This window comes from Salvelinus namaycush, chromosome 42 (genome assembly GCF_016432855.1).
Source record: "Salvelinus namaycush isolate Seneca chromosome 42, SaNama_1.0, whole genome shotgun sequence".
Lineage (NCBI taxonomy): Eukaryota > Metazoa > Chordata > Actinopteri > Salmoniformes > Salmonidae > Salvelinus > Salvelinus namaycush.
In genome coordinates this window covers 6,340,662-6,412,750 of record NC_052348.1, presented here as the reverse complement: position 1 = coordinate 6,412,750, position 72,089 = coordinate 6,340,662, and the positions used below count along the sequence as shown (strand labels likewise).

General features: G+C 42.7%; 3 protein-coding genes across 3 annotated transcripts; 1 reads left to right on the top strand and 2 right to left on the bottom strand.

Annotated features, from left to right (window-relative positions):
- Window positions 1-900: 900 nt before the first annotated feature.
- LOC120034676 (C-type lectin mannose-binding isoform-like) lies at window positions 901-4,469 on the top strand. Its single transcript, XM_038981278.1, has 6 exons — window positions 901-949; window positions 1,103-1,202; window positions 2,028-2,152; window positions 2,489-2,638; window positions 2,914-3,022; window positions 3,933-4,469. Exons 2-6 carry the CDS (start codon window positions 1,124-1,126, stop codon window positions 4,073-4,075), a joined length of 606 nt encoding a protein of 201 aa, XP_038837206.1. The 5' UTR covers window positions 901-949; window positions 1,103-1,123; the 3' UTR covers window positions 4,076-4,469.
- A 35,008-nt stretch (window positions 4,470-39,477) lies between these two features.
- On the bottom strand, window positions 39,478-43,066 carry LOC120034678 (C-type lectin mannose-binding isoform-like). The gene is made up of 6 exons (XM_038981282.1): window positions 43,013-43,066; window positions 42,760-42,859; window positions 41,810-41,934; window positions 41,324-41,473; window positions 40,906-41,014; window positions 39,478-40,022 (listed from the first exon to the last, which is right to left on the bottom strand). The coding sequence occupies exons 2-6, from the start codon at window positions 42,836-42,838 to the stop codon at window positions 39,880-39,882; spliced, it is 606 nt and encodes a 201-aa protein (XP_038837210.1). The 5' UTR covers window positions 42,839-42,859; window positions 43,013-43,066; the 3' UTR covers window positions 39,478-39,879.
- Window positions 43,067-60,378: 17,312 nt separating this feature from the next.
- ndufs8a (NADH:ubiquinone oxidoreductase core subunit S8a) lies at window positions 60,379-70,855 on the bottom strand. The gene is made up of 7 exons (XM_038981852.1): window positions 70,801-70,855; window positions 69,889-69,933; window positions 69,451-69,516; window positions 69,040-69,129; window positions 68,524-68,696; window positions 61,851-61,979; window positions 60,379-61,578 (listed from the first exon to the last, which is right to left on the bottom strand). Exons 2-7 carry the CDS (start codon window positions 69,929-69,931, stop codon window positions 61,447-61,449), a joined length of 633 nt encoding a protein of 210 aa, XP_038837780.1. The 5' UTR covers window positions 69,932-69,933; window positions 70,801-70,855; the 3' UTR covers window positions 60,379-61,446.
- Window positions 70,856-72,089: the final 1,234 nt, after the last annotated feature.

Below are 72,089 nucleotides of genomic sequence, written 5' to 3'. Positions count from 1 at the left end.
CTACACACAATACCCAATAATGACAAAGCAAAAACATGTTTTTAGAAATGTTTGACAAAAAAAAGCTGAAATATCACATTTACATAAGTATTCAGACCCTTTAACTCAGTACTTTGTTGAAGCACCTTTGGCAGCAAATACAGCCTAGAGTCTTCTTGGGTATGATGCAACAAGCTTGGGGTAACTGTATTTGGAGAGTTTCTCCCATTCTTCTCTGCAGATCCAATTTTGCTCACTCTTTAGCTGTAAACTGCTCCCAATTCTTCAATGTTTGATGGTTGCCCTTGACCAACTGCTGTTTTCAGATCTCGCCGTAGGTTTTCGATGGTACACAGATCTGGACTCATTGCTGGCCACTCCAGTCCAGTGTTTCTTCCTGAACCAGTCCTGGGTGGTTTTTATGTTCTTGGGTTGGTTGTAATGCTGGATACCCACGACCTTTGACGGAGACCTCGTTTCTGGACACCGGGTTGAACACTCCACTCCAAAACCCCTTGATAATCTGCTGATTTCATGATGCCTTGAACATGTTCAAGGCCCCCAGTACCAGAGGCATCAAAGCAACCACACAACATAATTGAAAGTCTCCCATGTTTGATTGTAGGGAGGAATGCTGTAGGAATGCTTCATTTTGTGATACATTACTGTAGATATTGTTTTTCAATGGGACATGTAAAACAAATAACTGGATTTTTTGATGTTGAAAAGTGAAAGGGTGACAACTGTACACAGGGATTGCACATACTGTCTAGACAAACCCAGATGGGTTGCAACTTGTTATGTGTAAGAGGTTGAGACAGCAGAAAAGGGGAAATACATCTGAGATTAGGATGGAGATTAAGAGGTATGGAATAGGTATATAAGGAAGCAGAGCTGAGTGAAAGAGAGCATCTGAGGCAAGGAGAAGCAAGAATAGAGGAAAAAGACGTCGACATTTACATACCTCAAGGTAAAACCCAAATATTTGATTCTCTAATGACAAAATGCACCTCTTTCTCGTTTGTCTCTGAGTGTGCCGGAGTCTGGTTGGGTGCCCTCACAGATCAGAACTCCCAGTTTCCTTTATAAAATATATATAATAACTTTGCTCTTTTCCCAACAGCTGAAGAGAAGTGAAGATCCCATGATGAAGGTCCTACCCATTCTGGCCATGATGCTACTCGGGACGTCTGCCATGGTACTCAATGCCCTAAACTCCACCGGTACAGTAGCCTTCCCTCATCATCTCAACACCACAGTGACTGATGTAGATTCTCTCAATAGAAGATGTATTTTCAGGGCCGGTTACCCTGACCCAGAATAAGCCTAATCCTGGACTGAAAAGCATGCTCAAATTAGAATAGCCATGTAAAGTTCTGTGTCTGCCCACATAAGAAAATATATGCTATAGTATACATGTAAATACTTTAGTATTCACTGTAGCGTGAATACTATAGGGGTCTAAGACAGACCCCAACGCTTCTGCTCTTTTCTATAACCTGTAGGGAACACAATATTTGGTATATAATTGGCATGTAGGTTTCTCACTTATGGGTGGAAAAATTGCAATATGGATGAGGGGAATGGGCAGGTTATATGCAAATAAGATAGTATTTACTATAGTTTAAAAAAGTGTAGTGTTTTGCGGAATATATTGTACTATTTACAACAGTGTTTTTTTGTGTGGATAATACTGTAGTATTTACTATAGTATTCTACAGTATACTACAGTATTCTATAGTAAGTATTACACATGCTCGAGGGATACAACAGTGTGAAGTGTAGTGTTCCACAGTTCACTACAGTTTACTATGGAATTCTATAGTAAGTATTACACATGCTCGAGGGATACAACAGTGTGTAGTATAGTATTCCACAGTATTCTACAGTTTACTATGGAATTCTATAGTAAGTACTGTAATATTCTATAGTAAACTGTAGTTTTTTTTTCATGTGGTTGGGAAACCAGCCCTGTGAGTATATGGACGGAGCTTCTCTCTCATATCCGTCCTTTTAATCTCTCCCTTGTTCTCCCCTTGTTCTTTTAGAACCTAAGCGGGTCTCTGGGAAGGTCAAGGACTTTCTCCCATGTCCTGACCATTCTACCTGGTATAAACTGGGGGACAAATGTGTTAAGCACTTCAAGGAAGAATTGGACTTTCAATCTGCTGAGGTAAATTCAGACTTCTCTAAGGTTTAGCCTACAGACCCATGTTCTCTCAGTGAATTAACCTTTATTTAGGCAAGAGAGTCCCATTGAGACCAATGTCTCTTTTCGTTAAAGGTAGACATACCGTAGTGAACCTCTGTATCTCTACATGATACGCAAAATTACCACCATAACTAACTCTCAAAGCAGCATGCTGTACTCTAGTTCAGGGTATCCACTCTACTGTCTTAACACGTTATCAGTGTTGTGCATTAGTGTCTAACGCTAACTCTAAATGTATTTTGATGATGACAACTCTCTCTCCTTCATTTTCTCATTCATTCATTCTCACCCACACAGGATTTCTGCCACTCTCAAAAGGGCAAAGCTCATCTGATATCAATCCACTCTGCCCTGGAGAACGAAAACGTGGATGTTTTTGCTCAGAGGTTCAGCAGAAATTCCCCGCGCATCTGGCTTGGCGGTTTTACAGTATCTGACCCCCTTCAGGTGGCGGTTTTAGACTAAATAGGGGCAGTTTCCCGGACACAGATTGACCTGGACTAAAATGATTATTGATGGAGTTTCTTTATTGAGTCTGCTTTTTAGTCCAGGACTAGGCTTAATCGGTATCCAGGAAACCACCCCATAGTGTTCACCATTCAACTTGATCATCATTATAAAAACCAGGTGGACAACAGTGTTCATGCCCCCCAACTCCTTCTGTCGTTATGCTTAATCTCTGTCTGTCTGTCTGTCTGTCTGTCTCGCTCTCTCTTTCATAGCCTCACCGCTACCTCTGGACTGATGGGTCCCCCATGAACTACTATTCCTGGCTTCAGAACCCCAGGCAGCCATCCGGTGATGGACAGTGCATGGAAATGAACTGGCAAGGTAAGCAAGAGAAGGCAGGGATAATGGGAGGGGAGGGAGGGGGTGAGGGAGGGAAGGCAGGCGGAGAGTGAGGGAGTATTTTTTTTATTTAACTAGGCAAGTCAGTTAAGAACAAATTCTTATTTACAATGACAGCCTACCCCTACCCCAACCAAACCTTAACCCGGACAAAGCTGGGCCAATTGTTCGCAGACCTATGGGACTCCCAATCACAGCCGATTGTGATACAGCCTGGAATCGGACCAGTGCCTGTAGTGACGCCTCTAGCACTGAGATGCAGTACCTTAGACCGCTGCGCCACTCGGGAGTAGGGGGCAAGGGAAAGAGGGGACATGACAGAGCGACTTGCAAGAGCATTTAGGGTTAATTGCCTTAATCAAGGGCACATCGACAGATTTCTCAACTAGTCAGCTCTGGGATTTGAACCAACGCTCTTACCCGCTAAGCTACCAGCTGCACCAAATCCAGTATGCTGATGTATTCAGAATTCCACTATTGTGGAAAAGGGAGTGGGAGGTTTGAGATTTGAAGTATGACAAATATCATAGTTTTAAGTTATATAGATCAGTGGCCATGTGGTTAGAGTGACTGTCTTGAGCTTGGATGGTTGGGGGTTCGATCCCAGGTCGAGTCATGCCAAAAAGGGGACAGAGTCCTCATTGCTTGGCACTCAGCATTAAAATGAAGTTTTGAGGGTAAGGCCCTGTGAGAGACTAGTGTCAAGGGGGTGTACTTGTATTAAATGATACATCAAAAGCCTCATGGTACAGAAACAGTAGATAGGCTCATGCCGTTCTGGCTTGGACAAGGCTACTTAGCTACTTATGTAGCTCAATACTCTCTAAAAGGGATTTAATAATGGATAAAACTAACTTTTTTCATTTTATCTCTCCATCTCTATGCATCTCAGGAAAAGGGGATTGGAATGATAAGCCATGCAGCCAAACCAATTACTTTCTGTGTGCCTTCATACCTGGTGAAAGAGAGGAAACGAAAGGAGGAGAAGAAGAAGAGGGGACGGTGGAAAAAGGGAGTGGGAGGTTTATCATTTAAAGTAGATGACAGATGAGCAGTATATACAACCTGTCAGATACGCTTTGCATTACAGCTTTCTCAGACATCACGACACCAGGACCCTGTAAAATGTTAGAGAAAACCCACTGCTCAAAGACTAAGCCTTTGTCAGCTAAAAGTTCTCACCATCACAGTCAGTTTAAGTCCGCCCAAAGTAAGATTTAATGAAACAACTGATTGTATTAGAAACCTCTAAACACATTGCATTTGAGAATTCTATCTAGGCCTATTGTCAGAACACAGTAACCTAATCTATTTTCAGGGGGAATGGTGTTGATAAAATACTGCTTCACTTGTTTGTACTATGAAACACTGTGCATTGCTTGACTAGCAAATAAAAAAGGAATACAAAAATATCTTCATTAATCAGTAATCATTGCATGACTTTCTTTTGTTGACCTGGCCTTATTTAGCAACCAGATGGGGACAAGGAGTCAATACATAACAATACAGCCTCATCTTATTTATAGATGGATAACCCACTGGGTTGACTTGACAGATTTAGAATTTAACCTACTACCTTTTCCATTCGGTGCCCTGTTTGAATAGTGTTTCCAAAACAGAGAGCATGCATGATATTTACTTTGCATGTGTTTTTACGCATGCTATTGATCAGAGAGAGAGAGATTGATCTAAACATCAGCGCCACAAGTAACTTCCACAAAGCTGTGAACGAGCTGAGACAAGGCAAGGACCTTCTATGCTATCAAAAGGAACATCAAATTCGACATACCTATTAGGATCTGGCAAAAAATACTTGAATCAGTTATAGAACCCATTTCCCTTTATGGTTGTGAGGTCTGTGGTCCGCTCACCAACCAAGAATGCACAAAATGAGACAAACACCAAATTGAGACTCTGCATGCAGAATTCTGCAAAAATATCTTCTGTGTACAACGTAAAACACCAAATAATGCATGCAGAGCCGATACCCGCTAATGATCAAAATCCAGAAAAGAGGGGTTAAATTCTACAACCACCTAAACGGAAGCAATTCCCAAACCTTCCATAACAATCCCATCACCCACAGAGAGATGAACCTGGAGAAGAGTCCCCTAAGCAAGCTGGTCCTGGGGCTCTGTTCACAAACACAAACAGACCCCACAGAGCCCTAGGACAGCAACACAATTAGACCCAACCAAATAATGAGAAAACAGAAAAGCATTACTTGACACATTGGAAAGAATTATTTAAAAAACAGAGCAAACTAGAATGCAAATTGGCCCTGAACAGAGAGTACACAGTGGCAGGATACCTGACCACTGTGACTGACCTAAACTTAAGGAAAGTTTTGACTATGCCTTGCTATTGAGAAGGGCCACCATAGGCAGACCTGGCTCTCAAGAGAAGACAGGCTAGGTGCAACACTGCCCACAAAACCTCCTGACAAATGTACAGTATGACAATATTAGAGACACATATTTCCCTCAGATTACACAAATCCACAAAGAATTAAAAAACAAACCCCATTTTGGGTGAAATATCACTGTGCCATCACAGCAGCAAGACTGTGACCTATTGCCACAGGAAAAGGGCAACCAGTGAAGAACAAACACCATTGTAAATTCAACCCATATTTGTGTTTATTTATTTTCCCAATTGTACTTTCACTATTTGCACATAGTTACAACACTGTATATTTACATAATATGACATTTGAAATGTCTTTATTCTTTTGGAACTTCTGTGAGTGTAATGTTTACTGTAAATTTCTATTGTGTATTTCACTTTTGTTTATTCTCTACTTTACTTGCTTTGGCAATGTTAACATATGTTTCTCATGCCAATAAAGTCCTTGAATTGAATTGAGATCAATCGCTCTCTACACAACTGTTGCTCTAATCGGAGACGCTGCTGCAGCCATATTGTGCAGACATTTTGTAAAAATAAAAATAAATATTTTTAATGACTATATGCTAATGTCCATTTAGCCTACTAAATATTTTTACAACTAACTTTGAGGCTTATTTTTAATCAATAGTTTAATAAATTGTAATGGTCTAATTTGTTAACCATTTAATTAGTGGTTGTGTGACAAGTTAAAGGAAATACTCATAGCCTGTTATACATTAAAAAGTATTACTAAGTTCATAGTATGTGAGGATCTTAAAACATCTAAGGTTAAAAAGATCATGCATTCAGTATTAGTTGATAGAGATTGATAACATTCATATAATTGTGTTAAAATCCGTCAAGCGTACAAAGGGTACGAATTGTGAGAGGAATGTGTAAACGTTATGTTGATTACATTTATTTTGTCGTGGGTAAAAGTGTTAATCTGTGATCTACTAAATGCTCTTAATCTATGAGCCTGAGATCGATTGCTCTGGTCTCCACTCAAGTTCCCGGGGAAATCGCGGTCTTTTCTCATTGCACTAAAGTTCTCATTGAGGAAACAAAACCGTATCACTCTCGTGATCATTTCTCCCCTTTTTCAGGTACGTTATTGATGATAAAAAAAGAGTAATTTAAATGTAATAACTCGCTAACATGTCAAGAGTGTTTAAGGTGTGTCTTAATAACATCTTGAGGAAGTTAGTTAAGTTTGCAGAGAGTAATATGAGCCCTGCTCGGTTGCAGCGAAGAATAGCTTCGTACTGAGAGTAGCTGCCATTTTATGTCGATTGTGAATGAACATGTGCGTTGATAATAAGATATTTTGCGGTGTTATTTGTATAATGGTTTTTCAAACACTTTATTGCCTGTTGATAAATGGAGTTATGGTTTACTGAGTTAAAGCTTTGTGCTTGACAGTTATATTGAAATTGGTATCTGTTTCAGTGAATTACAGTGTATACTGTTGTGACTTGAATAAGCCTTGTACCCTACAAAACTATCTATTTCCTGTAGATCTGTTATTCTGTAAAATGTGTTACTTTTGTAAAATGATGGCACTAAAGGTCTCATTGAGGAAACAACACCGTATCACTCTCGTGATCATTTCTCCCCTTTTTCAGGGGCGTAACATTTTTGGAGGCTCCGCTGAGATTGCTGCTCAGATGTCCAGTTTCCACATCCTGGTCGCTGAATTCCGAGCCAGCTAAATCCCCACATAACAACTCAGGCAGGCTGCAGTGAGGAAAGCGTTGCTGTTCGAGGGGAGCTGGAAGTTGGTGGTTAAGTACGTGTCAACTGAGGCCATTGATCGACCATCAGAGACAGTAAGGACCATCTAATTCAGAGTCAACTCCTGCACAGTAAAAGTTCCTCCTGTTCTGTCAACATGACAACCGCCTTGGAAGAACTACAGGAAGAGGTAGTAGGAGAATTGTACACCCTGACTAAAGACAAGTTTCTAGAGATATGTGATTTCCTTGACATATCAGGCGAACAGAGAAGAGATGTTCAAGACAAATTCCGCATATCATTGATGACTCACATTATGATGTTCCTTGAAAGAGAGGAAGTTGCAGAGTTAGAAGATGGCGGCATGTCGGAATTGTTGCTACTTAAAGACACAATGACAGAGATGATAAGTGGCATAGATAACAAAACAGGGCAAACTGACCATGATATTGAAACAGCCGGAACACATCACAGAATAGAGGAACTGAGGACTGTAACCCCACAACAAGGGGTGGGCACTGAGCAGATTACTGCAGCCAAAGCCAGTGATTCTCTGCGTCAGCCCCAACCCCATGCCAATCTTCAGGGGAGCGTGCCGCTCTCACCCAATGCACAGCCCAGCTCATACTGGCACAAAGAGTTTAAAATTTCTGGTCAGATAGGTGAACCGGGCCAGAAAGATAAACTGATTTTTTCCAGCCTTGCCCATCAGATCGAGAATGGATCTACGCAGTAGTCAGGGCGATTTCTCCAGGCTCACAGCTACGCAGCTACTTGGAAGGTAAACCCCAGCTAACTCTTCCCACACTTGGAAGTGGGAACGCAGGATACATCTAAGAGAAGAGTGCAACAGAGCTTTACAAACAGCTAGCTTCAGAAACACAGCATAGCAAGGAGACCCCTCAACGCTTCCTGATGCGCGTCTTAGATTTGAGGCAAAAAGTACTGTTTGCATCCCAGGAGTCAGAATCAGGGCTTAAGTATGACCCTGCTCTAGTCCAGCGCATGTGTTTACACACAGTCCTTACAGGTCTCCAGAGTGACAGTATCAGGATAGACATGCAGCCTCTCCTGCTAGATAGCGAAACATCAGATGAGGTTTTGCTAGAGAAGCTTAACATTGCTTGTGCTAATGAGATAGAAAGACGAAACAAAAAGCGGTTTAATGCCCCACAGCCTGCTACAACTGTAAGTGTAGTCCAGTTAGAAGATACGCCATCCGCAAAGTGTCCTGTGAAGGAAGCCAAAGCTAAGATACCCGCAGAACTGTTAACAGAGTTAGCTGAACTTAAGACAGGTGTAGCTTCTCTAAAAGGTCTCAGTGCAGAGATTGCTCAGATTAAGGAGACATTACAGCAGCCTATGTTTCAGTCACCGCCTTGTGCCTATGCCCCACCTCCAGTTAGGAGGCCAGATTGGGACCCCCAGCCACCTGTTTCCCAGCAGCAGTATTACAGCAACTACAGTCAGTCCCAAGCACCTGACCCTGCGCAGCATCAATATGCACCTAACCGGTATGCCAACCGCTCTGCTCAAGCTCCAAGGAGGTGTTTTGTCTGCCAGCAGGCCAGAACAGATGTACACTGCACACACTGCTTCCGATGTGGGAGTGGAGAACATTTTCAAGCTGGATGTAAAATCCGGGGAGTCAGACCATCAAGGGAGGCTCCTTTAAACGGGAAAGGGTTACCGCTGAGGGACGAGTGTTAACCGTAGCTACCAACAAGTCCCAGAAATTTGCAAATTGTGCCAGAGAAGATTCATTTGAGAACCTGAAACAATGTTCATCATGTAAAGAGACACTGTACTGTTCCAAAGTATGTCAAAACCAACATTGGATTAAACATAAGGAAAAATGCACTCACCTGAAAATTGACTCTACCAGTGAAAGGTTTTCCTGCACAGAGGAAAATGCCCACTCCTTACCATCCCTAGCTCAAGGTTGCCACCCCCGTAAGGTCACCTCGCTAGTCGGCAGACAGTGCCTTATTGAGTGTCACCTGAATCGCCACCACCTCCAAGCTCTATGGGACACAGGCTCTCAGGTATCGGTCATTGATGAACGATGGAAAGAGGAATCTCTCCCAAACGCAAGGCTGAGAGATGTTTCAGAAATCCTGGACTCACCTCCTGATCTAAGGTTGACTGCAGCAAATGGGACTGAAATGCCGTACCTGGGATTGGATTGAAACAACTTTTCGACTAGCCTCTGAAACTGACGAAACAAAGGAACTGATCATCCCAGTGCTGGTAAAGAAAGGCTGTCACCTATCTCATCCCATCATAGGTTTCAATGTTATCGAGCACATCCTGACAATGACCGAAAAGACTAAACGATACAGTACAGTAAAAACAGCTTTCCCAAGCCTCAAAAGAAACAAGGTGAGAGCTTTTATACAGGCTGTTAGCGCAGAACAGACAGATGAATACGCAGTGAAAACCAAGAAAGAGAAGGTTGCTGTACCAAAACACAGTAGCATTCAGATTGAGTGCCGTGTCGCTTCCCAGCCTTTCAAAGAGGACATGACAATGCTTTTCCAGCCAGACCTGAACCTGCAGTGGCCAGACGACCTTGAGTTCTTTGACACACTAGTCTGAGTCAGGAAAGGTGTTTTTCCAGTTATCATGCTTGATGTCTCTAACCCCACTGACCACGACATTGCCCTGCTAGGACGCACAATAATCTGTACAGTACAAACCATTATGACTGTGTTACCTGCCCAAGTCTTTGAAAAAACTGTCACCCCAGCCACAGTGAATCACACCAGCGTTCGAACCCCATGTACTGCTACTGAACAGTGGGATCCACCAGTAGGTTTAACTCACCTAACCGAAGAGCAGAGAGAGGTTGTTAGGCAAATGCTTAGAGAAGAGTGTCACTCCTTCTCCAGATCAGACAATGACATTGGCTGCATTGAACGATTGAAAATGACTATTTCTCTAAAGGACTCTGAACCAGTCAAGCGCACATACATGTCAGTGCCCAGGCCACTGTATCAGGAGATGAAGGGTTACCTTTATGACCTCATAGCCCAGGGCTGGGTTAGGAAGTCAAACTCTTCATATTCTTCACCTGTCGTGTGCGTTCGTAAGAAGGACGGGACCCTCCGGTTGTGTATAGATTACAGAGACCTGAACAGAAAGACACATCCCGACCGCCAGCCCATCCCTCGGGTCCAAGACATCATGGACAGTTTAGGTGGTAATTCCTGGCTCTCCCTCTTAGATCAGGGAAAAGCGTATCACCAGGGGTTCATCTCTGAAGAAAGCAGACCACTGACAGCATCTGTGACCCCGTGGGGACTCTATGAGTGGATACGTATGCCATTCGGGCTCATGAACGCTCCTGCAGCTTTTCAGCGGTGTATGGAGGAGTGTTTGGAAGGGCTCCGGGATAACATCTGCATTCCTTATCTGGACGACACGCTAGTTTTCAGTAAAACTTTCGACAGCCATGTGAATGATGTGCGAAAAGTTTTGCAGCGTCTCAGAGAGTATGGCATTAAACTCAAACCAAGTAAGTGTGATCTCTTTAAACCCCAGGTCCGTTATTTGGGCAGAATAGTGTCTGCAGAGGGCAGCCGAGTTGACCCAGCCGATTTTGAAGCAGTAAGAGCATTGAAAGAAATCAGACCAGAGACTGTGGGCCAGCTCAGACAAATGCTTGGTTTACTCACTTATTACAGACAGTACATCAAAGACTTTGCTAGGAGGGCCAGCTGCCTGTATGACCTCCTGAAAGCAGATTCAGAGAAATTACCTGACCACCCACGGGAAACAAAAACAAAGAAAGTAAGTCATGTGGTGCCCTCAAACAAGCCAATCCTGTGGACTGACCAGCATCAACAGGCACTTGAACAGCTGATTGAGTGTTTGCTTCACCCACCAGTCTTAGGTTTCCCTGATTTCACTCAGCCATTTGTTGTACACACTGATGCGTCACACCAAGGCTTGGGAGCAGTTCTTTATCAAAAGCAAGATGGGAAGCTTAGGGTCATTGCTTATGGCTCTCGAACCTTAACAGCAGCTGAGAAGAACTATCACTACCACTCGGGCAAGCTAGAATTTCTAGCTCTAAAATGGGCAATCACTGATAAGTTCCATGATTATTTGTACTATGCTCCGACCTTCACTGTATACAGCGATAACAACCCGCTCAGCTACATTCTGTCTACTGCAAAACTGAAAGCAACCACTTCCAGGTGGGTTTCAGAAATGGCTGATTTCCACTTTACAATAAAGTACAGGCCAGGCTGAGAGAACGGTGATGCAGATGCTTTGTCAAGGATGCCACTGGATGTAGAGTCACTGATGAGAGAATGTTCTGAGGAGCTTCCATCAGACACCATTGCCGCCACGATACAAGCAGTTGAGGTACAGAAAGAGGCTGTTGTACCTTGGTCACTGTCAGCTGCATATATGTCAGTATCAGCTGAAGGTGAGACAACCACTGCAACAACCAGCTCGATCCCAAAAGATGGGATAAGAGAAGCACAAGAATCTGATCCGGTCATCCGTCCTGTGCTCAATTTCAAACTGTCGGGTTTCAAACCGCCAGTTAAAGAGCAAAAGGAATCCAGTCCAAAGACAAAATGCCTATTCAGAGAATGGGACAAATTGACAATAGACAGTGATAGCATTCTGTACAGAATCACTACAGCCCGCAAGCAGTTAGTTCTACCAGAGCAGTACAAAGGTAAAGTGATGGAAGAGTTGCACAATAACATGGGACACCAAGGTACTGACCGCACTGTATCACTAGTACGTGACCGCTTCTTCTGGCCATATATGCAATCTGACATCGAGCACTATGTGACTAAAACTTGTAGCTGTGTCAAGCAGAAAAAGCCAGCCCATGAAACAAGAGCTCCTCTGACAAACATTGTGACAACACAGCCATTTGAACTGGTATGTATAGACTTCCTTCATCTCGACAGATGCAAAGGGGGATATGAGTACATCCTCGTGATTGTTGATCATTTTACACGTTTCACTCAAGCCTACGCCACCACATCAAAGTCAGGTAAAACTGCTGCAAATCTCATCTTCAATGACTTTGCCCTGAAGTTTGGGTTCCCGTCCCGCATCCACCATAACCAAGGGGGAGAATTTGAAAATCAGTTGTTCCATCAGTTAAAGAAACTCAGTGGCATGGCGGGGTCCAGAACAACACCCTACCACCCGATGAGGAATGGTCAAGTGGAACGCATGAACAGAACATTGTTGCAAATGTTAAAGACACTAACTGAGACACAAAAGTCAAATTGGAAGGAGTCTCTGAACAAACTGGTTTATGCCTATAACTGCACCCGTTGCGAAGTGACTGGCTATCCACCATTTTATCTTCTGTTTGGGAGATCACCCAGGCTTCCAGTTGATATGCTCTTTGGATTGTGCACAGAGGCAGGTTCCGGGTAACCATCGAGACTACGTGGAGAACTGGAAACGAGGGATGGAAGAAGCATACGCCATTGCAAATGAAAATGCTCAGAAAGCCGCTGAAAGAAGTAAGAAGTACTATGACACTAAAGTTAGGAGTTCAGTGCTACAGCCTGGCGAGCGAGTTCTGATTAAAAACCTGACACCAAGAGGAGGACCAGGCAAACTCCGTAGCTATTGGGAAGATACAATTCACACAGTAGTGAGACAAATGGGTTCAGACCTGCCGATTTATGAATTGAGACCAGAAAAGGGTAGGGGACGCTCCAGGGTCCTGCACAGAAACCTGCTCATGTCCTGTGACCACTTACCTTTTGAGACACAACCAGAAATGACCAAAGATGACAAAAGTCAGAAAAAAAGGAGACATCAGCCTGCATCACAGCCTCTAGATTCTGATGAAGACAGCGGGGATGAATATGACCTTCATCATGAGCCGCTACAGGTTCCCACATCTCCTACAGTACCTGAGGAGAGGAATGCTGAACCAGCGAGAGAGTGGGAACACAGGCCCCCACCAGTGAAACAGACAGTTGCGGTGCCAGTCCCTGATACGCTACCAGCACAGCCTCTTAGTGAAAAGCGGCTGGAGGAGACAACAACAGTTAAAGACCTGCCTGCTGAGGAGATGAACTTGCCTGCTGAAAATTTGCCTGATGATCGTCCACCAAGTGCCTTTCCTTCATTAACTGATGCTGCTGAACCTGAGGAACCAGCCTACCAGCTGCCACAAAGAGAGAGACACCCTCCAAGACGTATCACCTATGATCAGCTTGGTATCCCTTCCTACTACAGTATCCAGCCACAGCCACAGTTGTTCCCTGTCTACTCTGCACCAGGACTGGTTCCATGGCTGCCATCACTACAGCAATGTTACTTTCAGCCACCTTACATGTATGGGCTTCAGCAAACATGAGGCTACAGAGTTGACATGTTTGACCATGGACTACTGACTGATTTCACAGACTGTCACAAGAGACAATTTGCAGACTATGCATATAGATCATTAAAATTGATGGACTGTTGATCAATAGTATGAGAAAAGACTGCTTATGTTATACAGCTGGTCAACAGATATGGACTGTGAATATAACTTGTTAGTTATATTTGAACTGTGACCCTTGACCTCTGCTCAAGTACTACCTTACAGAAGAGGATTTTCTAGGTCCAGTGCATACAGACTGTTGAAGAAGACAATGTTGGTAATGTTGGGACAACATTTATTTTGTCAGGGAGAGTGTGACAGGTTAAAGGAAATACTCATAGCCTGTTATACATTAAAAAGTATTACTAAGTTCATAGTATGTGAGGATCTTAAAACATCTAAGGTTAAAAAGATCATGCATTCGGTATTAGTTGATAGATTGATAACATTCATATAATTGTGTTAAAATCCGTCAAGCGTACAAAGGGTACGAATTGTGAGAGGAATGTGTAAACGTTATGTTGATTACATTTATTTTGTCGTGGGTAAAAGTGTTAATCTGTGATCTACTAAATGCTCTTAATCTATGAGCCTGAGATCGATTGCTCTGGTCTCCACTCAAGTTCCCGGGGAAATCGCGGTCTTTTCTCATTGCACTAAAGTTCTCATTGAGGAAACAAAACCGTATCACTCTCGTGATCATTTCTCCCCTTTTTCAGGGGCGTAACATTTGTAGATTAGAATATCTCTTTTTGATAGTTTAGAGATTGTGACAGTGGCAACACAGTTTTGAAGATGAAGGACCGATTGGAACAGTTGAAGGTGGTAAGCTTCGTCTTTTTATACACTTCAAATCAAATTTTATTTGTCACATACACATGGTTAGCAGATGTTAATGCGAGTGTAGCGAAATGCTTGTGCTTCTAGTTCTGACAATGCAGTAATAACCAACGAGTAATCTAACCTAACAATTCCACAACTACTACCTTATACACACAAGTGTAAAGGGATAAAGAATATGTACATAAAGATATATGAATAAGTGATGGTACAGAACGGCATAGGCAAGATGCAGTAGATGGTATCGAGTACAGTATATACATATGAGATGAGTAATGTAGGGTATGTAAACATAAAAGTGGCATAGTTTAAAGTGGCTAGTGATACATGTATTACATAAAGATGGCAAGATGCAGTAGATGATATAGAGTACAGTATATACATATACATTATATTAAGTGGCATTGTTTAAAGTGGCTAGTGATACATTTTTGATCAATTCCCATCAATTTCCATTATTAAAGTGAGCTGGAGTTGAGTCAGTATGTTGGCAGCAGCCACTCAATGTTAGTGGTGGCTGTTTAACAGTCTGACGGCCTTGAGATAGAAGCTGTTTTTCAGTCTCTCGGTCCCTGCTTTGATGCACCTGTACTGACCTCGCCTTCTGGATGATAGCGGGTGATCAGGCAGTGGCTCGGGTGGTTGTTGTCCTTGATGATCTTTATGGCCTTCCTGTGACATCGGGTGGTCTAGGTGTCCTTGTTCATGTTTTCATGGCCTTGCTTGCTATTAGCTTAACATATAACCGCTGCTAATCATATAGAATTTTATAATAGTGATGGGGGACGTATCTGATTTACTCGTTTGTTTTTGTCGAGGTAACTGATTTACTCGTTTGTTTTTGTAGAGGTATCTGATTTACTCGTTTGTTTTTGTCAAGGTATCTGATTTACGTGTTTGTTTTTGTGCACTAGATGCGGTTGGTTCTGGATGAGCGGTTTGACCACAATGTTCGATCAACTGTTTATGCTTTTCTAGGCCTGAAAATGGGATCAAATAGCCTAGTTGAACATTGGGCTAATAAACATTAGAGCATGAAGTTATTCCAGGAATTAGGTAGGCCTAATTGGGGTGTGATGATATTTATGCTGTTTATTGGTGGTGCGTTACAAATGGAGGTGGGTGGGTAGAGAGAGGGGACCAGAAGGGTTGATTAAGGAAAGATGAAAGGATTGTTTTCTCCTAATTTCCTCCACCTCTTCCAAGGTCTCAATGTTATTTATGTACTGTAGGCAATTCATTGCAGCTTGTGTGCACCGCAAGCTTTGTTCTGTCTGGTAAAAAGAATTATACAACTTTACAGTTGATTTGAAACACATTGTTTCACTGACATAAGAACTGCTAGAAAGCCTGTGAGTGTGATTATCTCACCACAAACGCACCACCACAACAACTCTAATGGCTGTGTGTGTGTCAATAGAAAAGTGATGTGGCTGGGGACAATGTGGAGGTTCTAGTGGAGAACCAAGCCTTTATGGATGACTTCTTCACCCAGGTATTTCTGACCGTACTCCTGATGTGTGAGTGTTCACCATACTGTGTGTGTGTGCTTGTTTGTGTGCGTGCGTGCGTGCGTGTGTTCTGTACTTACCAGTGTGTCATCATTGCCTGTCTCTGTCTCAGATTGAGGAGATTCGCAGCAGCATCGATAAGATAGATGAGTGTCGCGCAAGCAAAGAAGCTGTACTCTACCATCCTCTCCGCCCCTACATCAGAGCAGAGTAATCACCATCATTCAATCCCCCTCTCTCTCTTCATCTCTTCATCATCTCACCCACTTTCATTCCTTTTCTTTCCATTCCATATTGTTCATCCTTTTTGGCTTGTTGATACTTCTATATTTAGCCATGGAGCATGTTTCTGATTGGCCAGTGAGGGGCCAAGCCTCGACACACCCTAAACTTGTTTATTCATCAAAACCCAGCCCTTTCGCGCCCATGGCAGCAACAGCGTCGATAATTATGATTGTGAAAATAGCTAAAATATTTCTTACACCGCCAGCGCTTAGATTGACCATTGTGTTAAGTTTGTTCTAATACAACCCATAACTTAGAACAGCGTGACTAAACTAAAGCCCATAGAGTATTATTAGTATTATATTTCCACACAAAACTGCTGTTTTGTTTTTTCATAACCTGTCAATCAACCAAATTCATTGGTAAACATCTCAAACCCTGCAAGATCATTGGCTCAGAGGGATAGACAGGCAGTGATGTAATGATTGATGCGATAAACAGTGTGTTGTGTTTCTTTAACAATTCTCCATGCATGATTCTCAAATGGCACTCTATTCCCTAGCTCTGGTCAAAAATAGCGCACTATAAAGGGAATAGGGTGCCATTTGGGACGCATTCACCAGTGTTCCGCTGTGCAAACTGTGATTGGTTTTACAAAGTTCCCAAGCTCTTTAAGTCAAACATCGCCACTGTGAATCTCTGAGTCACACACAAATAAAAAAAACACACTCAACCCCCATTTCCTCTGTTACTTCTTTGAAGCTCTAAGAATAAAAATGGAGCGCCTTGAGGATTCGACAACTGAAGTGGTCTTAGCCCTTCGAGCTGTGTTGTCGCTAAAAGTCACACAGAAATTTGAACCCGACACCCAAACTGCCTTTTCAGTCAAATATCTGTCAAAAGTTTTTTTGAGAAAATATTTGGAAAAAAATGTTAGCATTGCTAGTAGGCCTCTTCAAATATCACATCAACTGACAGCACCTTGATTAAACTCTGGGATAGGCGGGACGCTTGCGTGCCACTTGGCCAATAGTCAGGGAAAATGTAGAGCGCCAAATTCAAACAAATTATATAAAATCAAACATGTAAGATACCAAAATAAAGCTACACTCGTTGTGAATCCAGCCAACATGTCAGATTTCAAAAAGGCTTTTTGGCGAAAGCATAAGATGCTATTACCTGATGATAGCACAACAGTAAACAAAGAGAGTGTAGCATATTTCAACCCTGCAGGCGCAACACAAAACGCAGAAATAAAATATAAATCATGCCTTACCTTTGACGAGTTTCTTTTGTTGGCACTCCAATATGTCCCATAAACATCACAAATGGTCCTTTTGTTCGATTAATTCCGTCCATAAATATCCAAATTGTCCATTTATTTGGCTCATTTGATCCAGAAAAAAACAGCTTCCAATTTGCGCAACGTCACTACAAAATATCTCAAATTACCTCTAAACTTTGCCAAAACATTTCAAACTACTTTTGTAATAGAACTTTAGGTATTTTTAAACGTTAAGAATCGATCAAATTGAAGACGGGTCTATCTGTTTTCAATACAGGAGGACAAAACTAACGCTATTTTTCTAGTCTTGCGCAACTCTCAAACAGTACACATAACGTTACACTGATTCCAGATGGCCGTACTTCTTCATCGCACAAATGAATAAACTCAACCTATTTCCAAAGACTGGTGACATCCAGTGGAAGCGGTAGGAACTGCAAATAGGTTGATTAGAATTCTAGTATCCCAATGAAATCATTGAACAGACAGTGACCTAAAAAAAAAAAAAATCTTAATGGTTAGTCTTCGGGGTTTTGCCTGCTACATAAGTTCTGTTACTCACAGGCATGATTCAAACAGTTTTAGAAACTTCAGAGTGTTTTCTATCCAAATCTACTAATAATATGCATATCTTATATTCTGGGGATGAGTAGAAGGAAGTTGAAATTGGGCACGCAATTTATCCAAAAGAGAAAATGCTGCCCCCTATCCTAGAGAAGTTAAAAACGAATTTCCCATAAAACCATTCTTTGATTTCCATGATGAAAGCGAGGGGGCAAAGATCCAACCAATACAGATAAAAAAATGTCAAGGGTAACTAAACATTTTATTTTTACATTTAAACAACTGGGTCAGTAATAGAACACTTTGGGTATGGAATTTACTAAATGGGTATGGGATGTGTAGTTTCTGTTTCCCCCTACACACCTGCCACCTTCGCTGTGTCTCCACTCCCCAGGTACGATGTATAGAACACTAGGGACCTTTCAGGAGTTACAGAATTTGTTTCCCCTACCTGCTATAGTACCTCAATATCATAGGTGTTTTTTTGGAGTTGCTGTTCTTCTTTCCATTATTGGAGGACTTCTAATATAAAGAACACTTGGGCCCCAAGACTAGAGGATGGTGGGATTTATCTGCCTACCTGCTATAGTACCTCAACAATGTTATCAGTCATAGTGTAGAACACTGTGGTCCCTAGAGGACTCGGGGATTTGTAGTTGCTCTGCCTACCTGCCACCTCCACTATGTCCCCAGGAACGAGGTCAGTTCTCTCTCTCTCTTTGTTTGATAAAGTCCATAATTTATGTCCAAATACCTCCTTTTTGTTCGCGCCTTCAGTTCACAAATCCAAATTCACGACGCGCAGGTCAGACGAAAAGTCAAAAAATTCCATTACAGTTCGTAGAAACATGTCAAATGATGTATAGAATAAATCTTTAGGATGTTTTTAACATAAATCTTCAATAATGTTTCAACCGGAGAATTCCTTTGTCTTCAGAAATGCAATGGAACGCAGCTACCTCTCACGGGAGCGCGCCTGAATGAGCTCATGGCACTCTACCAGACCTCTTACTCAATCAGCTCTTATTCTCTCCTCCTTTACAGTAGAAGCCTGAAACAAGGTTCTAAAGACTGTTGTTGACATCTAGTGGAAGCCTTAGGAAGTGCAATCGGACCAAATTTCTACTGTATCTTGGATAGGCAAAGAGTTGAAAAACTACCATCCTTAGATTTCCCACCTCCTGGTTGGATTTTTTTCTCAGGTTTTTGCCTGCCATATGAGTTCGGTTATACTCAGACATCATTCAAACAGTTTTAGAAACTTCAGAGGGTTTTCTATCCAAACCTACTAATAATATGCATATCTTAGCCTCTGAGCCTGAGTAGCAGGCAGTTTACTCTGGGCACTTTTTCATCCAAGCTACTCAATACTGCCACCCAGCCATAAGAAGTTAAACAATTTAAAGGCAATGCTACCAAATACTAATTGAGAGTATGTAAAATTCTGACCCAGTGGAAATGTGATGAAAGAAATTAAAGCTGAAGTAAATCATTCTCTACTATTATTCTGACAGGATCACAGCTTTATGTTAAGAATGTGTGCTATCTGACCTAAGACAGGGAATATTTTACTAGGATTAAATATCAGGAATTTAGAAAATCAAATTTTCAAAATTCCTGATATTTAATCCTAGTAAAAAAAAAATCCCTAGTAAAAAACTGAGTTGAAATGTAATTGTCTAAAGTAAATGTAAACTTCAACTGTACCATACCTCTTAATCTCCATCTAATCGCAGATGTATTTCCTCTTTTCTGCTGTCTCAACCTCTTACACATAACAAGTGTCGTGTCTTTGGCTATGCCAGATTAATTGCTATGACATACTATTCTATAAAATAATTTCTCCGTAATTAATATTACCTGATTGAACTAATCATGTAAATGTAATTAACTAGAGAGGGACACCACGAAAGAATATTTATAGAGCTGTTATCTTCCGAATAAACTCTTAAAGATTTAGTAATATTTTACGTCAATAGCAGTCAACATTAATCGTCATCTTATTCAGTCTCATATTCTGAAAGTTGTAAATTCTTGGTTATCTGCAAGAATCCTGGCTAACAAGTTGAGTCAGCAATACAAAATTGGGTTTAATTATTTATTTACTAAATACCTAACTAATCACACAGACACAATTAAATCATAACTTGATTACAAATTGCCGTCATAAAGGAAAACGTCCCTAGCGGGCGGAATAGATATGACAGCTTGTTACACAAAGGAAAGGGGCGGGGTTTTAGTGAAAGAGCGGGAGACTGGAACAGAGGCGAAGCTGTGCTATCGTAAATACAGTATCTTATGCATTCTAAATTACCGCCCATTTGGAAAAGGAAAATGCAATAAATATTTACTCTGAGCTGCGCTTCAGTAGGTTGGTGGTAGATGGAAGACCGTGTTGCAAAACCGAGTCCTCTGAAGAATGTCTCTGGTGGTCACTGGATACGTGTAGTAACGTCGTTGTGTAGTAGACGGGATACTCTGGCTGTCCTTCCTAACCTGCGTTTGTAGCAGCTGTTGCTAACTCAACGGCTAGGAGGTATCACTTCTGTAGTGAATACGAGTTCAAAGTTCATACCATTCACAACCAAAGTTCAGGCTGATGTTGGCTTAGTTCTGTAGTTATTATCTGAACCATTCTGACATCGGATCGTCATCCTAATGTACCCGGAACAGAAAGTTATATTTTTGTCAATGGCTTTATATAGTGGAGGGAGAGGGGTGTGTCTGAAAAGTTTATTACCCATGTCTCTTCACAGGGGCGGGCCACTGGTTGAGCAGAGGCCCAAACTTATGAAAACCCAAATCTCTCATTTGGAAGCTAGAATTGCATTTCATCTCTTCACAAATAATTTCATATTCAAGCATTTGAATTAAACAACAATTTCATGTGAATCCGATACCTCTGATGTTTAGACTTTCCACAGTAGAGTTTGTCATTCTATCATTGATGAGAATGTGTCAGAGGGCAACCGAACTGACATAATATACCTTAAGTACCACCGCATATGTTCAGTTGGTCGGATTACCAGAATATAGTTCATTTCCCCCCAACTTCTGATGTTCCCAGAATCTCTATGTTAACCAAGGGGTTTTCTTATGTCACATCAGTAGGGAAGAGGAACGGGGGAGGGGGGAAAGAGGTATTTATGACTGTCATAAACCTACCCCCAGGCCAACGTCATGACACAAGTTGCAACCCATCTGGGTTTGTCTAGACAGTATGTGCAATCCCTGGGTACAGTTGTCACCCTTTCACTTTTCAACAAAAAAAACTCCAGTTATTTGTTTTACTTGTCCCATTGAAAAACAATATCTACAGTAATGTATCACCAAATGAAGCATTCCTACACCATTCCTCCCTACAATCAAACATGGGAGACTTTCAATAATGTTGTGTGGTTGCTTTGATGCCTCTGGTACTGGGGGCCTTGAACATGTGCAAGGAATCATGAAATCAGCAGATTATCAAGGGGTTTTGGAGTGGAGTGTTCAACCCGGTGTCCAGAAACGAGGTCTCCGTCAAAGGTCGTGGGTATCCAGCATTACAACCAACCCAAGAACATAAAAACCACCCAGGACTGGTTCAGGAAGAAACACTGGACTGGAGAGGCCAGCAATGAGTCCAGATCTGTGTCCCATCGAAAACTTACGACGAGATCTGAAAACAGCAGTTGGTCAAGGGCAACCATCGAACATCGAAGAATTGGGAGCAGTTTGCAGCTGAAGAGTGAGCAAAATTGCAAGTAGGAAGGTACAGCAAGCGCATTGAGGGCTACAGGAAGCATTTGCTGGCAGTTATGCTGACCAAAGGCTGTGCAACCAAGTACTAGTAATGGGTGATAATAATTCTGTCAATGCCATTTGTTTTTATTTTCTAAAATTTGCAAAACAGCCATTGCAAATTGTAGATTCCTCCCTCCCCCCAAAAATGGTTCTGCAATGTGGAAATAAGAAATAACCAGGTGTGGAGACAAATGTATTTTCATTTTCAACTTATTTTAGACAGAATTATAAATTATTCAAGAAAAGTGCAAGGGTACCAATATATTAGGCCACAAAATGTACATCCAGTAGGTGACGAAAGATATAGAACATGATGATCGCACACTGGGCTGGAGAGAGGTAGGGGACAGAGAAGTAGAAGGGGGAGAGTGATTGAGTGTATCAGATAATCAATAAATGTGTGGTGCCCGTACCCATCCAAGTCATTTTGCACCAGAGGGTAAGATTGTGTAGAGATCTGAGGTCAGGATGTGACCTACTCTGTATGTACTAAAAAAAACAGACATGTGACCCACACAAATGTGATGTACCCTGTATGTAGTAGCCATCTCTGAGCCCCCAAACTTCTCCTGGCCGGCTGTGTCCCAGACGTCAGTTAAGAACAAATTGTTATTTACAATAATGGCCTACTTGTAAAAGCCCCCCCCCCCCAGCCAAACTCTCCCCTGACCCGGACGACACTGGGCCAATTGTGCGCCAATCCCGATCACAGCCGGTATTGATACAGCCCGGGATTGAACCCGGGTATGTAGTGACGCTTCTAGCACTGATGCAGTGCCTTAGACCGCTGCGCCAGTCGGAAGACCAACCTATTTAGGTCTAGTGGACTACTTTTGACCAGAGTCCTATGCGCCCTAGTAGTGCACTATAGATGGAGTAGGTTGACATAAGACACAGTCAAAGACTCACCTTAAATTGTACATCTGGTTCTGCCATAGCGGTCTGTTCTATGTGTTGGTGTTTACACGCTGAAATAACAAGAGGAGAAGAAGAACAGGTCTTCAATTGGCAGGGTTTGTGTCCCACCCTTTCCCTTTACAGTGCTGCTCAAAAGACAGCATCAATCATCAATATTAGAAGCCACAAAATGTGCTGCTGGTGTGATGTGGCGTCACAACAATACCTGGCAAAAGTGACAACAAACAGACAACCATGTCCTATTAGTGTTAACTACTTGAGTAATTGACATATTATTCAGTTACTGATGCTTGGTTGACATGACTGTCTTGGCACTAGGAAAGCAATTTGAATGTGTTTTGAGACTCAGTGGAGAGAAGCTGAAAAAACAGTTTCACAACATATACCCCAAATACACGTAAATCTAAGTAAGGAATGGATTAAGAATATACATATATGTCTGAGCGGCATTGGACTAAGATACAGTGGCATAGTATAGAATACAGTATATACATATGAGATGGGTGATGCAATATTTCCACGCAATTAAAGTGACTAAAATACAGTAGAATAGTATAGAGTACAGTTTCTACATATGAGATAAGTAATGCAAGATACATCACATTATTAAAGTGGCCAGTGATTCTATGTCTGTAGGCAGCAGCCTCTGATGTGCTGGAGATGGATGTTTAACAGTCAGTGGTGTAGTATAGAATACAATATATACATATGAAACGGGTGATGCAATATGTAAACACAATTTAAAAGTGACTAAGATACCGTATAATAGTATAGAGTACAGTTTATACATATGAGATGGGTAATGCTAGATATGGAGAAATTATTAAAGTGGCTAGGGATCCATTTCTAAAAGTGGACAGTGATTCCTAATCTATGTCTATAGGCAGCCGCCTCTGATGTACTTGTGATGGCTATTTAGCAGTCTGATGGCCTTGAGATAGCTGTTGTACCTTGTACTAACCTCGCCTTCTGGATGATAGCGGGGTGAACAGGCAGTGGCTCGGGTGGTTGATGTTCTTGATTATCTTTTTGGCCTTCCTATGGCATCGGGTGCTGTAGGTATCCAGAAGGTCAGGAAGTTTGCCCCCAGTAATGCGTTGTGCAGACTGCACCACCCTCTGGGGAGCTTTATGGTTGTGGGTGGTGCAGTTGCCGTACCAGGCGGTGATACAGCCCGACAGGATGCTCTCAATTGTGCATCTTTAAAAGTTTGTGAGGGTATTAGGTGATGGTGGTATTAGAGGCGCTGTTGCACCTTCTTCACCACACTGTCTGTGTGTGTGGACCATTTCAGTTTGTCAGTGATGTGTACGCTGAGGAACTTGAAGCTTTCCACCTTCTCCACTGCGGTCCCATCGATGTGGGTAGGGGGGTGCTCCCTCTGCTGTTTCCACGATCATCTCATTTGTTTTGGTGACATTGAGTGAGAGGTTATTGTCCTGGCACCACACTCCCAGAGCCCTCACCTCCCCCCAGTAGGCTGTATCGGCGTCGGTGGCACTGTATTATCCTCAAAGTGAGCAAAGAAGGTGTCCAGTCTGTCCGGAAGCAAGACGTCTCCTTCCTGAGCAGTATGACAGCTGCGTGGTCCCATGGTGTTTTTACTTGCGTACTATTGTTTGTACAGATGAACGTGGTACCTTCAGGCTTTTGGAAATTGCTCCCAAAGATGAACCAGACTTGTAGAGGTCTACAATTTTTTTTCTGAGATCTTGGCTGGTTTCTTTTGATTTTCCCATGATGTCAAGCAATGAGGCACTGAGTTTGAAGGTAGGCCTTGAAATACATCCACAAGTACACCTCCAATTGACTCAAATGATGTTAATTAGCCTATCAGAAGCTTCTAACGCCATGACATCATTTTCTGGAATTTTCCAAGCTGTTTAAAGGCACAGTCAATTTAGAGTATGTAAACTTCTGACCCACTGGAATTGTGATACAGTGAAATAATCTGTCTGTTAACAATTGTTGGAAAATATACTTGTGTCATGCACAAAGTAGATGTCCTAACCGACTTGCCAAAACTATAGTTTGTTAACAAGAAATTTGTGGAATGGTTGAAAAACAATGACTCCAACCTAAGTGTATGTAAACTTCCGGCGTTCAGTATGAATTAAGTTTGATTTTAGTTGAATGATGATGTAATGATTCAAAAGTTTTAGGCTATTATTTGGGTACATAAATATGGGGCATCTTTAAAAGTATTTTTGTGGTACCAAAAATATGTAGAATTGGTTTGTATGTAGACCTACTGATAGCTAGCTGTAATTCTAATAAATAAACTCTTTCGGCTGACAGTGATCACCGAAAAGTACATTTCCTGAAGAGAATGTGAAGGGCTTGCTAACTTGTTTTAAAGTATGTATGGTTTTGAAATCAGTTATAGTAGTGGTATTGTGTCTGCAGTTGTCACGTTCTGTCACGATCGTCGTAACTTTGAATAGAGGACCAAGGCGCAGCGTGATAGAAAGACATCCTCTTTATTATGAAGACGAACAAACGAACAAAAACAAACGACCGTGAAGCTATTCAAACAAAATAGTGCTGACACTAAACACTACACATAGACAATTACCCACAATAGCCTACTGCCTATGGCTGCCTTAAATATGGCTCCCAATCAGAGACAATGAATGACAGCTGTCTCTGAGAACCATTCAGGCAACCATAGACTTACCTAGACACCTACACTAAACACAAACCCATACACTCTACCAAAACCCCCTATACCATACAACCACCCAAGACGAGACAAATACACACAAACATCCCCCCTGTCACACCCTGACCTAACCAAAATATTACAGAACACAAAGATAACTAAGGCCAGGGCGTGACACGTTCGTCGTAACAAGGCGAGCAAAGCATAATTTGAATACATTATTTTAATAACGAAGAACACTTAAACAAACTAACAAAAGAACAAAACAAATGTGAAGCTATAAACAACTAGTGCTGACATGCAACTACACATTGACAATAACTGTAACGAACATCGTCGGGAGAAGGAGAAGAGGACCAAGGTGCAGCGTGGTAAGTGTTCATATTTTAATCAATCAACTGAACACTGAACAAAAACGACAAACGAACAGTTCTGTAAGGTGACTACCCACAAACACAGGTGGGAACAGGCTACCTAAGTATAGTTCTCAATCAGAGACAACGATAGACAGCTGCCTCTGATTGGGAACCATACCAGGCCAAACACATAGAAATACAAAACAAGTACAACATAAAACACCAGACATAGAATGCCCACCCAAACTCACGCCCTGACCAACCAAAAACCAAAATAGAAGTTTCTAAGGTCAGGGCGTGACAATAACCCACAAAACCTAAATGGAAAATGGCAACCTAAATAGGATCTTCAATCAGAGACAACGATAAACAGCTGCCTCTGATTGGGAACCAATTCAGGCCACCATAGACCTACATTACCTAGACATACAAAATCCCCATAGATAAACAAAAAACCCTAGACAAGACAAAAACACACATGTGGCTGGTTTAATTTTATAATCCGTGATTGTGATCTGTAGACCCTGGCACATACGTCTCGCGTCTCAGCTGTTGAACTGGGATTTAACTTTGTCCCTATACCAACGTTTAGCCTGCTTGATAGCTTTGCTGAGGGAATAACTACACTGTTTGTATTCATCCATATTCACAGTCTTCTTGCCCTGGTTAAATGCAGTGGTTTGCACATTCAGTTTTGTGCGAATGCTCCCATCTATCCACGGTTTTTGTTTGGGGTAGGTTTTAATAGTCAGTGGGTACCACATCTCCTGTGCACTTCCTGATAAACTCATTCACCGTATCGGTATATGTGCCGATATTATTTTCTAAAGCTACTCTGAACATATCCCAGTCCGCGTGATTCCGATTGGTCAGACCAGCGTTGAATAGTCCTCACCACGGGAGCATCCTGTTTGAGTTTCTGCCTATAGGAGGGGAGGAGCAAGATGGAATCGTTGTCCGATTTGCCGAATGGAGGGCGGGGGAGGGCCTTTATGCATTCTGGAAGGTAGGATAACAAGGGTCGAGAGTTTTAGACGCGAGTACAACAATCAATATGTTGATATAATTTCGGGAGCCTTTTCCTCAAATTTGTTTTGTTAAAATCCCCAGCTACAACAAATGCAGCCTCAGGATATTTGGTTTCCAGTTTGCATAAAGTCCAGTAAAGTTCTTTGAGGGCCGTTGTGGTATCGGTTTGAGGAGGGATATAGACCGATGTGACTATTATTGACAAAAATGATCTTCGGAGATAGTACGGTCGGCATTTGATTGTGAGATATTCTAGGCCGGGTGAACAGAAGGACTTGAGTTCCATGTATGTATTCACAGTTACACCATAAGTTGTTAAGACCGCTTCAGTTGTCGAATCCTCAAGGCGCTCCGTTTCTATTCTTAGAGCTTCAAAGAAGTAACAGAGGAAATGGGGGTTGAGTGTGTTTTTTTAATTTGTGTGTGACTCAGAGAGATTCAGAGTGGCGATGTTTGACTTAAAGAGCTTGGGAACTTTGTAAAACCAATCACAGTTTGCACAGCGGAACACTGGGGAATGCGTCCCAAATGGCACCCTATTCCCTTTATAGTGCGCTATTTTTGACCAGAGCTAGGGAATAGAGTGCCATTTGAGAATCATGCATGGAGAATTGTTAAAGAAACACAACACACTGTTTATCGCATCAATCATCACATCACTGCCTGTCTATCCCTCTGAGCCAATGATCTTGCAGGGTTTGAGATGTTTACCAATGAATTTGGTTGATTGACAGGTTATGAAAAAACAAAACAGCAGTTTTGTGTGGAAATATAATACTAATAATACTCTATGGGCTTTAGTTTAGTCACGCTGTTCTAAGTTATGGGTTGTATTAGAACAAACTTAACACAATGGTCAATCTAAGCGCTGGCGGTGAAAGAAATATTTGAGCTATTTTCACAATCATAATTATCGACGCTGTTGCTGCCATGGGCGCGAAAGGGCTGGGTTTTGATGAATAAACAAGTTTAGGGTGTGTCGAGGCTTGGCCCCTCACTGGCCAATCAGAAACATGCCCCATGGCTAAATATAGAAGTATCAACAAGCCAAAAAGGATGAACAATATGGAATGAAAAGGAATGAAAGTGGGTGAGATGACAAAGGGATGAAGAGAGAGATGGGCACAGAGAGAGAGAGAGGAGGATTGAATGATGGTGATTACTCTGCTCTGATGTAGGGGCGGAGAGGATGGTAGAGTACAGCTTCTTTGCTTGCGCCACACTCTCATCTATCTTAGCGATGCTGCTGCAAATCTCCTCAATCTGAGACAGAGACAGGCAATGATGACACACTGGTAAGTACAGAACAGACACACGCACGCACACAAACAAGCACACACACACAGTACGGTGAACACTCACACATCAGGAGTACGGTCAGAAATACCTGGGCGAAGAAGTCATCCATAAAGGCTTGGTTCTCCACTAGAACCTCCACATCGTCCCCAGCCACATCACTTTTCTATTGACACACACACAGCCATTAGAGTTGTTGTGGTGGTGCGTTTGTGGTGAGATAATCACACTCACAGGCTTTCTAGCAGTTCTTATGTCAGTGAAACAATGTGTTTCAAATCAACTGTAAAGTTGTATAATTCTTTTTACCAGACAGAACAAAGCTTGCGGTGCACACAAGCTGCAATGAATTGCCTACAGTACATAAATAACATTGAGACCTTGGAAGAGGTGCAGGAAATTAGGAGAAAACAATCCTTTCATCTTTCCTTAATCAACCCTTCTGGTCCCCTCTCTCTACCCACCCACCTCCATTTGTAACGCACCACCAATAAACAGCATAAATATCATCACACCCCAATTAGGCCTACCTAATTCCTGGAATAACTTCATGCTCTAATGTTTATTAGCCCAATGTTCAACTAGGCTATTTCTGCTTTTCTAGGCCTGAAAATGGGATCAAACAGTTGATCGAACATTGTGGTCAAACCGCTCATCCAGAACCAACCGCATCTAGTGCGCAAAAAAAACACGTAAATCAGATACCTTGACAAAAACAAACGAGTAAATCAGATACCTCTACAAAAACAAACGAGTAAATCAGTTACCTCGACAAAAACAAACGAGTAAATCAGATACGTCCCCCATCACTATTATAAAATTCTATATGATTAGCAGCGGTTATATGTTAAGCTAATAGCAAGCAAGGCCATGAAAACATGAACAAGGACACCTAGACCACCCGATGTCACAGGAAGGCCATAAAGATCATCAAGGACAACAACCACCCGAGCCACTGCCTGATCACCCGCTATCATCCAGAAGGCGAGGTCAGTACAGGTGCATCAAAGCAGGGACCGAGAGACTGAAAAACAGCTTCTATCTCAAGGCCGTCAGACTGTTAAACAGCCACCACTAACATTGAGTGGCTGCTGCCAACATACTGACTCAACTCCAGCTCACTTTAATAATGGAAATTGATGGGAATTGATCAAAAATGTATCACTAGCCACTTTAAACAATGCCACTTAATATAATGTATATGTATATACTGTACTCTATATCATCTACTGCATCTTGCCATCTTTATGTAATACATGTATCACTAGCCACTTTAAACTATGCCACTTTTATGTTTACATACCCTACATTACTCATCTCATATGTATATACTGTACTCGATACCATCTACTGCATCTTGCCTATGCCGTTCTGTACCATCACTTATTCATATATCTTTATGTACATATTCTTTATCCCTTTACACTTGTGTGTATAAGGTAGTAGTTGTGGAATTGTTAGGTTAGATTACTCGTTGGTTATTACTGCATTGTCAGAACTAGAAGCACAAGCATTTCGCTACACTCGCATTAACATCTGCTAACCATGTGTATGTGACAAATAAAATTTGATTTGAAGTGTATAAAAAGACGAAGCTTACCACCTTCAACTGTTCCAATCGGTCCTTCATCTTCAAAACTGTGTTGCCACTGTCACAATCTCTAAACTATCAAAAAGAGATATTCTAATCTACAAATGTTACGCCCCTGAAAAAGGGGAGAAATGATCACGAGAGTGATACGGTTTTGTTTCCTCAATGAGAACTTTAGTGCAATGAGAAAAGACCGCGATTTCCCCGGGAACTTGAGTGGAGACCAGAGCAATCGATCTCAGGCTCATAGATTAAGAGCATTTAGTAGATCACAGATTAACACTTTTACCCACGACAAAATAAATGTAATCAACATAACGTTTACACATTCCTCTCACAATTCGTACCCTTTGTACGCTTGACGGATTTTAACACAATTATATGAATGTTATCAATCTCTATCAACTAATACTGAATGCATGATCTTTTTAACCTTAGATGTTTTAAGATCCTCACATACTATGAACTTAGTAATACTTTTTAATGTATAACAGGCTATGAGTATTTCCTTTAACCTGTCACACTCTCCCTGACAAAATAAATGTTGTCCCAACATTACCAACATTGTCTTCTTCAACAGTCTGTATGCACTGGACCTAGAAAATCCTCTTCTGTAAGGTAGTACTTGAGCAGAGGTCAAGGGTCACAGTTCAAATATAACTAACAAGTTATATTCACAGTCCATATCTGTTGACCAGCTGTATAACATAAGCAGTCTTTTCTCATACTATTGATCAACAGTCCATCAATTTTAATGATCTATATGCATAGTCTGCAAATTGTCTCTTGTGACAGTCTGTGAAATCAGTCAGTAGTCCATGGTCAAACATGTCAACTCTGTAGCCTCATGTTTGCTGAAGCCCATACATGTAAGGTGGCTGAAAGTAACATTGCTGTAGTGATGGCAGCCATGGAACCAGTCCTGGTGCAGAGTAGACAGGGAACAACTGTGGCTGTGGCTGGATACTGTAGTAGGAAGGGATACCAAGCTGATCATAGGTGATACGTCTTGGAGGGTGTCTCTCTCTTTGTGGCAGCTGGTAGGCTGGTTCCTCAGGTTCAGCAGCATCAGTTAATGAAGGAAAGGCACTTGGTGGACGATCATCAGGCAAATTTTCAGCAGGCAAGTTCATCTCCTCAGCAGGCAGGTCTTTAACTGTTGTTGTCTCCTCCAGCCGCTTTTCACTAAGAGGCTGTGCTGGTAGCGTATCAGGGACTGGCACCGCAACTGTCTGTTTCACTGGTGGGGGCCTGTGTTCCCACTCTCTCGCTGGTTCAGCATTCCTCTCCTCAGGTACTGTAGGAGATGTGGGAACCTGTAGCGGCTCATGATGAAGGTCATATTCATCCCCGCTGTCTTCATCAGAATCTAGAGGCTGTGATGCAGGCTGATGTCTCCTTTTTTTCTGACTTTTGTCATCTTTGGTCATTTCTGGTTGTGTCTCAAAAGGTAAGTGGTCACAGGACATGAGCAGGTTTCTGTGCAGGACCCTGGAGCGTCCCCTACCCTTTTCTGGTCTCAATTCATAAATCGGCAGGTCTGAACCCATTTGTCTCACTACTGTGTGAATTGTATCTTCCCAATAGCTACGGAGTTTGCCTGGTCCTCCTCTTGGTGTCAGGTTTTTAATCAGAACTCGCTCGCCAGGCTGTAGCACTGAACTCCTAACTTTAGTGTCATAGTACTTCTTACTTCTTTCAGCGGCTTTCTGAGCATTTTCATTTGCAATGGCGTATGCTTCTTCCATCCCTCGTTTCCAGTTCTCCACGTAGTCTCGATGGTTACCCGGAACCTGCCTCTGTGCACAATCCAAAGAGCATATCAACTGGAAGCCTGGGTGATCTCCCAAACAGAAGATAAAATGGTGGATAGCCAGTCACTTCGCAACGGGTGCAGTTATAGGCATAAACCAGTTTGTTCAGAGACTCCTTCCAATTTGACTTTTGTGTCTCAGTTAGTGTCTTTAACATTTGCAACAATGTTCTGTTCATGCGTTCCACTTGACCATTCCTCATCGGGTGGTAGGGTGTTGTTCTGGACCCCGCCATGCCACTGAGTTTCTTTAACTGATGGAACAACTGATTTTCAAATTCTCCCCCTTGGTTATGGTGGATGCGGGACGGGAACCCAAACTTCAGGGCAAAGTCATTGAAGATGAGATTTGCAGCAGTTTTACCTGACTTTGATGTGGTGGCGTAGGCTTGAGTGAAACGTGTAAAATGATCAACAATCACGAGGATGTACTCATATCCCCCTTTGCATCTGTCGAGATGAAGGAAGTCTATACATACCAGTTCAAATGGCTGTGTTGTCACAATGTTTGTCAGAGGAGCTCTTGTTTCATGGGCTGGCTTTTTCTGCTTGACACAGCTACAAGTTTTAGTCACATAGTGCTCGATGTCAGATTGCATATATGGCCAGAAGAAGCGGTCACGTACTAGTGATACAGTGCGGTCAGTACCTTGGTGTCCCATGTTATTGTGCAACTCTTCCATCACTTTACCTTTGTACTGCTCTGGTAGAACTAACTGCTTGCGGGCTGTAGTGATTCTGTACAGAATGCTATCACTGTCTATTGTCAATTTGTCCCATTCTCTGAATAGGCATTTTGTCTTTGGACTGGATTCCTTTTGCTCTTTAACTGGCGGTTTGAAACCCGACAGTTTGAAATTGAGCACAGGACGGATGACCGGATCAGATTCTTGTGCTTCTCTTATCCCATCTTTTGGGATCGAGCTGGTTGTTGCAGTGGTTGTCTCACCTTCAGCTGATACTGACATATATGCAGCTGACAGTGACCAAGGTACAACAGCCTCTTTCTGTACCTCAACTGCTTGTATCGTGGCGGCAATGGTGTCTGATGGAAGCTCCTCAGAACATTCTCTCATCAGTGACTCTACATCCAGTGGCATCCTTGACAAAGCATCTGCATCACCGTTCTCTCAGCCTGGCCTGTACTTTATTGTAAAGTGGAAATCAGCCATTTCTGAAACCCACCTGGAAGTGGTTGCTTTCAGTTTTGCAGTAGACAGAATGTAGCTGAGCGGGTTGTTATCGCTGTATACAGTGAAGGTCGGAGCATAGTACAAATAATCATGGAACTTATCAGTGATTGCCCATTTTAGAGCTAGAAATTCTAGCTTGCCCGAGTGGTAGTGATAGTTCTTCTCAGCTGCTGTTAAGGTTCGAGAGCCATAAGCAATGACCCTAAGCTTCCCATCTTGCTTTTGATAAAGAACTGCTCCCAAGCCTTGGTGTGACGCATCAGTGTGTACAACAAATGGCTGAGTGAAATCAGGGAAACCTAAGACTGGTGGGTGAAGCAAACACTCAATCAGCTGTTCAAGTGCCTGTTGATGCTGGTCAGTCCACAGGATTGGCTTGTTTGAGGGCACCACATGACTTACTTTCTTTGTTTTTGTTTCCCGTGGGTGGTCAGGTAATTTCTCTGAATCTGCTTTCAGGAGGTCATACAGGCAGCTGGCCCTCCTAGCAAAGTCTTTGATGTACTGTCTGTAATAAGTGAGTAAACCAAGCATTTGTCTGAGCTGGCCCACAGTCTCTGGTCTGATTTCTTTCAATGCTCTTACTGCTTCAAAATCGGCTGGGTCAACTCGGCTGCCCTCTGCAGACACTATTCTGCCCAAATAACGGACCTGGGGTTTAAAGAGATCACACTTACTTGGTTTGAGTTTAATGCCATACTCTCTGAGACGCTGCAAAACTTTTCGCACATCATTCACATGGCTGTCGAAAGTTTTACTGAAAACTAGCGTGTCGTCCAGATAAGGAATGCAGATGTTATCCCGGAGCCCTTCCAAACACTCCTCCATACACCGCTGAAAAGCTGCAGGAGCGTTCATGAGCCCGAATGGCATACGTATCCACTCATAGAGTCCCCACGGGGTCACAGATGCTGTCAGTGGTCTGCTTTCTTCAGAGATGAACCCCTGGTGATACGCTTTTCCCTGATCTAAGAGGGAGAGCCAGGAATTACCACCTAAACTGTCCATGATGTCTTGGACCCGAGGGATGGGCTGGCGGTCGGGATGTGTCTTTCTGTTCAGGTCTCTGTAATCTATACACAACCGGAGGGTCCCGTCCTTCTTACGAACGCACACGACAGGTGAAGAATATGAAGAGTTTGACTTCCTAACCCAGCCCTGGGCTATGAGGTCATAAAGGTAACCCTTCATCTCCTGATACAGTGGCCTGGGCACTGACATGTATGTGCGCTTGACTGGTTCAGAGTCCTTTAGAGAAATAGTCATTTTCAATCGTTCAATGCAGCCAATGTCATTGTCTGATCTGGAGAAGGAGTGACACTCTTCTCTAAGCATTTGCCTAACAACCTCTCTCTGCTCTTCGGTTAGGTGAGTTAAACCTACTGGTGGATCCCACTGTTCAGTAGCAGTACATGGGGTTCGAACGCTGGTGTGATTCACTGTGGCTGGGGTGACAGTTTTTTCAAAGACTTGGGCAGGTAACACAGTCATAATGGTTTGTACTGTACAGATTATTGTGCGTCCTAGCAGGGCAATGTCGTGGTCAGTGGGGTTAGAGACATCAAGCATGATAACTGGAAAAACACCTTTCCTGACTCAGACTAGTGTGTCAAAGAACTCAAGGTCGTCTGGCCACTGCAGGTTCAGGTCTGGCTGGAAAAGCATTGTCATGTCCTCTTTGAAAGGCTGGGAAGCGACACGGCACTCAATCTGAATGCTACTGTGTTTTGGTACAGCAACCTTCTCTTTCTTGGTTTTCACTGCGTATTCATCTGTCTGTTCTGCGCTAACAGCCTGTATAAAAGCTCTCACCTTGTTTCTTTTGAGGCTTGGGAAAGCTGTTTTTACTGTACTGTATCGTTTAGTCTTTTCGGTCATTGTCAGGATGTGCTCGATAACATTGAAACCTATGATGGGATGAGATAGGTGACAGCCTTTCTTTACCAGCACTGGGATGATCAGTTCCTTTGTTTCGTCAGTTTCAGAGGCTAGTCGAAAAGTTGTTTCAATCCAATCCCAGGTACGGCATTTCAGTCCCATTTGCTGCAGTCAACCTTAGATCAGGAGGTGAGTCCAGGATTTCTGAAACATCTCTCAGCCTTGCGTTTGGGAGAGATTCCTCTTTCCATCGTTCATCAATGACCGATACCTGAGAGCCTGTGTCCCATAGAGCTTGGAGGTGGTGGCGATTCAGGTGACACTCAATAAGGCACTGTCTGCCGACTAGCGAGGTGACCTTACGGGGGTGGCAACCTTGAGCTAGGGATGGTAAGGAGTGGGCATTTTCCTCTGTGCAGGAAAACCTTTCACTGGTAGAGTCAATTTTCAGGTGAGTGCATTTTTCCTTATGTTTAATCCAATGTTGGTTTTGACATACTTTGGAACAGTACAGTGTCTCTTTACATGATGAACATTGTTTCAGGTTCTCAAATGAATCTTCTCTGGCACAATTTGCAAATTTCTGGGACTTGTTGGTAGCTACGGTTAACACTCGTCCCTCAGCGGTAACCCTTTCCCGTTTAAAGGAGCCTCCCTTGATGGTCTGACTCCCCGGATTTTACATCCAGCTTGAAAATGTTCTCCACTCCCACATCGGAAGCAGTGTGTGCAGTGTACATCTGTTCTGGCCTGCTGGCAGACAAAACACCTCCTTGGAGCTTGAGCAGAGCGGTTGGCATACCGGTTAGGTGCATATTGATGCTGCGCAGGGTCAGGTGCTTGGGACTGACTGTAGTTGCTGTAATACTGCTGCTGGGAAACAGGTGGCTGGGGGTCCCAATCTGGCCTCCTAACTGGAGGTGGGGCATAGGCACAAGGCGGTGACTGAAACATAGGCTGCTGTAATGTCTCCTTAATCTGAGCAATCTCTGCACTGAGACCTTTTAGAGAAGCTACACCTGTCTTAAGTTCAGCTAACTCTGTTAACAGTTCTGCGGGTATCTTAGCTTTGGCTTCCTTCACAGGACACTTTGCGGATGGCGTATCTTCTAACTGGACTACACTTACAGTTGTAGCAGGCTGTGGGGCATTAAACCGCTTTTTGTTTCGTCTTTCTATCTCATTAGCACAAGCAATGTTAAGCTTCTCTAGCAAAACCTCATCTGATGTTTCGCTATCTAGCAGGAGAGGCTGCATGTCTATCCTGATACTGTCACTCTGGAGACCTGTAAGGACTGTGTGTAAACACATGCGCTGGACTAGAGCAGGGTCATACTTAAGCCCTGATTCTGACTCCTGGGATGCAAACAGTACTTTTTGCCTCAAATCTAAGACGCGCATCAGGAAGCGTTGAGGGGTCTCCTTGCTATGCTGTGTTTCTGAAGCTAGCTGTTTGTAAAGCTCTGTTGCACTCTTCTCTTAGATGTATCCTGCGTTCCCACTTCCAAGTGTGGGAAGAGTTAGCTGGGGTTTACCTTCCAAGTAGCTGCGTAGCTGTGAGCCTGGAGAAATCGCCCTGACTACTGCGTAGATCCATTCTCGATCTGATGGGCAAGGCTGGAAAAAATCAGTTTATCTTTCTGGCCCGGTTCACCTATCTGACCAGAAATTTTAAACTCTTTGTGCCAGTATGAGCTGGGCTGTGCATTGGGTGAGAGCGGCACGCTCCCCTGAAGATTGGCATGGGGTTGGGGCTGACGCAGAGAATCACTGGCTTTGGCTGCAGTAATCTGCTCAGTGCCCACCCCTTGTTGTGGGGTTACAGTCCTCAGTTCCTCTATTCTGTGATGTGTTCCGGCTGTTTCAATATCATGGTCAGTTTGCCCTGTTTTGTTATCTATGCCACTTATCATCTGTCATTGTGTCTTTAAGTAGCAACAATTCCGACATGCCGCCATCTTCTAACTCTGCAACTTCCTCTCTTTCAAGGAACATCATAATGTGAGTCATCAATGATATGCGGAATTTGTCTTGAACATCTCTTCTCTGTTCGCCTGATATGTCAAGGAAATCACATATCTCTAGAAACTTGTCTTTAGTCAGGGTGTACAATTCTCCTACTACCTCTTCCTGTAGTTCTTCCAAGGCGGTTGTCATGTTGACAGAACAGGAGGAACTTTTACTGTGCAGGAGTTGACTCTGAATTAGATGGTCCTTACTGTCTCTGATGGTCGATCAATGGCCTCAGTTGACACGTACTTAACCACCAACTTCCAGCTCCCCTCGAACAGCAACGCTTTCCTCACTGCAGCCTGCCTGAGTTGTTATGTGGGGATTTAGCTGGCTCGGAATTCAGCGACCAGGATGTGGAAACTGGACATCTGAGCAGCAATCTCAGCGGAGCCTCCAAAAATGTTACGCCCCTGAAAAAGGGGAGAAATGATCACGAGAGTGATACGGTGTTGTTTCCTCAATGAGACCTTTAGTGCCATCATTTTACAAAAGTAACACATTTTACAGAATAACAGATCTACAGGAAATAGATAGTTTTGTAGGGTACAAGGCTTATTCAAGTCACAACAGTATACACTGTAATTCACTGAAACAGATACCAATTTCAATATAACTGTCAAGCACAAAGCTTTAACTCAGTAAACCATAACTCCATTTATCAACAGGCAATAAAGTGTTTGAAAAACCATTATACAAATAACACCGCAAAATATCTTATTATCAACGCACATGTTCATTCACAATCGACATAAAATGGCAGCTACTCTCAGTACGAAGCTATTCTTCGCTGCAACCGAGCAGGGCTCATATTACTCTCTGCAAACTTAACTAACTTCCTCAAGATGTTATTAAGACACACCTTAAACACTCTTGACATGTTAGCGAGTTATTACATTTAAATTACTCTTTTTTTATCATCAATAACGTACCTGAAAAAGGGGAGAAATGATCACGAGAGTGATACGGTTTTGTTTCCTCAATGAGAACTTTAGTGCAATGAGAAAAGACCGCGATTTCCCCGGGAACTTGAGTGGAGACCAGAGCAATCGATCTCAGGCTCATAGATTAAGAGCATTTAGTAGATCACAGATTAACACTTTTACCCACGACAAAATAAATGTAATCAACATAACGTTTACACATTCCTCTCACAATTCGTACCCTTTGTACGCTTGACGGATTTTAACACAATTATATGAATGTTATCAATCTCTATCAACTAATACTGAATGCATGATCTTTTTAACCTTAGATGTTTTAAGATCCTCACATACTATGAACTTAGTAATACTTTTTAATGTATAACAGGCTATGAGTATTTCCTTTAACTTGTCACACAACCACTAATTAAATGGTTAACAAATTAGACCATTACAATTTATTAAACTATTGATTAAAAATAAGCCTCAAAGTTAGTTGTAAAAATATTTAGTAGGCTAAATGGACATTAGCATATAGTCATTAAAAATATTTATTTTTATTTTTACAAAATGTCTGCACAATATGGCTGCAGCAGCGTCTCCGATTAGAGCAACAGTTGTGTAGAGAGCGATTGATCTCAATTCAATTCAAGGACTTTATTGGCATGAGAAACATATGTTAACATTGCCAAAGCAAGTAAAGTAGAGAATAAACAAAAGTGAAATACACAATAGAAATTTACAGTAAACATTACACTCACAGAAGTTCCAAAAGAATAAAGACATTTCAAATGTCATATTATGTAAATATACAGTGTTGTAACTATGTGCAAATAGTGAAAGTACAATTGGGAAAATAAATAAACACAAATATGGGTTGAATTTACAATGGTGTTTGTTCTTCACTGGTTGCCCTTTTCCTGTGGCAATAGGTCACAGTCTTGCTGCTGTGATGGCACAGTGATATTTCACCCAAAATGGGGTTTGTTTTTTAATTCTTTGTGGATTTGTGTAATCTGAGGGAAATATGTGTCTCTAATATTGTCATACTGTACATTTGTCAGGAGGTTTTGTGGGCAGTGTTGCACCTAGCCTGTCTTCTCTTGAGAGCCAGGTCTGCCTATGGTGGCCCTTCTCAATAGCAAGGCATAGTCAAAACTTTCCTTAAGTTTAGGTCAGTCACAGTGGTCAGGTATCCTGCCACTGTGTACTCTCTGTTCAGGGCCAATTTGCATTCTAGTTTGCTCTGTTTTTTAAATAATTCTTTCCAATGTGTCAAGTAATGCTTTTCTGTTTTCTCATTATTTGGTTGGGTCTAATTGTGTTGCTGTCCTAGGGCTCTGTGGGGTCTGTTTGTGTTTGTGAACAGAGCCCCAGGACCAGCTTGCTTAGGGGACTCTTCTCCAGGTTCATCTCTCTGTGGGTGATGGGATTGTTATGGAAGGTTTGGGAATTGCTTCCGTTTAGGTGGTTGTAGAATTTAACCCCTCTTTTCTGGATTTTGATAATTAGCGGGTATCGGCTCTGCATGCATTATTTGGTGTTTTACGTTGTACACAGAAGATATTTTTGCAGAATTCTGCATGCAGAGTCTCAATTTGGTGTTTGTCTCATTTTGTGCATTCTTGGTTGGTGAGCGGACCACAGACCTCACAACCATAAAGGGAAATGGGTTCTATAACTGATTCAAGTATTTTTTGCCAGATCCTAATAGGTATGTCGAATTTGATGTTCCTTTTGATAGCATAGAAGGTCCTTGCCTTGTCTCAGCTCGTTCACAGCTTTGTGGAAGTTACTTGTGGCGCTGATGTTTAGATCAATCTCTCTCTCTCTGATCAATAGCATGCGTAAAAACACATGCAAAGTAAATATCATGCATGCTCTCTGTTTTGGAAACACTATTCAAACAGGGCACCGAATGGAAAAGGTAGTAGGTTAAATTCTAAATCTGTCAAGTCAACCCAGTGGGTTATCCATCTATAAATAAGATGAGGCTGTATTGTTATGTATTGACTCCTTGTCCCCATCTGGTTGCTAAATAAGGCCAGGTCAACAAAAGAAAGTCATGCAATGATTACTGATTAATGAAGATATTTTTGTATTCCTTTTTTATTTGCTAGTCAAGCAATGCACAGTGTTTCATAGTACAAACAAGTGAAGCAGTATTTTATCAACACCATTCCCCCTGAAAATAGATTAGGTTACTGTGTTCTGACAATAGGCCTAGATAGAATTCTCAAATGCAATGTGTTTAGAGGTTTCTAATACAATCAGTTGTTTCATTAAATCTTACTTTGGGCGGACTGAAACTGACTGTGATGGTGAGAACTTTTAGCTGACAAACGCTTAGTCTTTGAGCAGTGGGTTTTCTCTAACATTTTACAGGGTCCTGGTGTCGTGATGTCTGAGAAAGCTGTAATGCAAAGCGTATCTGACAGGTTGTATATACTGCTATACTGCTCATCTGTCATCTACTTTAAATGATAAACCTCCCACTCCCTTTCTCCACCGTCCCCTCTTCTTCTTCTCCTCCTTTCATTTCCTCTCTTTCACCAGGTATGAAGGCACACAGAAAGTAATTGGTTTGGCTGCACGGCTTATCATTCCAATCCCCTTTTCCTGAGATGCATAGAGATGGAGAGATAAAATGAAAAAAGTTAGTTTTATCCGTTATTAAATCCCTTTTAGAGAGTATTGAGCTACATAAGTAGCTAAGTAGCCTTGTCCAAGCTAGAACGGCATGAGCCTATCTACTGTTTCTGTACCATGAGGCTTTTGATGTATCATTTAATACAAGTACACCCCCTTGACACTAGTCTCTCACAGGGCCTTACCCTCAAAACTTCATTTTAATGCTGAGTGCCAAGCAATGAGGACTCTGTCCCCTTTTTGGAATGACTTGACCTGGGATCGAACCCCCAACCATCCAAGCTCAAGACAGTCACTCTAACCACATGGCCACTGATCTATATAACTTAAAACTATGATATTTGTCATACTTCAAATCTCAAACCTCCCACTCCCTTTTCCACAATAGTGGAATTCTGAATACATCAGCATACTGGATTTGGTGCAGCTGGTAGCTTAGCGGTTAGGAGCGTTGGTTCAAATCCCAGAGCTGACTAGTTGAGAAACCTGTCGATGTGCCCTTGATTAAGGCAATTAACCCTAAATGCTCTTGTAAGTCGCTCTGTCATGTCCCCTCTTTCCCTTGCCCCCTACTCCCGAGTGGCGCAGCGGTCTAAGGTACTGCATCTCAGTGCTAGAGGCGTCACTACAGGCACTGGTCCGATTCCAGGCTGTATCACAACCGGCTGTGATTGGGAGTCCCATAGGTCGGCGAACAATTGGCCCAGCTTTGTCCAGGTTAGGGTTTGGTTGGGGTAGGCTGTCATTGTAAATAAGAATTTGTTATTAACTGACTTGCATAGGTAAATAAAAAAAATACTCCCTCACTATCCGCCTCCCTCCCCTCCCATTATCCCTGCCTTCTCTTGCTTACCTTGCCAGTTCATTTCCATGCACTGTCCATCACCGGATGGCTGCCTGGGGTTCTGAAGCCAGGAATAGTAGTTCATGGGGGACCCATCAGTCCAGAGGTAGCGGTGAGGCTATGAAAGAGAGAGCGATACAGAGAGAGACAGACCGACCGAGAGAGAGAGAGACAGACCGACAGACAGACAGACAGAGATTAAGCATAACGACAGAAGGAGTTGGTGGGCATGAACACTGTTGTCCACCTGGTTTTTATAATGATGATCAAGTTGAATGGTGAACACTATGGGGTGGTTTCCTGGATACCGATTAAGCCTAGTCCTGGACTAAAAAGCAGACTCAATAAAGAAACTCCATCAATAATCATTTTAGTCCAGGTCAATCTGTGTCCGGGAAACTGCCCCTATTTAGTCTAAAACCGCCACCTGAAGAGGGTTGGATACTGTAAAACCGCCAAGCCAGATGCGAGGGGAATTTCTGCTGAACCTCTGAGCAAAAACATCCACGTTTTCGTTCTCCAGGGCAGAGTGGATTGATATCAGATGAGCTTTGCCCTTTTGAGAGTGGCAGAAATCCTGTGTGGGTGAGAATGAATGAATGAGAAAATGAAGGAGAAAGAGTTGTCATCATCAAAATACATTTAGAGTTAGCGTTAGACACTAATGCACAACACTGATAACGTGTTAAGACAGTAGAGTGGATACCCTGAACTAGAGTACAGCATGCTGCTTTGAGAGTTAGTTATGGTGGTAATTTTGCGTATCATGTAGAGATACAGAGGTACACTACGGTATGTCTACCTTTAACGAAAAGAGACATTGGTCTCAATGGGACTCTCTTGTCTAAATAAAGGTTAATTCACTGAGAGAACATGGGTCTGTAGGCTAAACCTTAGAGAAGTCTGAATTTACCTCAGCAGATTGAAAGTCCAATTCTTCCTTGAAGTGCTTAACACATTTGTCCCCCAGTTTATACCAGGTAGAATGGCCAGGACAATGAAGAAAGTCCTTGACCTTCCCAGAGACCCGTTTAGGTTCTAAAAGAACAAGGGGAGAACAAGGGAGAGATTAAAAGGACGGATATGAGAGAGAAGCTCCGTCCATATACTCACAGGGCTGGTTTCCCAACCACATGGGAAAAAAACTACAGTTTACTATAGAATATTACAGTACTTACTATAGAATTCCATAGTAAACTGTAGAATACTGTGGAATACTATACTACACACTGTTGTATCCCTCGAGCATGTGTAATACTTACTATAGAATTCCATAGTAAACTGTAGTGAACTGTGGAACACTACACTTCACACTGTTGTATCCCTCGAGCATGTGTATTACTTACTATAGAATACTGTAGTATACTGTAGAATACTATAGTAAATACTACAGTATTATCCACACAAAAAAACACTGTTGTAAATAGTACAGTATATTCCGCAAAACACTACACTTTTTTAAACTATAGTAAATACTATCTTATTTGCATATAACCTGCCCATTCCCCTCACCCATCATGCAATATTTCCACCCATAAGTGAGAAACCTACATGCCAATTATATACCAAATATTGTGTTCCCTACAGGTTATAGAAAAGAGCAGAAGCGTTGGGGTCTGTCTTAGACCCCTATAGTATTCACGCTACAGTGAATACCATAGTATTTACATGTATACTATAGCATATATTTTCTTATGTGGGCAGACACAGAACTTTACATGGCTATTCTAATTTGAGCATGCTTTTCAGTCCAGGATTAGGCTTATTCTGGGTCAGGGTAACCGGCCCTGAAAATACATCTTCTATTGAGAGAATCTACATCAGTCACTGTGGTGTTGAGATGATGAGGGAAGGCTACTGTACCGGTGGAGTTTAGGGCATTGAACACCATGGCAGACGTCCCGAGTAGCATCATGGCCAGAATGGGTAGGACCTTCATCATGGGATCTTCACTTCTCTTCAGCTGTAGGGAAAAGAGCAAAGTTATTATATATATTTTATAAAGGAAACTGGGAGTTCTGATCTGTGGGGGCACCCAACCAGACTCCGGCACACTCAGAGACAAACGAGAAAGAGGTGCATTTTCTCATTAGAGAATCAAATATTCGGGTTTTACCTTGAGGTATGTAAATGTCAACGTCTTTTTCCTCTATTCTTGCTTCTCCTTGCCTCAGATGCTCTATTTCCCTCAGCTCTGCTTCCTTATATACCTATTCCATACCTCTTAATCTCCATCCTAATCTCAGATGTATTTCCTCTTTTCTGCTGTCTCAACCTCTTACACATAAAAAGTTGCAACCCCTCTGGGTTTGTCTAGACAGTATGTGCAATCCCTGGGTACAGTTGTCACCCTTTCACTTTTCAACATCAAAAAATCCAGTTATTTGTTTTACTTGTCCCATTGAAAAACAATATCTACAGTAATGTTTCACCAAATGAAGCATTCCTACAGCATTCCTCCCTACAATCAAACATGGGAGACTTTCAATAATGTTGTGTGGTTGCTTTGATGCCTCTGGTACTGGGGGCCTTGAACATGTGCAAGGCAACATGAAATCAGCAGATTATCAAGGGGTTTTGGAGTGGAGTGTTCAAAAGTCAAGGGGTCTGAATACTTTGAGTGCGCTGTATGTACAGTACCAGTCAAAAGTTTGGGCACACCTACTTATTCAAGGGTTTTTCTTTATTTGTACTATTTTCTACTGTAACGAACATCGTCGGGAGAAGGAGAAGACCAAGTTGCCGCGTGGTAAGTATTCATAATACTTTTAATAAATACGAATACTTGAACAAAAACAAAAAAAAAGTACTGAGTTAAAGGGTCTGAATACTTATGTAAATAAGTATATTTTATAATTGGCATTCTCTCAACCAGCTTCATGAGGTAGTCACCTGGAATGCATTTAAATTAACAGGTGTGCCTTGTTAAAAGTTAATTGGTGGAATTTCTTTCTTTCGTAATGCGTGTGAGCCAATCAGTTGAGTTGTGACAAGATAGGGTTGGTTTACAGAAGAATTTGCCAAGAGTTAGCCAAACACAAAATCTCAATTTAATCGATTTTATATTCAGGCTGTACCACAACAAAGTTTTGAAAAAGTCCAGGGGCGTGAATATTTTCTGAAGGCACTGCAGGAGGGAGGGCAAGCAGGCTGTCGCCAATTTATTGATGCACAATTTGCCTAAAAGGGAAATGGAAACACTTCAACCACTTCGTTTTTATTCGACTCTGTAGTTTATTTTAATTGTTTTATTGTGACGTCATTATGTCCAGGCAAGTGTTAGATGGAAACACATCGTAGCAGGCAATTGTCAAATGTATTTCCTATGTAAACGTTCTAAATGTCAACAAAATCACTGGAGAAGTTAATGGAAACATCGGTATTGTTACAACGATGAGATACTTTTTTATTGTACAATGTAACGAGTTTGCTGTGAAATTAGCTTGTGAGCACCTGAAAGAGACGCACGCATTACCTTTGTTATTGTGCAGGTCATTTTGGAGGTTTGCACGTTGCAGCCAACGGGGTTGGCTGGACCACACTTTAGTTGGAGTTGCTCTAATATTTCAACATGTCTTATGTAAGAGCGCTGGTCTATGATGCATTTCTTAACAGGGCTAATGTTTACTTGTTGAGGCCGATCGTGTCAGTTTTTAGAAAACTATACTAGCACCGAGTTTCTAAATCCAGAGTAGCAACATCATGAGACTTCTGAGAATGCTTGTGAAACAGACAAAGCAGACCAGGCCAGGGTTTGCGATTTGAGAAGCCAATGAGAGAAGTGAAAAAGGATTCCTTAGTTGTTCATTTTCTCAATCTAAAGGCACAACTTAGATTGGAGCCAACGTCTTCAGTAGTTGAACATGTTATTACTCCAACCTTGTGAAAGCGACACACTAACATGTTTCCCTTTGTCAAAAATACTTTATATCGAAAGAGTGCCTTTGATTTGACGGCCTGCACATGCACAGTTCGACGCAAGACGACCATTAGACTCCATGACGTGTTTCTGCACATAAGCTTAGCTAACCAACGTCGCCATGACAGCTCCTACAAGCATTATCGGGCATTTTGATAGAAGAGTCAAAATGCCTATAGAATAGAGAGTAAAAAGTGTCTCAGTTTCCTCACTAAATACGCCTAAAGAAAACCAAGTTTGGTGTCAGTGTTTGACTATCTTTTTGTTTTCTACAGAAACCCACAACAAAGGGGAACTGCTTGACAAGTGGGAGGCCGAGATCTTTGCCAACATACAAGCTGATTATCTCTATCGATAGACAGACAGGCTGGCTGACTCTTCTTCTTCTAGATACACTGTGTTCCAAATGGTACCTTACCTCCTATATAGTGGCACTACCTTTGACCAGGGCCCATAAGACTCTGGTCAAAAGTAATGCACTATTTAAGAAATAGGGTGGCTTTTGGGACGCAGCCCTACTCTTTGTGTTTTAAGGGTGGAGTGTTATCATTTTGTTAGAGAACGTTACACAACCAGTTAGCACATGATAGACTCAGGCACGTGTGTGTTGCTCTATTATAATTATTATCATTATTATTATTATTATCCTCAAACTCTAGTAGATATATTAGCCTTCTGCAAACACAAAGTTCAATGGGGTTTTTTCATGAGAAATGTACAAAGGTTACATACTTGTGGACTTCAAATTATGTAGAATAAATCACATTTTCAAATGGCCTGCGGCATCTTCTTTTAAAGGCCCAGTGCAGTCAAAAACAGTTGTTTTATATATATTTCCACACTATGAGGTTGGAATAATACTGGTAAACTGTGGCTAATGCTCTTTTAGTGTAGAAAAGATGTTAGAAAAGATTGGCTGAAATTTCAGCCTGTTTTGGTGGGAGGGAGTTTTGGCCTGACTGGTGACATCACCTGGTATTAAATATGTTATATATTTTATACGTCAGTTAGCAGACGGTTTTATCAAAGCAACTTGCATACATACATTTTATGTATGGAAGACTCCAGGAATTGAACCCACTACCCTGATCGTGCGAGCACCATGCTCTACCAACTGAGCCATACAGGACCAGTTAACAGACCAATTAGAAAGAGAGTTACAAAGCTCTCCGCCAATAACAGGTCATTTTCCATTTTCCCCTCAATCACACCACTCTCAGACAGTGCTAGCAAAATTCTTGCTTGAGAAATTGCTATTTGCTAAGAATATATTTTTGTTTCTTTTTCATCATTTTAATAGAAAATAATCACAGTAAGGTTGTTAACTGTTACCCAGATTTGATATTGAGATAAAATGGCTGCATTGGACCTTCAAGTTGATTTCTAGCTTTATGCTCCAAATAAGGTTACAGATACATGAAGCTTGCTCTTGCATCTCAAAACTTGGTTGATTGATGGTTTCACTCAGGCTATCCAGGCTCCAACCTGGGCCAACCAGTTGGTCAACCCAGCTCCTACAACAGTGGCCAACCCCACCCCCAGGACGCCTACACTCTCCAGGCGGCCAGTTACCATCACCAGGCTCCAGCCCAGGCCCCAGCTCAGCCCTACCAGCCCCTGGCCCAGCCATACCAGGCCCCAGCTCAGCCCTACCAGCCTCCCACCCAGCCATACCAGGCCCCAGCTCAGCCCTACCAGCCCCTGGCCCAGCCATACCAGGCCCCAGCTCAGCCCTACCAGCCTCCGGCCCATCCATACCAGGCTCGAGCCCAGGCCCCAGCTCTACCAGTACCCGGCCCAGCCCTACCTGACCGCAGCTCAGCCCTACCAGGCCCCAGCTAAGCTTCCAGTCTCACCAGGCCCCAGCTCAGCTTCTACAGATCACCATATGCAGCCTGCCTTTTATGCTCGCTTCGAGGCAAGCAACACATAAGCACCAGCTGATCTGGACAACTGTGTGAAAATGCTCTCGGTAGCCAATGTGAGCAAGACCTTTAAACAGGTCAACATTCACATAACAGCGGGGCCAGATGGATTACCAGGGCGTGTACTCAAAGCATGCCCGGACCAACTGGCAAGTGTCTTCACTGACATTTTCAACCTCTTCCTTGTTTCAAGCAGACCACCATAGTCCTTATGCCCAAGGAAGCAAAGGTAACCTGACTAAATGATTACCGCCCCGTACCACTCACGTCGGTAGCCATGAAGTGCTTTTGATGGCTCACATCAACAGCATCCTTCCGGATAACCTAGACCCACTCCAATTTGCATACCGCCCCAACAGATCCACAGATGACGCAATCTCAATCGCACTCCACACTGGCCTTTCCCACCTGGACAAAAGGAACACCGATGGGAGAATGCTGTTCCCACAAAGCTCATCACTAAGCTAAGGACCCTGGGACTAAACACCTCCCTCTGCAACTGGATTCTGGACTTCCTGACGGGCCACCTGATAAAATAATTTATATGTTGAAAGATAATGATAAAATAATTCCACTCTGAAACCTTATAATTGTATGAAATTGAATTGATTAGAATCATAAAATTATAATCTGATGATGTGTGTAATTTTAGTCAGAATTAGATTAAACAATGTATCTGTATAGTGGAAAAACACAGGCTGTCTGAGCAAGGCGTAGTTTAGGATTTGAACTTGTATGTGTGTGCCGAAGAAAAAAACCGAGAACAATTAAACTGTGTTTGAACAGACCTGGCTAGGCCGCTGAGAAACTTATGAGAGCATAGGGAGTACTTCTCAAGGTTCCCCTAATCTCGGGGGAATGGAACTGTCAGCTGGGTAGTGATACACAGTGGTGAGAACTATGGAGAAGGATAAAACTCACCTACTGTTTGTGTGTATGTATGTGCGTAGGATACCTACTGTTTGTGTGGAAGTATGTGCGCAGCTATAAAATGGATGTCTTTGTATAATGGACTTCAGAACGTTCTCTGAATAAACTGTACTAACCTTTTGCATACCGGTCTTTGATGCAACCGGTTAGGATGCTCTCAATGGTGTAGCTGTAGAGCTTTTTGAGGATCTGGGGACCCATGCGGAATCTTTTCAGTCTCCTAAGGGGGAAGAGGTGTTGTTGTGCCCTCCTCACGACTGTCTTGGTGTGTTTGGACCATGATAGTTAGTTGGTGATGTGGACACCAAGGAACTTGAAACTCTCAACCCATTGATGTTAATGGGGGCCTGTTTGGCCCTCCTTTTCCTGTAGTCCTGCTCACATTGTTGTCCTGGCACCACACTGCCAGGTCTCTGACCTCCTCCCTATAGGCTGTCTCATTGTTGTCGGTGATCAGGCCTACCACTGTTGTGTCATCAGCAAACGTAATGATGGTGTTGGAGTCACATTTGGCCACGCAGTCGTGGGTGAACAGGTAGTACAGGAGGGGACTAAGCACACACCCCTGATAAGCCCCAGTGTTGAGGATCAGTGTAGCAGATGTGTTGTTGCCTACTCTTACCACCTGGGGGTGGTGTCACGAGGATTTTCAATCCCAATGATAATAACTAATAATCAATAGCTTTGAACAATCCCCGAGGTTTGTAAGACTATCGGTTTAATAATATGGTAACTGCTCAGCATCTGACCGTAAGGCGCTTCAGGGGGTAGTGCGTAAGGCCCAGTACATCACTGGGGCCAAGCTTCCTGCCATCCAGGACCTACAGTTGATGTCGGAAGTTTACATATACCTTAGCCAAATACATTTAAACTCAGTTTTTCACAATTCCTGACACTTAATCCTAGTAGAAATTCCCTCTTAGATCAGTTAGGATCACCACTTTATTTTAAGAATGTGAAATGTCACAATAATAGTAGAATGATTTATTTCAGATTTTATTTCTTTCATCACATTCCCAGAAGTTTACATACACGAAGGTTGGAGTTTTACTACCACTCCACATATTTCTTGTTAACAAACTATAGTTTTGGCAAATCGGTTAGGACATCTACTTTGTGCATGACACAAGTCATTTTTCCAACAATTGTTTACAGACAGATTATTTCACTTATAATTCATTGTATCACAATTCCAGTGGGTCAGAAGTTTACATACACTAAGATGACTGTGCCTTTAAAGAGCTTGGAAAATTCCAGAAATTTATGTCATGACTTTATAAGCTTCTGATAGGCTAATTGACATAATTTGAGTCAATTGAAGGTGTACCTGTGGATGTTTTTCAAGGCCTACCTTCAAACTCAGTGCCTCTTTGTTTGACATCATGGGAAAATCAAAAGAAATCCACCAAGACCTCAGAAAAATAATTGTAGACCTCCACAAGCCTGGTTAAACCTTGGGAGGAATCTCCAAACGCCTGAAGGTACGGCGCTCATCTGTACAAACAATAGCACGCAAGTATAAACACCATGGAACCACACAGCTGTCATACCGCTCATGAAGGAGTTCTGTCTCCTAGAGATGAACGTACTTCAGTGCGAAAAGTGCAAATCAATCCCAGAACAACAGCAAAGGACCTTGTGAAGATGCTGGAGGAAACAGGTACACAAGTATCTGTACCCACAGTAAAACGAGTCCTATATCGACATAACCTGAAAGGCCGCTCAGCAAGGAAGAAGCCACTGCTCCAAAACCGCCATAAAAAAGCCAGACTATGGTTTGCAACTGAACATGGGGACAAAGATTGTACTTTTTGGAGAAATGTCCTCTGGTCTGATGAAATAAAAATAGAACTGTTTGGCCATAATGCCCATTGTTATGTTTGGAGGAAAAAAGGAGGAGGCTTGTTAGCCGAAGAACACCATCCCAACCGTGAAGCACGGGGGTGGCAGCATCATGTTGTGGGGGTGCTTTGCTGCAGGAGGGAATGGTGCACTTCACAAAATAGATGGCATCATAAGGGAGGAAAATTATGTGGATATATTGAAGCAACATCTCAAGACATCAGTCAGGAAGTTAAAGCTTGGTTGCAAATGGGTCAAAGCCCTGACCTCAATCCCATAGAAAAATTGTGGGCAGAACTGAAAAAGCGTGTGCGAGAAAGGAGGCCTACAAACCTGACTCAGTTACACCAGGTCTGTCAGGAGGAATGGGCCACAATTCACCCAACTTATTGTGGGAAGCTTGTGGAAGGCTACCCGAAACGTTTGACCCAAGTTAAACAATTTAAAGGCAATGCTACCAAATGCCAATTGAGAGTATGTAAACTTCTGACCCACTGGGAATGTGATGAAAGAAATTAAAACTGAAGTAAATCATTCTCTCTACTATTATTCTGACGTTTCACATTCTTAAAATAAAGTTGTGATCCTAACTGACCTAAGACAGGGAATTGTTACTAGGATTAAATATCAGGAATTGTGAAAAACTGAGTTGAAATGTAATTGGCTAAAGTGTATGTAAACTTCCGACTTCAACTCTACCTATTCCATACCTCTTAATCTCCATCCTAATCTCAGATGTATTTCCTCTTTTCTGCTGTCTTAATCTCTTACACATAAAAAGTTGCAACCCATCTGGGTTTGTCTAGACAGTATGTGCAATCCCTGGGTACAGTGCAATCTCTGGGTACAGTCCCATTGAAAAACAATATCTACAGTAATGTATCACCAAATGAAGCATTCCTACAGCATTCCTCCCTACAATCAAACATGGGAGTTTTTTTTGCAACTGTATCAAAAATAAACAACAAAAATACCTTATTTACATAAGTATGCAGACCCTTTGCTATGAGACTCGAAATTGAGCTCAGGTGTATCCTGTTTCCATTGATCATCCTTGAGATGTTTCTACAACTTGATTGGAGTCCACCTTTGGTAAATTCAAATAATTGGACACGATTTGTTAAGGCACACACCTGTCTATATAAGATCCCACAGTTGACAATGCAAGTCAGTGAAAAAACCAAGCCATGAGGGCTCCCGAGTGGCGCAGCGGTCTAAGGCACTGCATCTCAGTGCTAGAGGTGTCACTACCGACCCTGGTTCGACCCTGGTCTGTATCACAACCGGCCATGTTTGGGAGTCCCATAAGGCAGCGTACGATTGGCCCAGTGTCGTCAGGTTTAGGGTTTGTCATTGTAAATAAGAATTTGTTCTTAACTGTCTTGCCTAGTTAAATAATACAAATAAAATAAGAAGGAATTTTGAGTCAAAGGAATTGTCTGTTGAGCTCTGAGACAGAAGTGTGTCGAGGCAGAGATCTGGGGAAGTGTACCAAAACATTTCTGCAGCATTGAAGGACCCAAAGAACACAGTGGCCTCCATCATTCTTGAATGGAAGAAGTTTGGAACCACCAAGACTCTTCATAGAGCTGGCCGCCTGGCCAAACTGAGCAATCGGGGGAGAAGGGCCTTGGTCAGGGAGGTGACCAAGAACCCGATGGTCACTCTGACAGAGCTCCAGAGTTCCTCTGTGGAGATGGGAGAACCTTTCAGAAGGAAACATATCTCTGCAGCACTCCACCAATCAGCCCTTTATGGTGAAGTGGCCAGACGGAAGCCACTCCTCAGTAAAAGGCATGACAGCCCACTTGGAGTTTGCCAAAAGGTACCTAAAGGACTCTCAGACCACGAGAAACAAGATTTTCACTGTTATGATGAAACCAAGATTTAACTCTGGTCTGATGCCAAGTGTTATGTCTGGAGGAAACCTGGCACCATCTCTATAGTGAAGCATGGTGGTGGCAGCATCATAATGTGGGGGTGTTTTTCAGCGGCAGGGACTGGGAAACTAGTCAGGATCGAGGGAAAGATGAACGGAGCAAAGTACAGAGAGATCCTTGATGAAAACCTGCTCCTGAGCGCTCAGGACCTCAGACTGGGGTTAAGGTTCACCTTCCAACAGGACAACTACCCTAAGCACACAGCCAAGACAAAGCAGGAATGGCATTTCGGGACAAGTCTCTGAATGTTCTTGAGGGGCCCAGCCAGAGCCCAGACTTGAACCCAATCTAACATCTCTGGAGAGACCTGAAAATAGCTGTGCAGCGATGCTCCCCATCCAACCTGACAGAGCTTGAGAGGATCTGCAGAGAAGAACGGGATGAAACTCCCCAAATACAGGTGTGCCAAGCTTGTGGCGTCATACCCAAGAAGAGTCAACGCTGTAATCGCTGCTAAAGGGGCTTCAACAAAGTACTAAGCAAAGGGTCTGAATACTTACACATGTAAATGAGATATTTCATTTTTAATACATTAGCAATTTCTAAACCTGTTTTTGCTTTGTCATTATATAGATTGTGTGTAGATTGAAATGGGGGAAAAACTATTTAATCCAGTTTAGAATAAGGCTGTAACGTAAGAAAGTGGAAAAGGTCAAGTGGTCTGAATACTTTCTGAATGCACTTTAAAGGGATAACTGCCTTTCCCGCCACACCACATTCATACGATACTCGGTCAATGAACGCATCTCTGCTGTTACATTTTGTTTTCATTGTAAGAGGGCTAATCTTCTTCCATAATATTACTGCGGTCCGCAAACAAACGTCAATAGGTGCATGCCGCTGCCTACTGTACTGGAGTGTGTAGTCAATCACAGTTTACAGACGAAATGAATAAAGAACCAAACATTAAGAGAAACTAAACCCTCCTATTTAATCCTGTACTACTAAGAACATAAAAAAGAGCCCTACTAACTTCTACCTAAACCTCCCCCATCACATCCACCCTCAATAACTCTATACATCAATCTTTCCCTTTCTTCCACATAGCGGTATTTCCAACAATACATAAACACACACTTCACTGTTTCATTGACCATACACTCTGAACACAAACTATTCACATGTTTGCCAACCAAATATGACAAGTTCAATGTACAATGTCCTAGATGCAATCGCGCAAACACCACCTCTTCCTTCCTAATCTGACCCTTGACTCTCGGTCCAACAACCTTTTTTTGGAGGGAATATAAATGCCGGCTCTTGGGTTCTGTGTCCCACATCCATCATAATGGATGTAATCTTACATTTGGCCTCACCTCTACACAATGGAGCACGAATATAAATTATATCTTGTTTTAAAGCCTTTTTGGCTACCTGGTCTACCATTTCATTCACGTTCACTCCCGAATGGGCTGGGACCCAGCAGAATTGCACTTCTACACCCTGTTTCTCGATTCTCATGATACATTAATACCTCCAATAGTAGGTCACTCCTATTAGATTTGCCAGATGATAAAATAATCAATACAGACAGGCAATTGTATACTACAATTCTGACAAGTTGAACATCCTCCACCCACAGGAGGGCAGCTACTATCGCAAACAAGTTAAGAGTATACTGAGAGATCATCTGTTAGTCTTCTATACATCTCCACATCAAATTGAGGAATGTAAACACCTGCTCCTGTACGACCACTATCTGGGTCTTTTTGTCAACAAGTTCCCCTATATCACTCACTTCTGACCAACAACAGGACCACCGAAGGGCTAAACCTCCAACTGCCTCAGACCACTCATCGGGAAGCTTTTCAACTGTCCATCCAAAACCCCTGCCTTGTCTACTAGTATATTCCCAACAGCCATCTAGAGCAGTAGCAGTGAGATGACCGACCTCATAGCTTTTCAGTGTAACCCACATGTTCTGTATACTTCTGGCCCTTCCTTGGACACTGTGCTATCTAACCTCCAAACGAGCTTCAATGCCATACAACACTCCTTCTGTGGCCTACAACTGCTCTTAAACGCTAGTAAAACCAAATGCATGCTTTTCAACCGTTCGCTGCCTGCACCCGCCCGCCCGACAAGCATCACCACCCTGGACGGTTCCGACCTAGAATATGTGGACATCTATAAGTACCTAGGTGTCTGGCTAGACTACAAACTCTCCTTCCAGACTCATATCAAACATCTCCAATCCAAAATCAAATCTAAAGTCGGCTTTCTATTTCGCAACAAAGCCTCCTTCACTCACGCCGCCAAACTTACCCTAGTAAAACTGACTATCCTACCGATCCTCGACTTCGGCGATGTCATCTACAAAATAGCTTCCAATACTCTACTCAGCAAACTGGATGCAGTTTATCACAGTGCCATCCGTTTTGTTACTAAAGCACCTTATACCACCCACCACTGCGACCTGTATGCTCTAGTCGGCTGGCCCTCGCTACATGTTCGTCGTCAGACCCACTGGCTCCAGGTCATCTACAAGGCTATGCTAGGTAAAGTGCCGCCTTATCTCAGTTCACTGGTCACGATGGCTACACCCACCCGTAGCACGCGCTCCAGCAGGTGTATCTCACTGATCATCCCTAAAGCCCAAACCTCATTTGGCCGCCTTTCCTTCCAGTTCTCTGCTGCCTGCGACTGGAACGAATTGCAAAAATCTCTGAAGTTGGAGACTTTTATCTCCCTCAACAACTTTAAACATCTGCTATCTGAGCAGCTAACCGATCGCTGCAGCTGTACATAGTCCATCGGTATATAGCCCACCCAATTTACCTACCTCACCCCCATACTGTTTTTATTTATTTACTTTTCTGCTCTTTTGCACACCAGTATCTCTACTTGCACATGATCATCTGATGATTTATCAACTCCAGTGTTAATCTGCTAAATTGTAATTATTCGATTTATTGCCTACCTCTTCATGCCTTTTGCACACATTGTATATAGATTCTCTTTTTTTTTACTATGTTATTAACTTGTTTATTGTTTACTCCATGTGTAACTCTGTGTTGTTGTCTGTTCACACTGCTATGCTTTATCTTGGCCAGGTCGCAGTTGCAAATGAGAACTTGTTCTCAACTAGCCTACCTGGTTAAATACAGGTGAAATACAAAAATATATATATATTTTTTTGTAAAACTCATTCCACGGAGGACCGAGTGTCTGCAGGTTTCTGCTCCTCCCTTGTACTTGACTGATGAATTAAGGTCACTATTTAGTAAAAAACGCCCCTCACCTGGTTGTCTAGGTCTTAATTGAAAGGAAAAATGTGTATCCCGCCGACACTAGGCCCTCCATGGAATGAGTGACACCCCTGGTCTAACACAATAAGCTAACTGCTGCTGCCTCTACTACTAATGAACTTACAGGTGTTGATTTAAATGCACCAGTATATATCCTTAAAGATCCATACTGGATTCTGTCCAGCCTCTGAAGCCAAGTATTCCCCGCTGTTCCATTAACTACAGTATCTTGCAAAAGTATTCATCCCCCTTGGCGTTTTTCCTATTTTGTTGCATTACAACCTGTCATTTAAATAGATTTTAATTTGGATTTCATGTAATGGACATACACAAAATAGTCCAAATTGGTGAAGTGAAATGAAAAAAATTACTTATAAAAAATAAATAAAATAAAACAGAAAAGTCCTGCGTGCATATGTATTCACCCCCTTTGCTATGAAGCCCCTAAATAAGATCTGGTGCAACCAATTACCTTCAGGAGTAAGATAATTTGTTTCAAAAAAGTCTACCTGTGTGCAATTTAAGTGCCACATGATCTGTCACATGATCTCAGTGTATATACACCTGTTCTGAAAGAACCCAGAGTCTGCAACCCCACTGAGCAAGGGGCACCATGAAGGCCAAGGAGCTCTCCAAACAGGTCAGGGACAAAGTTGTGGCGAAGTACAGATCAAGGTTGGGTTATAAAAAAATATCTGAAACTTTGAACATCCCACGAAGCACCGTTAAATCCATTATAAAAAAAATTGAAAGAATATGGCACCACAACAAACCTGCCAAGAAAGGGCCGCCCACCAAAACTCACAGACCAGGCAAGGAGGGCATTAATCAGAGAGGCAACAAAGAGACCAAAGATAACCCTGATGGAGCTGCAAAGCTCCACAGCGGAGATTGGAGTATCTGTCCATAGGACCACTTTAAGCCGTACACTCCACAGAGCTGGGCTTTACTGAAGAGTGGCCAGAAAAAAGCCATTGCTTAAAGAAAGAAATAAGCAAACACATTTGGTGTTTTCCAAAAGGCATATGAGAGTCTCCCCAAACATATGGAAGAAGATACTATGGTCAGATGAGACTATTGTAGCTTATTTGGACATAAAAAAATAATTTTAAAAAATCAAGGAAAATGCTATGTCTGACGCAAACCCAACACCTCTCATCACCCCGAGAACACCATCCCCACAGTGGAGCATGGTGGTGGCAGCATCATGCTGTGGGGATTTTTCATCGGCAGGGACTGGGAAACTGGTCAGAATTTAAGGTATGGTGGATGGCACTAAATACCGGAAATTCTTGAGGGAAACCTGTTTCAGCCTTCCAGAGATTTGAGACTGGGATGGAGGTTCACCTTCCAACAAGACAATGACCCTAAGCACACTGCTAAATCAACACTCGAGTGGTTTAAGGGGAAACATTTAAATGTCTTGGAATGGCTTAGTCAAAGCCCAGACCTCAATCCAATTGAGAATCTGTGGTCTGACTTAAAGATTGCTGTTCACCAGCGGAACCCATCCAACTTGAAGAAGCTGGAGCAGTTTTGCCTTGAAGAATGGGCAAAAATCCCAGTGGCTATATGTGCCAAGCTTATAGAGACATACCCCAAGAGACTTGCAGCTGTAATTGTTGCAAAAGGTGGCTCTACAAAGTATTATCTTTGGGGGGGTGAATAGTTATGCATGCTCAAGTTTTCAGTTTTTTGGGGGGGGGGGATATATAGTTATGCACGTTTTCAGTTTGTCATATTTATTGTTTGTTTCACATTTAAAAATATTTTGCATCTTCAAAGTGGTAGGAATGTTGTGTAAATCAAATGATACAACCCCCCCAAAAATCAATTTTAATTCCAGGTTGTAAGGCAACAAAATAGGAAAAATGCCAAGGGGGTGAATACTTTCGCAAGCCACTATATGCACCAATAATCAATTGCCGTTCTGATCAAAGCTCTATAAGTGATTGTCTGTCAGCACCCCATTTATAAGTTTCACCACGCTCGCCACCGGGTCTGCGTCGCACCAAACGGTGGGCGTCATAGTCACAGGGAATTTCCAATTTCACTTACTCCACCTCAACGTCTCCCCAGTAATCACTACTTTCAAAGACGCCCTGCTCCGGAGAGCAAAGCAAGTCACAGATCTTCTCCCTCTGGACATAAGAAATACAGAAAATCACCACAAGTCCACTTCCAGCTACCTTTATCAATTTAACAGTACCCAACTTATGGATCAGCCAAACGGCAGGGATCCACTTTCTTCCAAAATGTCACGGTTTGTACTCGGAGCCATTCCTCTTCAACACACATCTTCCCACTACACTTGGCTCTACTCCTTCTTCCTCGCTGTCCATAACAAATCTATCTGTTCACCACGCTCTTGCCGCGCCTTCATCCGCTGCATTGCTTGCAAACCATGCACTGATGTTTCTCCAAAACCCAACTTCTGTTGAAAAGAAACGTCCCTGAACAAAGGAGGGGTCAAAATCAAAAGTAACAGTCAGTATCTGGTGTGGCCACCAGCTGCATTAAGTACTGCAGTGCATTTCCTCCTCATGGACTGCACCAGATTTGCCAGTTCTTGCTGTGAGATGTAACCCCACTCTTCCACCAAGGCACCTGCAAGTTCCCAGACATTTCTGAGGGGAATGGCCCTAGCCCTCACCCTCCGATCCAACAGGTCCCAGATGTGCTCAATGGGATTGAGAGCTGCGTTCTTCACTGGCCATGGCAGAACAGTGACATTCCTGTCATGCAGGAAATCACGCACAGAACGAGCAGTATGGCTGGTGGCATAGTCATGCTGGAGGGTCATGTCAGGATGAGCCTGCAGGAAGGGTACCACATGAGGGAGGAGGATGTCTTCCCTGTAACGCACAGCGTTGAGATTGCCTGCAATGACAACAAGCTCAGTCCGATGAGGCTGTGACACACCGCCCCAGACCATGGCGGACCCTCCACCTCGAACCCGCTCCAGACTACAGGCCTCGGTGTAACGCTCATTCCTTCGACGATAAATGCGAATCCGACCATCAACCCTGGTGAGACAAAACCGCGACTAGTCAGTGAAGAGCACTTTTTGCCAGTCCTGTCTGGTCCAGCAACGGTGGGTTTGTGCCCATAGGCGACGTTGTTGCCGGTGATGTCTGGTGAGAACCTGCCTTACAACAGTCCTACAAGCCCTCAGTCCAGCCTCTCTCAGCCTATTGCGGACAGTCTACACACGTTCCTGGTGTAACTCGGACAGTTGTTACCATCCTGTACTTGTCCCTCCGATGTGATGTTCGGATGTACCGATCCTGTGCAGGTGTTGTTACACGTGGTCTGCTACTGTGCGGACGATCAGCTGTCTCCCTGTAGGGCTGTCTTAGGCATCTCGCAGTACGGACATTGCAATTTATTTCCCTGGCAACATGTGCAGTCCTCATGCCTCCTTGCAGCATGCCTAAGGCACGTTCACACAGATGAGCAGGGACCCTGGACATCTTTCTTTTGGTGTTTTTCAGAGTCAGTAGAAAGGCCTCTTTAATGTCCTAAGTTTTCATAACTGTGACCTTAATTGCCTAAGCTGTTAGTGTCTTAACGACCGACCACAGGTGCATGTTCATTGTTTATGGTTCATTGAACAACCATGGGAAACAGGGTTTACACCCTTTACAATGAAGATGTGAAGTTTTTTTAACGAATTATCTTTGAAAGACAGGGTCCTGAAAAAGGGAGGTTTCTATCTTTGCTGAGTTTATACATCTCGATAAGTCACTTAATTATTATTTCCTCATATCAGTCATCTTCTGAATGTTGCATAATTCTTTGATATTTGTAAGAACCCTAACCTAATTGATGAATCAGCAATACACAAATTGGCTTAATTATTTATTTACTAACTAAATAATCACACAAATACATAAACACACACACAATATAGGTTATTGATTACTAATATAATGCAATGAATGCAGGTCCCTAGTGGACTAACAAAAGCATGACCGTTTGGTTACACAATGAAAAGGGAGGGGTAGGTAAGGAGAGGGGGAGACAAAGAGAGTCAATTTATCGTACATATATTTGGGAGCTACGGTCACGGGAATATGAATACTTAGCAACCTAACAACCGCTCATTCGGATTAGAAATGCAATATATATTTACGTGTAGATGTCTTTCTCTGTTGAAACCACTCGATCCGTCTATGGGGAGTGGTTCGATGTAAGTCTCTGGTTATCCACCAGAGGCCACAATGTCCTCCTTAATTGTAAGCTTCTTTGATCTTGGAGTGTTCGCTAGAATAGACACTTCTGACGAACGTACGGTGGTCAGAGGGATCGGTCTTCCCCTCGTACTGAGTTAAACGTCCTAGAACCACTTTTACATGCACAGGTGCAGACTGTGAATGTTCTGGTCTAGTCTTTACCTTCTCCACTCGTGTTGAGGGTTTCTGAACTTCTTACCATTTCGTAATGTGTAGCCACCGCTCCACGCTGTCTGGTCTTGTAGTTAACCATTCGTGACACCCGGTTTATACCGTCCATCTGCTTGGTCTCTAATTGATTATTCAGGGTTCAGCTCTAGACCACTATACACGCCAGCAGCAACCTGGCATGTTTTGGTCTGGTTCATAAAGTTTCTAACCATTTCAACGTGTGGACCGCAGCCTCACGTTCTCTGGTCTGTATGTTAATTCTTAGCGAGTCCTTTAAAGCACTCTGGCCTTGGAGGGCATTCAGTCATGTTGAAACGAACTCTGAGCTCACTTGGGCGTGGCTACTGACTGGACACAAGTTTGCATGAAAAACAATGATCATTTAGAAGGCTAAAATCACATTGCTATCTTCACAAAAGTATTCTCATATTTAATCATATAATTTCTACAACATTTAGATGCAAACCTTATACCTGGGACACGTACACTTTCAGTGTTACCGTTACCTTGATATAACATCCTTAATGACATCACAAAATAATATACCATGCGACAGGTTTATTCTTTAAGTCCCCACCGACCATTTCCCACATTCTTTATGTTAGAAAAATTGTTCCAAAGTTCTTCTTTGGCCGTTAGACTTTTTAGGCGGTATTTCTTTCCCAATACTGCAGGCCAGAAGGAGAAAGTTCTCTCTAAATTTACGACCGGTTGTTAAGTCATAAAAGCGTCCCAACTCCCCCTCTGTCACCTTTTATCCTCACCAAGGAGTCATGACACAACTGTGGGACCTTACATAGACAAGTGTGTGCATTTCCAAATCATGTCCAATCAATTGAATTTACCACAGGTGGACTCCAATCAAATTATAGAAACATGTCAATGATGATCAATGGAAACAGGATGCACCTGAGCTCAATTTCGAGTAACATAGCAAAGGGTCTGAATACTTATGTAAATAAGGTACTTGTTTTTGTTTTTAATAAATGTGCAAACATTTCTAAAAACCTGTTTTCGCTTTGTCATCGAGAAAAAAACATTTGATCAATTTTAGATTAAGGCTGTAACGTAACAAAATATGGAAAAAGTCAAAGGGAATGAATACTTCCCGAAGATATCAAATTTACCACCTGAAACATGCAGTCTTTTCAAACAGCTCTTACACTAAAAGGGCATTATCAATTCCACAGTACTCTTCTAACCTCATAGTGTGAAAATATAAAAACACAGGAAAATCACACCTTTGACTTTAAAAGACAACGCTGCAGGCCATTTTAAAACTTAGGACAGAACAATATTTATTCTTCATAATTTAAAGTCCACAAGTATTTAATCTTTGTACAATTCTCATGACAACAAACCCCCATGTAACTTTGTGTTTGGTTTGCAGCAGGCTAATATATCTACTAGTTTGAGGATAATAATAATAGAGCCTGAGTATCATGTGCCAACTGGTTGTGCATTACTCTCCGACAAAATGATAACACTCCGCCCTTAAAACAGAGTAAGACTGCATCCCAAAAGCCACCCTATTCCTTATATAGTGCATTACTTTTGACCAGAGTCTTATGGGCCCTGGTCAAAGGTAGTGCACTATATAGGAGGTAAGGTACCATTAGGGACACAGAGTAGGTAGTTGTCCCTAACCACTAACTACATGGTCAGATTTTTTCCCTTGTCCCTAATGGTTCAAGTTAATTTGATCTGATCCTAGATCTGTGGTTTGGGGCAATATCTTACCTCGAATCAGATACAGTACTGTTGAGCATAGACATCAGGGGTGCGTTCAGCAGGGCACAGCGTTGTGGAACGTTCAGACATATGGTATGTAGAACAAACATGCCTCTCTGACAAGTAGAATAAAGAATCATGTCAACTCTATTGATGTAATTTCTTTATGAAAATTTCCACAACGTATTCCTATTGAATGTGCCCCAGGATAGGCATCTGTGGGCTGGCTGCCGGTACAGGAGACCGAGGGTGCATCTCTCTGTGGATGAGCTGAGCTTATTTTGACAGTGGTCCACACAGACCTGGTTCTGGAGAGCTGTGGCTTCCTGCTGTTTAATTTGTCCCAATCATCCAAGTCACATTCAATATCTATGCAATATAGATAAACGGTGCTGTCTGGATCTCTGGAAACAGGTCTGGGTGTGAACACTGATCTGGATCAACTGTACAGTATGGATGGACGTGTGTCTGTGTCAAAGAGGCTGACGGATATCTATACAATGTGTGTGCCAGTTTGTCATACCGCATCTGTGTGTGTTTCATGGTTATCAACAGAGCACGGTCGGTCGGTCTGTCGGTGTGTGTGCGTGCGTCAGCCAGCCTGTCTGTCTATCGATAGAGGTAATCAGCTTGTATGTTGGCAGCGATCTCGGCCTCCCACTTGTCTCCGTTGTTGAGCAGTTTCTCTTTGTTGTAGAGCAGCTCCTCATGGGTCTCTGTGGAAAACTCAAAGTTGGGGCCCTGAGGGAGAGAAAGGTGAAAGGGGGGGGGAGAGGGAATGAGAGGGGAGACACCAAACCAAATAGTTTTACAGGTCCTTCACGCCAACCTCAGTCACAGGAATCTGAACATCCAAACATCTACAGACGAAGCTATGATAGAGGGGTTTGTGCCAAAAGGCACTCTTTAACCTACATAGTGCACTGCCTTTGGTGAAATGTAGTGCACTCAGTAGGGAATAGGGTGCCATTTGGGACACCGACCACAGTAGAGGTGTAGAAGGTTCTGCTCACCTCCACGATGGCGTCAACAGGACAGGCCTCCTGGCAGAAGCCACAGTAAATACATTTTGTCATGTCGATGTCGTAGCGCGTTGTCCTCCTGCTGCCGTCCGAACGGGGCTCTGCCTCGATGGTGATGGCCTATGCATGGGGGGGAGGGTAAATCATATTTAGGGCGGTGAGCCTTAAGGTGTTGTGGTAGAGCAGACATAGGATTAGTCCCAAATGGCACCATATTCTGTAAATGGTGCACTTCTTTTGACCAGGGCCTATAGCGTGCACTATGTAGGGATCTGCGCAGCCATGAAGGTATTTCCGTTGCAAAGTGCAGGTGTTTTAGTGCCCTGGGAGTGGTAGGGATATGCAGATGTGAATAGTACAGGAGTGTAAACATTACAGGGGCCGGTTGCACCAGTTGGTCGTAACTCTACGTCAGACGTAAAATGCGCTTAACGCCGGACAAAAGAAAAAAGATCTGACCCGTTGCACCACCTGGGCGTACGCCGTCTATGAGCTGTCAAGTAGGGAGCAGGAGTATGGTGTTAAATTGAGACGATCTTCATCACAACACCGATTAGAAATGAATAGTCCTCCATTTTCAAAAGCATGTGAATCTCGCGTTAGTATTTCATAACCTCCACTGGCTTTTGGAGTTGCCTACGCCCGAGTCATTAGCTAAATAACACTCTAGATTTGGGCAACATTATATCATGCTAAATGTTTCTGATCAGTGATAGATGAGCAAACGAATAAATGAGCTGCCAACACTTATTTGCCAGCCCGAGACCAATTAACCAAATATACAGGCGGAGATTCCGTGAAACAAAATCACATCAGACAAGTCACAGGCTTTGGGTCGGGAGTAAGCTACTACGAGAGTAAATAGAGAAATCATCAACTTGTTATAGGCTACATAACATGCTATCAAAATGGTCTGAGTGCTAAATAATAGATGAGTTTTTGGCTCCCCCTCTTGCCCATTCATTGTACTGTGGAAAGTGTGTTAGTGATAGGATAAAGGCAGGAAGTATTTATGTTATTTGTATTTTTTTTTTTTACCTTTATTTAACTAGTTGGGCCTTTGGGGGGGGGGGGGGGGTTCTTGTCAGACGAGATAGCAGTATAGTCTTGACTATACATACATGCACACAAATAGGCCATATTTTGTATTTTTCATGTCAAGTAATCTATGCTTTAAGTTGATTGGAGAATCTTATTTTTTTTATATAAGAAGAATAAACCTTTGTTGCATCATATCCCTGGATCTCATTGAATTTGGGAACTTAGAATGTGGACTGCATGCGTCCGAAAAACCCACACGTCAGGCTTGGGCTATGGTCAATTGGTAAGGAAGCACACACACACACACACTACCGGTCAAAAGTTTTAGAACTCCTAATCATTCAAGGGTTTTTCTTTATTTTTATTTTTTTCTACATTGTAGAATAATAGCGAAGACATCAAAACTATGAATTAACACATATGGAATCATGTAGTAACCAAAAAAGTGTTAAACAAATCAAAAATATATTTTATATTTGAGATTCTTAAAATAGCCACCCTTTGCCTTGATGAGAGCTTTGGACACTCTTGGCATTTGCTCAACCAGCTTCATGAGGTAGTCACCTGGAATGCATTTCAATGAAGAGGTGTGCCTTCTTAAAAGTTACTTTGTGGAATTTTTTTCCATCTTAATGCGTTTGAGCCAATCAGTTGTGTTGTGACAAGGTAAGGGGGGTTTACAGAAGATAGCCCTATTTGGTAAAAGTCCATATTATGGCCAGACTAGCTCAAATACGCAAAGAGAAATGACAGTCCATCATTACTTTAAGACATGAAGGTCGGTCAATACGGAAAATGTCAAGAACTTTGAAAGTTTCTTCAAGGGCAGTCGCAAAAACCATCAAGTGCTATGATGAAACTGGCTCTCACGAGGACCGCCACAGGAATGGAAGAGCCAGAGCCTCTGCTGCAGAGGATAAGTTCATTAGTTACCAGCCTCAGAAATTGCAGCCCAAATAAATGCTTCAGAGTTCAAGTAACAGACACATCTCAACATCAACTGTTCCTTATGATTAACGAGACGTGGTGTGATCATAACAACATACAGGAACTCAAGTCTTTCTGTTCACCTGACTTAGAATTCCTCACAATCAAATGTCGACCGCATTATCTACCAAGAGAATTCTCTTAGATTATAATCACAGCCGCATATATTCCCCCCCAAGCAGACACATCGATGGCCCTGAACTGACTTTATTTGACTATGTAAACTGGAAACCACATATCCTGAGGCTGCATTCATTGTAGCTGGGGATTTTAACAAGGCTAATCTGAAAACAAGACTCCCTAAATTCAGCATATCGATTGTGCTACCAGGGCTAGTAAAACCCTAGATCCTTGTTATTCTAACTTCCGTGATGCATATAAGGCCCTCCCCTGCCCTCCTTTCGGAAAAGCTGACCACGACTCCATTTTGTTGCTCCCTGCCTATAGACAGAGACTAAAACAGGAAGCTCCCGTGCTCAGGTCTGTTCAACGCTGGTCCGAACAATCTGATTCCACTCTTCAAGATTGCTTCGATCACGTGGATTGGGATATGTTCCGCATTGCGTCAAACAACAACATTGACGAATACGCTGATCCGGTGAGTGAGTTTATTAGCAAGTGCATCGGCGATGTCGTACCCACAGCAATTATTAAAACATTCCCAAACCAGAAACTGTGGATTGATGGCAGCATTCGCGCGAAACTGAAAGCGCGAACCACTGCTTTTAACCAGGGCAAGGTGACCAGAAACATGACCGAATACAAACAGTGTAGCTATTCCCTCCGCAAGGCAATCAAACAAGCTAAGCGTCAGTATAGAGACAAAGTAGAGTCGCAATTCAACGGCTCAGACATGAGGGGTATGTGGCAGGGTCTACAGTCAATCACAGATTACAAAAAGAAAACCAGCCCCGTCGCGGACCAGGATGTCTTGCTCCCAGACAGGCTAAACAACTTTTTTGCTCGCTTTGAGGACAATACAGTGCCACTGACACGGCCCACTACCAAAACCTGCGGACTCTCCTTCACTGCAGCCGACGTGAGTAAAACATTTAAACATGTTAACCCTTGCAAGGCTGCAGGCCCAGACGGCATCCCCAGCCGCGTCCTCAGAGCATGCGCAGACCAGCTGGCTGGTGTGTTTACAGACATATTCCAGTCTGCTGTTCCCACATGCTTCAAGAGGGCCACCATTGTTCCTGTTCCCAAGAAGGCTAAGGTAACTGAGCTAAACGACTACCGCCCCGTAGCACTCACTTCTGTCATCATAAAGTGTTTTGAGAGACTAGTCAAGGACCATATCACCTCCACCCTACCTGTTACCCTAGACCCACTCCAATTTGCTTACCGACCCAATAGGTCCACAGACGACGCAATCGCAACCACACTGCACACTGCCCTAACCCATCTGGACAAGAGGAATACCTGTGAGAATGCTGTTCATCGACTACAGCTCAGCATTTAACACCATAGTACCCTCCAAACTCGTCATCAAGCTCGAGACCCTGGGTCTTGACCCCGCCCTGTGCAACTGGGTACTGGACTTCCTGACGGGCCGCCCCCCAGGTGGTGAGGGTAGGTAACAACATCTCCACCCCGCTGATCTTCAACACTGGGGCCCCACAAGGGTGCGTTCTGAGCCCTCCCCTGTACTCCCTGTTCACCCACGACTGCGTGGCCATGCACGCCTCTAACTCAATCATCAAGTTTGCAGTGGTAGGCTTGATTACCAACAATGACGAGACGGCCTACTGGGAGGAGGTGAGGGCCCTTGGAGTGTGGTGTCAGGAAAATAACCTCACACTCAACAAAACAAAGGAGATGATCGTGGACTTCAGGAAACAGCAGAGGGAGCACCCCCCTATCCACATCGACGGGACATATATCTTTATGTACATATTCTTCATCCCTTTACACTTGTGTGTATAAGGTAGTTGTTGTAAAATTGTTAGGTTAGACTACTCGTTGGTCATTACTGCATTGTCGGAACTAGAAGCACAAGCATTTCGCTACACTCGCATTAACATCTGCTAACCATGTGTATGTGACAAATAAAATTTGATTTGTTCAGAGGAGACTGTGTGAATCAGGCCTTCATGGTCAAATTGTTGCAAAGAAACCACTACTAAAGGACACCAATAATAAGAAGAGACTTGCTTGGGCCAAGAAACACGAGCAATGGACATTAAACCGTTGGAAATCTGCCCTTTGGTCTAGAGTCCAAATTGGAGATTTTTGGTTCCAACCGCCTTGTCTTTGTGAGATGCGGTGTGGCTGAACGGATGATCTCTGCATTTGTATTTCCCTCCATAATGCATGGAGGAGGTGTTATGGTGTGGGGGTGCTTTGCTGGTGACACTGTCTGTGATTTATTTAGAATTCAAGGCACACTTAACCAGCAAGGCTACCACAGCATTCTGCAGCGATACGCCATCCCATCTGGTTTGGCCTTAGCATTTGTTTTTCAACAGGACAATGACCCAACACACCTCCAGGCTGTGTAAGGGCCATTTTACCAAGGACAGTGATGGGAGTGCTACATCAGATGACCTGGCCCCCACAATATAAATACATACTTTTTTAGGGAATGTTCGTGTTGAATTTGTTGACCTCATGGCACTATTGAAAATGAGACCCGCGTCTCAATGGGTTCCTGATTAGATACAAGTAAAAAATATATATAATATTAATTCCCACAGTAATTCCTTATGGATCCATCCAGTTGTGGATGAGAAAATGTTAATGCATAGTGGTGGGTTATGCAAAAGGATGGACTGTTCTAGCTCTATGGAAGTGACATGGCTCGCAAAGTTTTGAACTGCCACGAGAACGGTAACAGCCTAGTAACAGGCGCTGCCTCGCAACCATCATGCAGGGATGCAAAAAAATCCCTGCTAGGGGGAAATGCAGGTTTTAACTAATTAAACAACAAAGAATATGATCTACATGATCAGTCTGTGTGTAAAATAAAAAGTGGTTAATGTGAACATAACTCACAGCTAACATTTTTTAAAGAAAGCAATCCAATGTTATTTGTTGCCTGGACTTTACCGTAAATTACACTCAAGTCTAGAGAAAAAACAACACACTAATACTGCAGTTAGCCATGACAGCCTTTATAATAGAATGCTTGTGACCACACACATCTAAATATTGCACTTGGGGGAAAAAAACATCTTAAAGTAGAATTAAAATGAAACAAACAGGCATTCTATTTTTGCTCTATTATAGTGGCCACTATAGTAGACATTGATCAAGTGCACACGTGGCTACATGTGTGCAAATAACTTTCACTGAGTAAAAAATGTAATAATCCCACCTCGCTCGCAAGTGCTACTGTCAAGTTCAACACAACAAAAGCAATATATTTGGCTCCACTGCATATATTTACATTGTACACTTTGCCTGTGGACATCTGTTCTACAATGTGCCTGCAGAGCATGATACCGTTTGTTGGCATAATTGATCTCTTTCAGGCAGAGAGTACACCTGACATACCCCTTTTTAGCCACTGTATTGAAAAAGTGAGAAAGAGGGAAAGTGTGTGGTGTTCCTTCCACATCTATAGTGGCATCCAGCTTAAGCCAGGCCCAGCTCCAGCTACACTTGATCCCTGAATCCACTTGTTTAAGAAGCAATACCTAATTTTCACCTAATTCTCTCATTCTGAAAACTAACTACAAACTGTAGAGGGAAAACATTAGTTCACAGATAGTAGTTAGCTAGTTAACATTTCACGCAGATTGCCAGGGTCCAGTAAGCAACTAAAGCGTTATAACAGCAAGGAGTCGTATACCAGTTAATACTATAGCGAATTGGTTAGGTTACTAATGTTAGTAAGGTTTGCCAGCTAACGTTAGCTGTCTGACTTTATTAGCAAGCTAATTCTCACACCATAAACTCAATTATTTGATCAGATAAGTTGGCAAATGTTGCTGAACTTGTCTCTGGCTAGCTAACGAAGAATTTGACCCAGCTAGCAAGATACTTAACAATCCACACCTTCTCCCTCACCTCAAACTTTCCAAATGCCAGTTGTTTTTCGGTTACAGATCATGAAGTATGCTTCATCACCTTCTCACCCCGTCTCCGTGGTAAGGCTTCTCACCTAACGTTACCTCTTCGTTATCGTTCAGGGGACGCGCTGCTGTAACTGGCAAGCCGCCTTTCCACTCTCTGCTCTTTCCAGAGCACGCACTGACGCTGTAACTAACAAGTAGGTTGTCTCTTCTCTCTTCAGTCACGTGCTGCGCTGCATTCTGTTATGTGAACGTTTGGCTGAGCCTTGGATACAGACAGTATTGCTCCAAAAGCGCATCACTCGTTCGCTTACAGCCAGTAGTGATCCAAAGTCGCCCCACCAAACTTTTCTCATCGGATCTACACAAATCACGTATGCCATCTATTTTGGATTCAAAACGCCAAATTTTGCCGAAAGGTGACTCGTTTGCATCCCTGATTATGAAGCATTAAATCTCATGAACGTACATTGCTTACACGGGACTTAGCTACGACGAGTCTTATTTTAGGTTGGTGCAACAGGTGTAAATTCTGATCACAAAGTCTGACGTAGCTATGCCTGACCTATCATTTAAGACCACGCTTTTACGCCCACAACAAGTGTGTTTCTATGTACCTGGGCGGGGCAGATGGCTTCACACAGCTTGCAGGCGATGCAGCGTTCCTCTCCAGAGGGGTACCTGCGCAGGGCGTGCTCACCGCGGAAACGGGGAGACAGGGGCCCCTTCTCAAACGGGTAGTTTATGGTGGCCGGCTCTCTGAACAGGTAGCTCATGGTCATGCCCAATCCTGGCGGAGCAGGAAGTGATGTTATACACTGCACCGGCTGCATCCAAAATGGCACCGTACAAGTACAGAGTTCAGGTAAAGACTACTTTGTCAGTATGTAGCCTTTATCACAGTCATTGCAAGGCTGGTCTCTGATCTTTTGGTGCCCTCTTGTCAACTCCTATGAAAGTTGTCATAGGAGTTTGCAAAATACCAACCAAAAAATCTGGGACCAGGTTATTCAGTGGCTGTGTCTGAAATGACACCCTATGGGCCCTGGTCAAAAGTAGTGGAATATAGAGGGAATACAGCACCAATTCAGACATGGGGGTTGGTGTCACGAAGAGTCGGGAGTGAAACTGACCTCTGAAGAGCTCCGTCCACAGCAGAGTCTGAGCGGCTCGGTCTGTTATGGACTTCATGTCTGTGGGCAGATCCTGAGCATTCACATACTCTACAGAGAGAGGGACGGAAGGGAGGGAGAAAGAGAGGTAGGGAGGGAGGGAGGGAGGGAGAAAGACAGTGAGATTAATGTTGAGTGCGTGTCTGAACATTCATACTAATCAAAGGCAAACAAAGTGCAGCTGTGTGGGGATCACAGTGGTCAGGTGTATATGAGAGACACTGGGTGTGCTCGTTTTGAATTTCCCGGTGCCCCGGATGGGTGGGGGATGCCCCTTGAGGACTAATGGAATGTACAAATGCCGCCCACTCGGGGCACCCAGTGATGCAAAACTAACGTGCCTTGAGAGCCGGGGGAAGAGGCAGTACTTACTGAATCCCTCTCTCTGGGTCGACAGACTGATTGGACGAACAAGATTGTGTCCAGCCGCAATGGTGCCTGTGAAAAAAAAGAAAGGAGTACAATTATGACATAAGGCAGAGGATGGAATGGCGCTACCAGGGAAATGTTTTCACCACAAAAGGTCAACAATTAGCAAGTAGACATCAATGACAGCTAACAAATGATAGCATTGACTCGTCTTACATTTTCACATTTAGCAGACACTCTTATCCAGAGCGACTTACAATCAAATCAGTATCTTCATAGATCGTTGAGATGTGTTTTGGGTATCTGTAACCACTGTTACCCCAAATAACTGAGTAGAGCCTAAATTTCCTCTTGAACTGTTGATGAGCAATGTGACTTTTCTATCAATAAAGCAGTGCACCACATCAATATCCATCCATCCCTCCTCGGGTGAGGTCTTACCTGGCCGGGACACGGAATATAGTACACGCAACGCTGCAGACATGCCTGAAACATGCCAACACCACAGGAAGAAAGGGGTAGAGAAAGAAACAGAAACATCTTATTATTAACCAAGTGACACGGAACACGTGCAATACAGGTTATGTGCACATAAATTGGCAAATCTTTTTTTAAGGGTTGCTGATCTATTAAACCGACAATGTGAAATCTATTGCCAGATAATACATTGCACTCATTCAAAAAAAACAGTATTGGTCTTACTTTGTTTGTCTTGACATAATGTAAAGATGTGCCTTGTCAAGAAATAGGTAGATAGATAACTAAGTTCCATAGCTAAGAGGTTCAATAGTGTGCTTGTTAAGACAATCGTTAATGTGTGATGATCATTATGACCCTTATGTCAGCGCTCTGAGCTGGTCCTTGTGATGACAGTATGCGATGCGAGAGAAACTAGTACACTGCTGAATCTGTTGACAGCATAGGTTAGTTAGTACGTTATCTCGCCAGTTGAGGACATAACGTTAAATGTTCTAACAAGACAACTGTTTTCCCCGAAAACAAAAGCCAAAAGGTCTACCCAGGTGACCCTGGCCACGTTCAACGCTATTTTTACTGCATGACATTATATATTGTAGCAAAATGTATTACTCACAAAAAGCTAAATACCAAAACGCTTTACACTATGACAAATGCTTGTTAGATAGGTATTAGCGAGCCGGCTAGCAACCGGTTAGCCATACCATCCTCAAGGACTTTTCCAATGACTGACGTTATGTCGCTTAGCTGTAAAAACAGCGGTCATACAAGCACCAAAAAGCAGTAGAAATATCAAAGATATTATGTGTTGTAAAATATCTTCAAAACCATTGCAAATAATGATGTAGTTGATAAAATAACTTCAAACTCACTGACCTGTCGCTATTTGGCCTTCTAAACCAGAACAGCGGACGATTTGGGAAGTGCAATCTGCGTGGGCAGGAAGTGAAATTACGTTATGACAGATATCTCGCGTTGGACGTCAAAAAGTCGCTATGTTTGATGTGGCGAAGGTGGTAAATTCAAAAGTTTGAGAATATAATTTTCTATCCTAAAATACAGTGCTACGTGAAATTATTAAATGTATCGTTGTTGTTTTGAATTGATTGTGCCTCATTCAGTATTTAGTAGTGATATTTTACAGACACAGGGATTTGCCGGCAAATGAAGCAGGATAGTTTTAATTGGAGATGGTGTTTTTGATGACGTCGCTTTGTGTCATCTTCACTCTCCCATAACTCCCTCTATCTCCTCATGGTTGTGGACTCTAACCTTCCGTCTTAAAAGTAAGTAGGCTGCTGTATTACAATTACATTAATTATTCTATAATGTCATTGATTTTTCTACACGTTGTGAGGCTTTCAAGATTGTATAATTTGACTAACCAACTGCAATTGACTGAATTCATTTATATCTTTATAACTTATCCCTGTTCTTTCTCTTCTCCATCGCTCAGTGAACGAGTGGTTCGCGCCCGTGTCGGTGCGAGGGGACGCCGTAAAGTTGTACTGTTACACATACAGTGAGGAAAACTAGGTCATTGTTCATTTATCTTCTCTTCCATCAATGTACTCGGGTCCATCTTTAGCCCAGTTAGCCAATCTAAATTAGAGGTTTTGCACAGAATTATAATTATTTGACCAACAATGGGGGCCCAAGGAAAAAGTGGGCTGGTGTTGGGCTCTCAAGGAAAAAAAATAGGCCGGTCTGTTAGTAATGTTCAGGCCTAATTTGGTCTGGTCTGTCCCTGCCTCTTAACTCTCTCTAACTCTCAGGTACGACCCTGCAGAGATGCTGTGTGCAGTGTTCTGGGAGAGCAGTTACTCTGACATACTGGTCTCCATCCTGTGCTTTCTCCATCTGCATCTCCCTCCCCTTCCTCATCTGCTCTCTCTTCACTGCTGCTGGCTGTGGGAGGAACTGCGACAGGTATGCGTTGTGATTTGGGTGCATCGTAATAGTCTGAAATGGTCTCCTCCCCCTCGTCTCGTTTACATTATCTGTATTTGTACGATGCAATGACACCATTCTTGCGTTACCAAAGTATCTTATTCAAGCTGGAAAATGGAGGTTCCATTCACATATAGTCCAAAATTACAGATCAGTGAAGATGATGGAAAGGCGATGAAGAGAGAAGGCAACCTCACATAGAATGAGAGGCACCC

Bases quoted from the DNA above. Each gene is read 5' to 3' on its own strand.
- LOC120034676 (XM_038981278.1), top strand. From the start codon at position 1,124: ATGATGAAGGTCCTACCCATTCTGGCCATGATGCTACTCGGGACGTCT. The intron at 2,153-2,488 runs GTAAATTCAGAC...TCACCCACACAG, and splicing joins TGGACTTTCAATCTGCTGAG to GATTTCTGCCACTCTCAAAA. The intron at 2,639-2,913 runs GTGGCGGTTTTA...TCTCTTTCATAG, and splicing joins CAGTATCTGACCCCCTTCAG to CCTCACCGCTACCTCTGGAC.
- LOC120034678 (XM_038981282.1), bottom strand. From the start codon at position 42,838: ATGATGAAGGTCCTACCCATTCTGGCCATGATGCTACTCGGGACGTCT. The intron at 41,474-41,809 runs GTAAATTCAGAC...TCACCCACACAG, and splicing joins TGGACTTTCAATCTGCTGAG to GATTTCTGCCACTCTCAAAA. The intron at 41,015-41,323 runs GTGGCGGTTTTA...TCTCTTTCATAG, and splicing joins CAGTATCCAACCCTCTTCAG to CCTCACCGCTACCTCTGGAC.
- ndufs8a (XM_038981852.1), bottom strand. From the start codon at position 69,931: ATGTCTGCAGCGTTGCGTGTACTATATTCCGTGTCCCGGCCAG. The intron at 61,980-68,523 runs GTACATAGAAAC...CCCCATGCATAG, and splicing joins AAGCCATCTGCCCCGCCCAG to GCCATCACCATCGAGGCAGA. The intron at 61,579-61,850 runs GTGAGCAGAACC...TCTCTCCCTCAG, and splicing joins CTGTTGACGCCATCGTGGAG to GGCCCCAACTTTGAGTTTTC.